Genomic DNA, 72,089 nt, shown 5'->3' with positions numbered 1-72,089 from the left:
CTCAAAACCAACATTGTCCAACAATGAAATAGAAATGATATTCTTGATCATGCTAGGTATATAATACCAATCTTTCAATTGTATTCTAACTTGATCACTAACAACTAAGCGAACTATCCCTACAGCTTCAGCAGCAATAGCATTGCCATCGCCAAGCTTCAGGGCAACCTCGTCTTTACTTAGCTTTCTGCTTCTTTCCATCACCTGCAAATTATTGCAGATGTTATAACCACAATCGGTATCCAATACCCAAGAAGCAGAGTTAGTTATCATGTTAACCTCAATAACAAATGTGCCTGCATTGGAGAGGAGCTTGGGGCACTCGATCTTCCAATGGCCCTTTTCCCGATAATGCATACAGACATCATTTGCCCTTATTGATCTAGAACCCACCTTTCTTTTACCTTTGCCCATCCCCATCAGGGCAACAGGAGCGCTCAAAGCTCTTGCAGCGGCATTTGCCTTACCCTTCTTCCCCTTCTAGTGTCTGGACCCCTTGCCTTTCGCTTTAGAGGTCGAAGCCTCCCCGACCAACACCGACGGCGCAGACTTTTTGGTCGTTGCCTCGTATTGAACCAACATGTTTATGAACTCGCTTATGGTCTTCTCAAGCCCATTCATGTTGTAATTTATGACAAACGGGTCGTAAGAGGGAGGAAGTGACTCGAGGATCACGTTAATGTACGTGTCATTATCAAGCCTAGCTTGTAGATCCTCAAACTTTTCCACGAGGGAAAGCATCTTGATCCCATGCTCTTGCACAGAGGATTCCTCAGTCATCTTGGTTCCGAAAAATACTTTTGTGGCGGCATATCTAATATGCTTATCCGAAACCGCATAAACCTCTTTCATGCGGAGCATTATCGACGCGGCATCATCATGCCTATCGTACTGTTTCTGGATATCATTTGTCATCGATGCCAGTACGATGCTGCGGACCTTCTGGTTGTCCTCGTGTCGCCTTTCAAACGTCACACATTGTTTAGATGTGGACCCCTCCAGCAAGGTCTCAGGAAGAGACTTATCCAAAATGTAAGTCTGATTCTCAAAATCGAGGACAATCCTCAGATTTCTAAGCCAATCATTGTAGTTTGTTCCATTAAATTTGTTTGTCTCCAAAAGAATGGTTAATGGATTCTTAGACATCTACATTCAAAATGTAAAGCAAAAATTAGCAAATTGATTATAACATTAAATACAAGTTAAGACTTGGTATTTAGTCGTTAACTGCTTTCACTATTTCTTCAAAATCCCACCACTCTCAAGTGGGGTTTCGGCAAATCAATTCTTAATGGGCTTGGGATCCACAAACACAATTCTCCATGTCCCGTTTTTAAAATTCACAAGAAAAAAGTTTATGGGAGGTAACCATTACCATTCTCATCTAATGAGATTCTCAAGATATTTTGCCTCGCCTCTTCATGTGATCTCGAAGACTCCAAGCGAATCACATTACTCAGTGTTAGGCCCAACCCATCAACCAAATGAATATCTCAACTGTCGCACTCCACGACTCGTGAGACAGGAAAACAAGAGCATACTCCATTTGTTCACCATAATAGTGTAGCTTTCTTCTATTCCAAATGTGCCACGACTCGTGAGGGTACAAAAGGGTAGAAGTAGCATCCTTACTACATTATCATGGATGAAAGGCTTGGAATTATCAAACCATTTGATTTAATTCCATTTTGGGCCAAATATTTACTTGGACCATCCAAGTGAGAGTTCAAGTTAGTTGTGACCGAGACCTCATTGTTATAACATTTTGCATGACAAAGTTCTAATGATTGATTATAAACGCATTCCAAACACATCATACGTAAAAAATCAAAATATTTATCACATGCAAAAAATAAGCTTAGCACGCTCCAGTTGGATGATCACAAGCCCAATCCTAAGTGACCCACTGAGCCCCAGTGAGTCTATGGTCAATCTAGGGTGTGGCCTAACTATTACAAATTAGTTACCCAATATCATTCTAATGGGCCTTCCTCTTTGTTCTTCTTCCGTCGTGAGCTCTGTCCAACAGACCTAGGCCTTCATCTCCTTGGAAGCTTACATTTATTCAAAATAAATAAAACCTCACATTAATTCCTAACTATACTCATTACAACTGAAAATGAACACCGCAATCAGAAGTTAGGGGGAGTACAAAAGGAGGAAGAAAGCAAGTCTTATTATTCCAAGGTTAAAAAACAAAAGAAGGAATTAAAACAAAGAGGCACACAAGCCTCACCGAACATAAAATAAACCATACATTCGGCTAATGGGCTTTGTGATCATTCCCATTGTTTATCCAATAAACAATAATAAACACATTTGTATCGAATATAAACTTGTTAAACAAATAAATACAATCCATGTATTTAAAAATTGATATCCAATATCAAATACCAAATAAAATATAATTAAATTAAAAAAATAACATACTAATAATGCAATTAAAAATGAATATCATCCATACATCCAATGAACAAATTTTTTTTTGTTTGTTTGGAAACCATTTTTAAATTAATTTAAGGCACAATTTAATTTTAGAAAAATCCAATTTAACTAAAATTAAAATTTGCAAAAATTAATGATTTTAGAAAAATTACAGAAAATAGAAAAATCCAATTTTTCGAAAAAAATGGCACAAAATGGCCTAGCTGTTTGAAACAGCAGACGACCGTCTGCTACCGGCCACATGGGTGCGCGCCCTGCTGCACTCTGCGGGCATGCGCTGCCGCCTTGCTGGCACGTACGCCATCGGGCGCACGCGCCCTACTGGTGAGTGACCAGCCAGCAGGGCAGCAATGACTGTAGTGCTCCGTTTTTTAATTTTTTTTTCAGTTTCTGCAATTCAAAACTGAAATAAAATCATGCATTTACAGAAGATCCAATTTTAAAGAATGCATAGATATCAATAATTTAAAAGCAAAATTAAAACATATTTTCTAAACATATAATCATGCTTTCCAAAAGCGAATTAAACACGTTGTTCATGCTCAACACATAATAACATGTTAATCCTAATGCCACAGCACTGAACCGGGCTCTGATACCACTGAAAGAATCGGTATGGCCTGGGAATGAGACGGAAATGTGAAATAAAAATTTTAGAAATCGGTTCAAAGGGGTGTTCCCTTTGAAATTCTCGGGCGTTCGGTGTTTGTCAAAATCATAATAATAACAAAGTAAACATGCTAGACATGTGGCTAGAGGATGAAACAAGAAGTATAGAAACATAATATGAAACTTTACCTTTTGTTTCTTTAGAACCTGCAACGTGCGTTGTTCCCTTTATGTTCTCCCATTCCGTTCACTTGAGAATTCAAACTAGAATTCCTCTAAGTTGTCCACACCGCAAAATGAAAAGGTAAATTTCTTGTTCTATTGCTAGATAGAACAAAGAACCAAGAAGAAAAAATAATTCCAAACACAACACTATTGTTTAGTGCTTTTAGATTGTTTTGTGTTCTAATTTGAATCCAATTCAAAATAGAACCAAATGGAGAATATTTTTGAGAGAAAATGGAGAGAAATTTCGTGGCTTTTGTGTTGGTTATAATGGATATGTGTGTAGTTTTTGTATATAACATACAACTGAATTTAAAATTCAATAACTACTAAGTTTGCCTCCAAGACAACCTATACAACCATATTCATACAACCTCCAACCATGATGAAATAACTCCTACATCATGTTCATCATAGTGAGGAGTTTTAATTCCTTCTTAACTTGGTCCAACCACCATCAAATGGGCTTGAACTTCAAATATGCATTGGACTCGATTTAATCAAATGAAATCAAGCCCAACCAAAGTCCATTGATTCATTTAATCCAATTAAATAAATATAAGCCCAAATACTAATTAATTAATCCAATCAATTAATTAAGCCGAACCCAATAAATTAATCCAGTTAATTTAAAGATGTTAAGCCCTAAAAATTAATTAATCCACTTAATTAATTATTAAGCCATCCATCAAATGGATTGCTAAATAAATGATCGAATCATTTATATATATTCTCCTTGAATTAATTTTATCCAATTAAATTAATTCATTTATTCTTCAATGAATTCTAAATTAATTCCAACAATTCTATAGTGATTTGTGTGTGACTCTTTAGGTTCACTCTCAACTAGCTTGGGCTTGTGTCCAACACAATGGTTAATTAAATCCAATTTAATTAATTTATTTTCAATTAACCATTAATCGAAAATTTTCGTCACCATGGGTGGCCATCTACCAACGACCATGGCACTAGAGATTAGGTGAATGCTGGCGTGAATATTTAGGCTCCCGAGTACCATACGGGTACGGTCCTTCCATCATCCATTTCCCGATCTAAGTCTAGGGCATGGAATTGGCCGTTCGTTCCCATCCTAGACTAGATACTATGCTCAATAACTGGAGATGCGTTTGCTCTATTTATTGATGAAAGAAACCACTCCCTACTCAACCAATCGTTGTGGCCACAGACTCTAAGAGCACCAACCATCTCAAAGCGCATAGGAGATTCGACTGTCATATACTGACAAGTGACGGATTCTATTTTGGAACCCATCGTCCTCACTACATATTCTGATTGCACTGAACAGGACTTGTAATGACCACATCCAAGATATGGTCATCTTTCGTCAAATCCAGGATACAATCATCACATGCATGCAACTGCCATGGTTCCTCAAGTCTAAGGACTAATGTCGTACTATCAGAGCCAGGAAGATCTAAACATATAGACTAAGCCTCCAAGGTTTCCATATGACGACTTCCCGCGAGTCAGTTTAGTTGGCTTGACAACCTTGTCAACCACCCACTAATATTGCATAGACGTCCAATGTTTGTCGCCGATGAAACACGACACTCATCCAATAAATGGAATTTTAGTGCAAGTTTCAATAAGACTCTCGATGCCCAGACTCGAGATCCTTGATTTGGAACGTTTCAAACCTAACCTTCAGAAGCTGGTTTCATGGCCACCATCCAATGCGCAACCCAACTACATAGGTTGTACAAATTGGTTTGTGGGCTTTGTTGTGATGTTAAGCTTATAAAACATAATCAGTGAGCACAACAAATACAATTGCCAGATAATGAATACTCACTTTATTCATAAATAATGTTACAATTATACCGAAATTGTCGGAACAGATTAGATAAAGGCCAATCCAATTGGCTTTTTGGTCACCTATTGTAACACAAAGGTGATGCCTTCCGAATTGGTTCTCGTAAATCGTTTCGTAGTGCGGTTTATGCTTATAAGGAACTCCTTATGGCCACCTGGATTGTGTCTAAATCAGCTCGTTTGATTTGTCCGGCAACTTGGGCATTCACTGCTAGCTGCCCAAACTTCTTGTCATTATCCTTGAGATTTTCCCGAAGGTACCTAAGTCTCAACATGATCGAGTTTGCTTCACATGCCTCCATCTCTCGTCAGGAAATCTGCAAGAACATTTTCATTAGATTTTATAACGACATTATTATAACAAGAATATTGGCATTCAACTTGCCATTCGATATACGAGCTTTCTCTATCCTTGATTCTAATTTATTTTTTTAAAAAGCCTTGACATTAATATTATCAACCTTTAAAGTGAATTCTTTAGCAAGTAAAAATAAAAGCCATTTCTTAGAAGCCTTCCAAACAACAAAGAATTCTTTTTCGTTAATATGCCAAGCTTTGGCTTGTTGTTCTGACAACAACCCTCTTGTATATCTACAAGGTCTTTTAGTTGTCTTTTTCATGAGCATTGTTATCCATCTATAGTCATTGGCATTTGTGTAGACTACCAATTCATTATCATCTTGTGGTATAGCAAGGTTTGGCAGGTTACAGCAAACATGTTCAGCTCACGAACCCTTTTCGTGTGGATTTTTTCCCATTTCCGTTTCCTTTAAAAGTGGTCAAAGATCCTTCTTGTATCATGCAAGATCCTTAATGAAGATGCCTGCAAAATTAACAATTCTTAAAAAGTTCTGCGAATGCTTCTTGTCTTCGAGTACGTTTGGAAAATTGCGAATTTTCTCCATAATATGATCATGTAACTCAATTAATGTTTTGTCAATAAGAACCCCTAAAAATTCAATTTTATTGACAGCAATAGCAGCTTCTTCTCAAAAAGTACTAAACGTTCTTTATGGCATGCATCGAAAAATATTTCAAGATGTTTAATATGATCTTTCATATTTTTAGATGCAATCGGTCTGTCGGCAATGTAGACAAACATGAATTCAAAATATTCTTTAAAAAGATTATCCATTTTTCTTTGAAATATCTAGGGTGCATTAGCTAGACCCATTGAAATCACATTCCAGGTATATTGACCCTGTGGTGTGGAGAATGCAGTAAATTTATTTGATTCACTCTCCATCTTAATCTGATAAAAACCAAATTTGCAATCGAATTTAGAAAATAATTTTACTCCTTTAATGTAATTAATTAAGTGTTCACTACAAGGAATGTAATTATCAACCTGGGTCTATCTCTCTTTATCTCTCACCATGGTTTCTTACCAGAAATCTAGGACTACTGTATGTAGAGACTCCAGGTTGGATGAGTCCAAGATTGATATGCTCTTTAATAATCATCTGCATATCCTACTTATCTTCCATGTTCATCTAGATAGGTTTGTATTGAACGTACTCGTACTTGCATTCTTCTTTAACTTTTAGAGTAGTCTCGATCTTGTTCCTATCCTAACAGGCCAGAGGGTTTTCACTAAAGTTCCTCTGGATAAGTCTCTTGATGTTTTCAAGAAAAAGCTTGCTTTCCTCGCTAATTTCTAGCTATTTCATTTCCTGCAGTACTTCCATAAGGTTTCGAATTTCTTACTAGGATTCCTTTTAGAAGCTATTGCTATTGATGAGTCCTTGTTGCCTGAAAGACAAAAGAATCTTACCAAATTTCCTCTCATCCTATAGTTTTGGATGAGTTAATTTGGCATCGAAATCACCACGTTTGCTGCAAAAGTTTATAGGCATTATTTTTCTCTTCACCAAACCTGTATTTCACTACCACAATTAGTAGTCAAGATTAACAGATTCATTTGATTATCTAGCATATATCTTATAAATGTTTGAATGAAATTGTTACCAAGTAATATATCGGCACATGTATCATGAAAGTAAATAGGAGTTGTTTTTATCGTAAACAATGGTGATCCAAGTGCTCCTCCAATCATGATCTTGGCTTCAAGTATTCCATTATTGACTATTAGGATTTCCAGTGAAAAATCCCTTCCTGCAATAATGGGTAAGGTTTTTCTTACTTCTTTAGGGAAAACTCCAAGTTTTGCCGTGTAAATCTCTGATCCTGAATCAATATAACATGCAAAATACTCTATCTTATACTCATCATACAACATAACAACGGATATGTATATAGTAAAGGGACTTGTCATAAAATCCTTATGGTAACACCATAAAGACTAAATTCCATTCCATTAACTTTTCTTCCCCATGGTTTATGATCTTCCAGGAAACTTATCACCAAAGTCATACTCCAATTTTCTCATCATGCAACACCTACAACTAGAATTTCATGGCCTGCTATTTTTGACATGTCTTCATATCTACCAACAACAGGTTGTTACAAATGATATAAGTCATCACAAGGGAAAAAAATTTCTTTCTTAGTGATGTCAAATATAATTTATATTTCTTTCCATCGTTCAGGGCATCTAAGTTTTAGGTTATCTACCCCAATCTCTTGAGGAGTTAAAATTTTTAATAATTCTTTCTCTTTTCCATTGTAGCTTGTAATCCTATCCTCCGAAAATAACATCCTGCTATTTAGCTCAATTCTAAAGTTAAGTGTTCGATCTAACATTGGGTAATCTTTTATGTTGATATTAACACCACCTATTCTAGGTATCCTTATTGGAGCCGGTGTCATTACCTTGGAAAATTTCTTGAAATTTTAGGAATCTCAATATACTCCTTCCTATGAAACAAATCTGAATGATGCGTATTGGAAAAGGCATATGCAATTCTATAAGTTATAGAATATGATTTATTTCCTTCTTTCGTTAGATCTTTTCTTTTAAAATCTTGATGAAGGGTTAAGACTCTACTGAAATCTTGGTATGCTAGGTCGTATATAATTCGAGGATGAATGTCAAACATCAATTTTTCTGCAAATAGATTACCTATCATTGTTCACAGACAGTCATCTCTTATGTTTTTTATTCTTCTATCCATTATAGATAAATGTATTTTTGAATCAATTCCTTCCTTAAAAGTTGCTTTTTATTACTACTTCAATAGTTCCTATGCGGATCCATTTCATAGTAACAGCTACTTCTCTAGCTTACTTAATTCTTCAAGAATTTCTTCTTTAGGAATCAATTGCATTTCCATCACATTAGGCAGTAAGTTCCATAGGTATAGCAAGCTCACCTCAACTTACTTTATAGATTATGTGATGCTTCCTTTGATTCAGTCCTATTTGGTTCAAGACTTTCCCAATTCCTCCAATCCTAAATCATCATACGGGCTGAGGTTGGAGTCTTATCGCATGATCCTTTCCATAGTTTTTGTTGGTACTATCATCCTTGAAAAGAATCTTGACAAGCTTTCAGAGGTTTGAAGCCTTTCTCCCTTGTTGTAATTATTCTGATTCGGTTGAAAATTCATCTGAATCAGTCTCTATGTCCTCCTTATAAACACTTTCGTCTAACGGAAGATCTTCGAATTGGTAAATAGGTACCAAATCGTGATAGTAGATTGCGTCTAGAATGTTATTCGTGGCTTGAAATTTTCTCAATTCACCACGTTTCTATGGCAAGTCGGGAGAGATATGTCATCTTGCTTCGCAAGTCCAGCAATTGCAGCCTTTGAAGCTTTCATTGGCACAAGTATGGGCCCGTCTGAATGTTCTCCTTGTAGGGTTCTTCCTGCGGATCTTGCATCTGTTCGTCTAGATCCTTAGGATGAAGCCCTTGTTGGTCCTGTTTTCTATCCAAATTTGTATGATCTCCGTCAAGAAAAGGTTCTTTTGGAACTCCAAGGGTATGGAAAATTATTGTTATCACAACAGAGAGGAGTTCGTTTGATTTTACCTTTTAGTATTTTCATGTTTTTCTGGATGAATGTATGATAACACCAATCCTTCAGTTTGTCTTTTAGGAAAGATATCCTTCTCGCCATTGAATCTAGCTGTCCTTAAGATACTTTGTATGACTGGATCACCATTTCCCTCCATGGACTTCATATCTTTGCGAAGACCATTGGAGCTGCTACTTCTGTTGCTACTCCATTCTGGAAGAAATACTTGTGAAACTAATAGATATATTCGTCTGTGCAAATATTTCTTAGTTCAAGGCCGAAGAAAGCTTGTACGTATTCTCTAGCATTTTCTGCTCTACTTCCTTCGAAATAACCATCTCCGATGAAGTGTATTTTAATAAGCCTTCCTAACCGATCTGCTATCGCGCACTTCGAGTCTTTGATAAGGATGCTGGATTTGGTGTCTTTGGGGTATTATCCCATCCAATTTCACAGATCCCTCCAAGCTTAACTCCACTAGTTTTATGAAGTTTTTCTTGTCAAGTTCTAAGGTAGTTGTAGCTCTTGATGGCTGCAACCCATAATCTATCAATTTCTCGGTACTCCAAAAATCGATAACATCTAGGTTAAGTATAATGCCGTATGGATGCCAGGGCTGGAGCATGATTCTCTCCTAAGGTGTATTTTCAAGCCACCTTCTTAGATTCCTTCTTGGATTTTCTTTTCGCCTGGTTTCCACGAACGTTGGGGTGGCGTTGGTGTGGAAATCCGCACTCTATCTCATTGGATGATCCTGTGGAGGATCATTAGAACATTTATTTCCCTCCGCTGGTGGTAGTGTTGGAGTGATCTTGTTGGTTTGAATATTGACTAAATCCACAATCCCGAGTTGGAAAAAGGTTTCCGCCAATTCTTGTAAATCTGATAGATCTGCTTTTGTCACCTCCGTCACTTTATAGATCTAATAGATCCGATGGTCAGATCTTCTCTGGTCTTTGGCTTTGGAATCTCCATGGCCTTCCCCTTCTGATGTAGAAGAGGTACTGTCCCAAGAGCGTCCCTGATTTGCTCTTGTCTGGATTTAGATGTCTCAGGGCTCTCCCTTTGGTTTCTCATTAGATCTGCAATTTCTGCCTTCAGAACTGTAAGGATCTTGTGTAGATCGAAAAGGATCTTAAGGACCGTGTCCACCTTCTGACTCAAGGTTTTTATTTTTATAGTTATATAAAAAATGAACTTATGTCCATAGCTTTGAACTATCTTTTCTATCTTCCTCAGATCTTGGGAAATCTTTGATATATTCGGCTCGAGTTTCTTCCAGTCAGTTCCTTTAATTGTTATTTTTAGAACTATAATTCTGTAGGAATTTACCCGTTCCGCTTCTCTTAGCTGAGATTCTACAATGGACTTCAGTGGAGTGTAAACGCCTCACTGCGTTTTCTGGTAGTATTTGTCGAACTTCAAAATTCCTCAGTGAATCTTATTCTTCTTTTGGGGTGAGAAGTTTTGGGTCAATCCTCTTGGGATCATTGCAACATTTGTCATGAATTTCCATGAGAAATTCCCTTCTTTGTATTTCCAGAATTCGTTTTGCTGCATTAGCCAAGTATGCACCAGATGCGGTAGCGACACTGGAAGATCGATGTTATCATTTTAAGTAGGGACTACGGCCACAGATTATAGAGGGCCTTGCGGTTAGAATTACGAATTTTAGAAACTCTTGTTGAGTCAGCTGTATGGATGGAAGAGACAGTAGCCAAAGATAAGAAGAAAGGGGAAGAGAAGAGAAAGTCAATGTATACAGTAGGGGAGTTAAGTAGGTAGACCAAGAGGGGTACCGGTCGTTCGTCTTAAGCCAGAAGTGGAAACTTCTTATGTCGTGGTCTTGCTTTATGAGGAAGTAGCCAACAAATGTTTAGTGGGCCAATGGGCTTCAATAGAGGTACGATTGAGCACAATTCATCTACAATGCTTTTTGTTGGATTAAGGCAGCCGGACAAGGTTATAGTAGAGGGGTAGCCTCCATACCGAGTTGTTCTACTTGTGGGAGATGACATTTAGGACAATATTGAGGACCACGTACTACACCCAGGAGACGACATTTAGGGCAATATTGGGAACCAAGTACTATAGCCAAGTTCTGTTATAACTACAGAGGTAGAGGACATATGTCCAAGAATTGTTCTAGTCAGACTGCCAGTTCAAGTGGAAGTGCATCCAGTGGAACCCAATGTGACAACCCAAAGATTATAATATATAATTGTGAGATTAATTGGTACAATATTTACGAAATTTAGTTAATTAGTAAATAAATTATAGGTTGGAATTTTGAATATATTAAAACTTGAAGGGAGTAGATTAGAGTTTTATAAAATATTTTGGGATAAATTATATAAATTAAATCAATTTAGGGGTCGAATTATAAATTAACAAAATTGATTAAAAATTATTGAAAAAAAAAACAGAAAAATAAATATATTTATAAAGTGGCAGCACCACGTTGTCTGCCACTAATTTGATGGATGGCATTACCATTTGAATATTACAATACATGCATATATATATAATAATATCTACAATACATATAAGAAACTGGAAAATGGATCATCCTTCGACTTCGTTGGACGTTTCATGGAAAATGGATCATCCTTCGACTCACGCGCACACATTTTAATTTAGAGATCGTTAATTTTTTCAACTCCGGGTTCCATAACAGGTACGAAGTTGTTAATTTAAAATTATTGATTAATTAAGATATAAATATTATTTAATTAGTATTTTTACTAAATGAAATTAATATTATTCGTTGTAGTGTTTAACTGAAAAAATTTTATTACAAGAAAATAGGGTATCAGAGAAGGAAATTTTCGCCTCTGAAACTATGATTTCAGTCTTTAAAATGAATCAGCAACAAAAAAATCCATCTCTACACTCTGTGGCTAAAAGCCTAGTGGCTAAATATTAGCGATGGAAATATTCCATCTCTAATTCTGAGACCGAACATTTTCGTCGCTGATTCTGTCGACAAACAAGAACAAAGTTTTAGAGTAATCCGTCTCTGATTTCTGTCGGCAACTCTGATTCCGTTGATCAAAAAAGTAATTTCCGTCTTTAATCCGTCTCTAAAGGTAAAGTTTTGTTTGGTAATTCTGTCTCTAATTCCGTCTCTGAAACGCACAAAATGTTCTGTCTCTAATCCGTCTGTAAAACTTTACAAATTCTCGTCTTTGATTCGGTCTCTAAACTCCCCAAATTTTCCGTCTGTAACCCGGCTCTAATTTTTGTTTTTTTTTTGGCAGATATTTTTAATTTCTATACCAAAATTAATATTCTGGTCATTATACCATCAAATATATTCAATCAATACCAACATCTAAATTTTCCAAACCAAGAACAATAAATATTGACAAAAAGATATACTCGTAATACAACTAACAATAATATAATTGATGTCATTGTATCATCCAAATACTAGCAAATAATATCAATGTTTGCACTCCCAAATCAACAAAAGTAAGTCAAAGTACAACTCAAATCAACATAAATTAAGTCATAAATGACCAAGAGAAAAAATAAACTAATGATCTTTCTTGGAATATTTTGCTCCTGCTGTCTAGACCCACTAGCAAATTGTTCATTTGTGTATCCCACATCTTGAAGTAATTTTTGAACTAATTCTTGTAGGTCTGCCTCCCTCTTTCGAGCTTCTTTAAGAGTAATTTCAAGCAATTTTCTATCTTTTTCTTCTGTCTTAAAAATTCTTATTCCATCTTTGTAGCATTAGAGCGCATGTCCTCACAACTTTTGTTAACTCATTAAGGTTCTCCTCATATGCTATAAGAGTAAAACTGACTGAACTTCCACTTGTAGATGACGAGCTACTTCCAAATCCATATAAGCGTCCTTTAGAAAGACCTTCAATGATATCATACCAATTTGAGATATCGAATGAAGATTGGGAATAAACATCATTACAACCTGTTTTTGCAAGGTATTCTTTCTGTGCAAGTACATTAGATACAAAGCAACATTTTTGTAACAAAAATCTAACAAAATTTCTCAACATATATACTAACCAATATTTAAACACCAATGACAAATTAAACTGAATTTTTCAGTTTGATTTTTGGTTCAAATCGATTTACGATTTGCTTCGATTCGACAGGTTTAATCAAGTTATGAACACCCTTAATGGTCATTGGTGAGAAGGAGTTGACAAGAGAGAAAACATCAAGAGAGAAGAAGAGAGGGGTGGTCGCTGGTGAGAGAAAACATTAAGAGTAATGAGTGTTTTTTTATTAAATTAAAAAAATTAATAAAAAGTTTACTTTAATTTAATTTTATTGTAATTAATTAAAATTAAATAATGTATTATAATTATACAAATATATATATTTTATCATGTAAGAAAACTTTACAACTTAATTATTATTTTCATAAATAAAAAAATCTCTTATTTTTATGTTTTAATATTTTCATAAATAAAAAATTCCTATTTACAACATCAGAGACGGAAATTTTTGGGGCTAAATTAAAAATAAATTAGAAATACAGACGAAAATAACCAAAAAAATTTAGTGTCAGCCATCCCGATTTTCGAAGCAATCATTTAATAGTATTGAAGAGGGACTTGAGATGGATTTTCGAAGCAATCATGTTTTTTTGGATGAATGCATGATAACACCAATCCTTCTGAGACGGATTATAAAATAATTTAGCTGAATATATACGTCTCTACATCCATCTCTAATATAAAAATTATTAATAATTTATCTTGAAGAAAAGGTTCAATCTCTAAGTCCGTCTTTGATAAAGACGGATTGAATTCCGTCTCTAAATTTTCGTCTCTGATACCCTGTTTTCTTGTAGTGTTTATTAGTTTAACTATTTAAATTAGTGTCTAATTAGATATTACATTTGACATAAGAATGTTACAGTTGGTTAATTAAATTACTAAATTTGTTAAATTTAATCATTACTATAACTAATTTACTCATTTCATCTGGCTTATTGACCAAATGCTTAATAATATTTACTGGTGTTTAATTAAATCTATATTAGCGAGAAATTGATAGAAAATTTATAGAAATATTCGAAAATTGTATTTAAGAAGTATTAGAAAAATTTATTTGGAAGATAGTATATTAATAAAAAGGAAACATAAGATTCTCGTAATAACTCAATTTAAGGATACTATTAAGAACGTTAGTTATAAAAATATGAAGGACTTGAGTAAATGAATTCTTATGAGTTGGTTGATAAATTAAATATATACCTAAGAAATATAGAAAGTTTAGTTAACTAGAGAATAATAGAACGAAAATTTGTATTTCGGTAGAAATAGAATATTAAAAGATCGTTGGGAACTGTACAAATAATATTTAATATTCTACTTAAGAATTACAATATTCTCAATATATTGGTAATATGCATTATAACTCATTATAGGACATGGAGATAAAGCAGATGACTGAACAATGCCCTAACTGCTAATTAAGCATTGTAAGATCGAGGTAAGTAAACAATTAGTACTATCTATATATATTTTCTTTCCTTTTGTGATACTACTTTTATGTAAGTTTGTAACTCGTGCTAAAACTGACTTCTATTGAATTGTATGGGTAGTGGATGATTTCATTTGAATGACTATATTGTGAAAGTGTAACGAGAAAAATGCATTGAGGTAAGTATAACTAATTGGACTTATATATATGATTGGATATATATTTGTTTGTTGTTTATATATTTGATTGTAAATATTGATTATTTGTTCAGATTACGTTGGTATCTGTGAAATTGTTATTATGTATTTATATGTGGTTGTGTTGTACGGATGTTAGATGAATGATTATGTGATCGTATAACTAATTATGGAATGAAATCAAATGTAAAAGTTATTGAAGAGAGTAATTATTAATAAATTATATATATAAATGAAATTGAATGATGATGTTAAAAATATTGATGTTGTGAGTTAAAGTAAAAGGTGGCTTACCTAACTAGGAAGGCATACTGCAATGGCTTATGATGATATGATTAATGACGAGCTGCGTGTTGTGTGATATCAAAAAAAAAAGTGATAGATATTGCGATTGAGATGATGATGACAACCGACAAAACTCATTTAGCGATGTACTTCAGTTCGTTTAAGTAGGGCCCTAAGATGATAAACTATAACGTCAAATATTATGTTGTGGGATGATATATGATTGTGGCCATGTGTAATTACTTATATCTATTGTTATTTTATGGCAAATGTTGTTTGAAATAATTGCATTATACTTGACTTGTTGCACATGCATATATATAGATTGGTTACCTATACTTATTGAGTAGGCAGCTCAATTCTTCCCATGTATTTTCAGGACACTGATTAACCCTATTGAATTTTGAGCCGTGCCATCACTCTCACTAGGTAGGTCAGTCGTGATATTTGAAGTCCAGACTTTTGGTTATTTTAATATTGAATATACTAGTCTTTTGCCGATTTGCATTTATAATTTTGTGCATCTGGTTGTTGTGTTATTTTCCTTTAAGGTTGTGTATATGAGGACATTTGAGGAGAGTAAATAAAATTGTTGACGATGTTTATTATCTCATATGACATCTATATATTATATCGATAAAAAAATATAAATTATTTTACTGGTTAAATGGAAAGTTTTTGTAATGTAAGTCGGAATTAAGAAAAAGATGTGGTAATTAAGTATAGTGTCATAAGTGTTGCTACATGCATTGGGTAGTATTAGAGCAGGTCTACGTTTCTAAGGTGATAGGTTGACTACAAAATGTGTCTAATGATTGAATTGTTTAATGTAGGATAACTTCTCAAGGTCCACGTGCTAACCAAGTAGCCAGTAGTGAAGAGTGAGTGGAGTCCGCAGAGGGCTTGGTTGCACCTGAGAGTGTAGGTACGGTGGAGATAGGTCAAGAGAGTGTTGACCTATCTAGTGGTACTCCAGTGGCAGGGTTACCACCAGAGTATGTATAGATCTTTCAAATAGCTTTCCAGGCCTAAGCACAAGCTCGAGAACAATTACTTGCACAGATACACGCAGTTGCTCCTGCATCAACACCAGTAGTTCCTATAATTGACCATAACTATGAAGAATCAGGAAGATGGGAGCTACAGAATTTCAGGGTACCTTAGACCTAGAGGTTCCAGAGAGATCGTGGGAAAAAGTTGAAGACGTGATGAACTTAGTGAATTGCACCCTGAAGAACTAACTTAAGTATGTTGTTTCTTTGTTCGTGGGGAATGCACTGATTTGGTGGAGGTCATTAAAGGGGGTATATGAACCATGAGATTTCTTATATCTATTGTCAATATATGGGGAGTGTTGTTTGAAATAATTGCATTATACTAGACTTGTTGCATGTGTATATATAGAGATTAGTTAGCTATAAGTAGGCAACTCATTTCTTTTGACGTACTTTTTAGGAGATAGGTCACACTAACTAGCCATATTGGATTTTGAGCCGTGCCGTCACTCTTATTAGCTGGGTCAGCCATGACATATGGAGCTGAGACTTTTGTTTATGTGAATGTTAAATATACTAGTCTTTTGTCCGGTTTGCATTTATAATTTTGTATAGTTGGCTGTTGCACTATTTTTCTTTAAGATTGTATATATGAAGACATTCGAGGAGACTAAATATAAATTATTGACGATGTCTATTATCTCGTATGACATATATATATATATATATCATATTAATAAAAATAAAATAAAATTTATTTTACTGGTTAAATAGAAACTTCTCCTAAAGTAAATTGGAACTAAGAAAAATATATAATTAATGGTAATTAAATGTAGTGTCATAGTTACGCTACATTTCATATACATGTAGTTGATGATCTAATTAATTCAACATCATATTAAGTCTGAGTATAATTTCTGATGGACGAATTCAATTTGATATTAGTACAAATTATACTGGGAAAAATCCAGAAACCTCTCCTGTGATAATGGAAATGTTCAAAAAATTCCTTGTGAAAATTAAATTATCAATTACCTCCCCTGTGATATGAAATAATGTTCAAAAAAACCCCCTCCGCATAGAATTTGGACCACAAGCGGTTTGACTGCGAGTGGGCTATTAAAGTACACCTATGGTCCGAACGTTTTCCAGAATTTCAGCAGTATTTTGTCTCTTATTCATATCTACTTGCTTATCTCTAATAATCAACCCCTAATGCTCAAACATTTGCCCAACATGCTTCCGAAATAAATTAAGACCCCATAAATTTATACCTTGTTTTGACCGCCTTGCTTTCGGGTATTCCAACTCCTCGGCTTTACAGACTTCTTCCAACCACACTACCGCAGCAGATGGTTCGCAGGTACTTGGCTCCTTTAGTAACAAAACAGCACAACCCTATTTCGTTTTCTATCTTAGGGCGTTAAAGGACTCCAATACAAGGACTTAATAAAATTTTGGACAAACAAGTTGAACAGAAGCCTTACTTTTATTGAAGAAATATAAAAATATTACATAGATATTATTCCTCCATTGGAGGAGACAACTGTTTAGCATCTCATGGTGTAGAGGACTTGACTCGTTGGGGAAACCCCCATAAACTGAGAAATTAAAATACAACAGAAGATTGAAAAAGACTCAGAACTCAAATGCTTTGAAGACTAGGAGAAGTTTTTCTGATATCCCCCTTCTGCTTCATTGCCTCTTTATTTATAGGCATCCGCGGACTTGAAATTCGGACTCCAAACTTGTTTTGTGATGACTTCATTGCGTTCGTCTTCGCCTTGTGATTTCCAGCTGTCGGTCATAATGGTTTGTCGGTATGATTTCCAGCTGGCTGCTTTTGCTGATTGTTGGTTTTTGTCATTTTCTGCTGACAGTCTTATCCTCTAGATTTTTACATCGTTTAATTTTTACTTCTTTTGGTAAAAATTTTTCTCTTTCCCTTGTCTTGGTCCGGAGTTTGTTTTTTGTGACCCGAATCTTTGTTCCGAACAGGGGCTTTTCTTGTTTCTTGCAGCAAGGGCACAAATGGTTATGCCATTGCCCAACATGCAACATATTGCATGTCTTTATTCTCGTGGCTTCGGTCGCTGGCAGCATATTTTCCCAAATTAACATCCTCTTCTTCTCGAATAAGCTTTCTGCAAACTCAGTGTTTTTTTCCTATCATGGAATTTAACAGGAACGATCTATTCATTTTGTTTGAGAAGATTTTGAACGGATACTTGACTTTGTCCATCTCCGTGAAACAGATCCATAAACCCCAAGCTCTTCTGGTAGAGATACTATCTTCAGTAATGGTCGATACCAAGGGAGCTTCGCCTGAGGCAGCTTTAATTTTTTTGAAAGCTACCATATCTGGCCTCTGCAGTTTCATGAAATGGAATGCTGGATGAGACCCCTTTCCTGCAGTTTCTGGAGCTACTGAAACGAATTTTATCTCCAAAATGTCGCCCCTCTTTAAGTGGGGGTTGTTTTGCCATGAATCAAAGACCACCCCACTAATCCACTCTAGAAGTTTTGAAATTTTTGAAAAACTCGGTGACATAGTATGAACTGAAGCAAGAGCTCCAAAATCATACCATTCTCGGACATCTTCTAGTTTAGACCCCTCTAACATCCAGACTCTGTTATATTTTCCGAACGTTTTGATAATGGTCTTGCCTAGGTTTACTCCTTTGCGGGAAATCAATTTTTCACACATACGATGGTAGTTCTGCCAAGCAGAAGAAGATATTAACTCGTTAGTATTAACCTTAGAGGTACCTCTCATAGGCCTAAGGCTAATCTCTTCCTCCTTAACTCCGGAGGTACTAGGTTGACTTGAGTCAACAGGAGTTTGCACTTCCTGAGACTCAATTGTTGCCGTTTTACCAGAATCTAGTGATGGCCTTATGCAATCGGTACTTGAATCCGACGCGACAGGTCTAGAGCCCTATACTCTAAAGGCATGTTTTGGTCATGCTCCCTCAACTCGTAAGTCATCCCCGAAGGTGACGCCTTCTGAATTGGTTCTCGTAAGTCGTTCCATAGCGAGGTGGATGCTAATAAGGAACTCCTTATTGCGACCTGGACAATTATTAGATCGGCTCTTTGAATTTGTCCGGCAACTTGGGCATTAACTGTTAGCTGTCCAAACTTTATGTGAAGCTCCTCAAGGTTTTTCCCGAAGGTGCCTGAGTCTCAACATGATGGAGTTTGCTTCAGATGCCTCCATCTCTTGTCAGGAAATCTGCAAGAACGTTTTCATGAGATTTTATAACGATAATATTATAACAATAATATTGGCATTCGACTTGCCATATGATAATACGAGTTTTTTTTATTTTTTATTCTAATTTATTCTTTAAGAAAGCTTTTACATTAGTATTATCAACTTTTAAAGTAAATTCTTTAGCAAGTAAAAATAAAAGCCATTTTTTAAAAGCCTTCCAAACCGCAAAGAATTCTTTCTTGTTGATGTGCCAAACTTTGGCTTGTTGTTCTGAGAACAACCCTCCTGTATATATACAAGGTCCTTCCCCTGTAGTTGTCTTCTTCATGAGCACGGTTGCCCATCTGTAATCATTAGCGTCTGTATACACTATCAATTCATCCTCGTCCTGTGGTATAGCAAGCTTTGGCAGGTTACTACAAATCTGTTTCAGCTCACGAACCCTTTTTGTATGGAGTTCTTCCCATTTCCACGTTGAACTCTCCGTTTCTTTCAAGAGTGGTCGGAAATCCTTTCTATATCTTGCAAGATCCTTAATGAAGATACCTGCAAAATTAACAACTCCCAAGAAGCTCTGCAGATGCTTCTTGTCTTTGAGCACGTCTGGGAAATTGCGGATTTTCTCCACAATATGCTCCTGTAACTCAATCCCTGTTTCGTCAATAAGAATTCCTAGAAATTCAATTTTATTTAACAACAATAGTAGCTTTCTTTTCAGAAAATACTAAACTTTCTCTATGGCATGAATCGAAAAATATTTCAAGATGTTTAATATGTTCTTTCATAGTTTTGGATGCAATTAGTATGTCGTCAATATAGACAAACATGAACTCAAAATAATCTTTGAAAAGATTATCCATTTTTCTTTGAAATATTTGGGTGCATTAGGCTAAACCCATTGGAAGCACATTCCAGATACACTGTCCCTGTGGTGTGGAGAATGTAGTGAATTTCTTTGATTCATTCTTCATTTTAATCTGATAAAACCCAGATTTACAATCGAATTTAGAAAATACTTTTGCTTCTTTAATGCAATCGATTTAAGTGTTCTCTACTAGGAATGTAATAACCATCAAATTTTAATATCTTATTAATACCTTGATAGTTAATAACCAACCTGGGTTTACCTCTCTTAATCTCACCATGGTTTCTTACTAGAAATCCAGGGCTACTGTAGGTAGAGACTCCGGGTTCAATGAGTCCAAGACTGATGTGCTCTTTGATTATCATCTGCATATCCTTCCTTATCCTCCATGTTCATCTAGATAGGTTAGTATAGTATACTCGTATTTGCATTCATCTTTGACCTTTAGAGTAGCTTCGATCTTGTTCCTATCCCACCAAGCCAAAGGATTTTCACTGAAGTTCCTCTAGATAAGCCTGACATTCTCAAGAGAAAGTCTGCTCTCTTCGCTAATGTCTAGCTATTTCATTTCCAGTAGTGCTTCTTTAAGGTTCAGGATTTCCTCCTCGGATTTCTTATAGAAGCTATCGCTGTCTATGAGTCCCTGCTGCCTGAAAGACAAAAGGACCTTACCAAATTTTCTCTTATCCTGTATTTTTGGATGAGTCAATCTGGCATCAAAATCACCATATTTTTTGGGGCAATCGGGAGATATATGTTCTTTTACTTCGCGATCCAGCAATTGCAGTCTTTGAAACTCTCATTGGCTCGGGTATGGGCCTGTCTGAAAGTTCTTCTTGTAGGGGTTCTTCCGGTGGATCTTGCATCTGTTCGTTTAGATCCTCGGGATGAAGCCCTTGTTGATCCTGTTCTTTGTCCAGATTTTTTATGTTCTGGCTTTGGACTTGGACCACCATGATCTCCGTCGGGAAAAGGTTCTTCTGGAACTCCTGGGGTAGGAGTCACTATTTTGCTTCCTCCTTTTCCTCGGTCGCTTGATTCTCCTATAATAGTCGGAAAATCATTGCTATCACAACAGAGAGGTGCTCGTTTGATTTTACCTCTCAGTCTTTTCACATTCTTCTGGATGGATGCTTCATAACACCAATCCTTCAGTTTATCTTTAAGGAAAGACATTCTTCGCGCCACTGAATCTAGCTGTCTTTCAGGTACTTTGTATGACTGGATCAACATTTTCCTCTGTAGACTGCATATCTTTGCGAAGAACATTGGAGCTGCTACTTTCATTGCTACTCCACTATGGAAGAAATACTTGCGAAACCAATAGATGTATTCATCTACTGCGCAAATACTCCTAAGTTCAAGGCTGAAAAGAGCCTGTGCATATTCTCTAGCCTTTTCTCCTCTACTTCCTTCGATGTATCCATCTCCGATGAAGTGTATCTTGATAAGCCTTCCTAGCCGGTCCGCTATCGCACCTTTTGAATCTCCGCCAAAGATTCTGACTTTAATATTTTTTTGGGTATTATCCCATCCGATCTTCACCGATCCCTCCAAGCTCAACTCCACAAGCTTTATGAAGTTTTCTTTGTCGAGCTCTAGAGTAGTTGCTACTATCTTGATCGCTGCAACCCATTCGTCTATCAATTTCTCGGTATTTCGGAAATCGGTAATATCCAGGATCAGTATAGCACCATATGGATGTAAAGGCTGGAGCATGGTCCTTGCCCAAGGTGTACTTTCAAGCACTCTCTTTGAATTCTTTCCTGGATTTTCTTTTAGCCTGGTTCCCACAAATATTGGAGTGGCATTATTGTGGAAATCAGCACTTTCTCTCATCGGTTGATCCTGTGGATGATTATTTGAACATATACTTCCCTCCGGCGGTGGTAGTGCTGGAGTGATTTCATTTGTCTGGATATTGATTAAATCCACAATTCTATGTTGAGAAAAGGATTCTGCCAATTCTTGTAGATCTGATAGATCCGCTCTTGTTATCTCCATTATTTTATAGATCTGATAGATGCGATAATCAGATCTTCTCTGGACTTCGACTTTGGAATCTCCGTGGCCTTCCTCTTCTGGTTTAGAAGAGGTATTGTTCCAAGGGCGTCCCTAATTCGCTCCTATCTGGATCTAGATGTCACAGGGCTCTCCCTTTGGTTTTTATTCAGATCTGTAATTTGTCTTCAGATCTGTAAGGCCCTTGTGTAGATCGGGAAGGATCTTAAAGACTTCGTCCAACTTTTGGCTCAAGGATTCTATTTTCATAGGTATATGGAGTAACCTATGTCCATAGTCTTGAACTGTCTTTTGTATCTCCCTTAAATCTTGGGAGATCTTTGATGTATCCGCTCGAGTTCTTTCCAATCTTTTATAGTTTTCGGAACTGAAATTATGCAGGAATTTACCCGTTCCGCTTCTCCTGGCTGGAATTCTACCATGGACTTCTGTCGAGTGTAGACGCCTCACTGCATTTCCTGGTAGTACTTGTCGAACCTCAAAATTTCTCAACTCTTGCTCTTCTTCTGGCGTGAGAAGTTTTGGATTAATCCTCTTGGGACCATTGTAACACTTGTCAAGAATTTCCATTAGAAATTCTCTTTTTTGTATTTTCAAAATTTGAAAATATTTTCTGTTTTCAAAATAACTCGAACTTTCGTTCGATTCTATTTTCTCTTGGAGAGTCTCCTCCATTAGTGGATAAATAATATCAAAATATAATATAATCATATATTTCTTCAATAAACCTAGACTCTGATAACATTTTTCAAGGCTTGGATATTAGCACGCAATTAGAGATGAATAAAGACTAAATGTGCAAAATTTTATGAAATCCATGGGACTGGAATTGTTGACCAGGGGACAGTGTGATAATTTATTCATAACACAGGAGTAGTTTTTTATATTAAAATTTTTATGGGGGTTTTTGATATTTTCGTATATCACAAAGGGTAAAAATGAATTTGACCCAAATTATACTTACCAAGGCTGCGTGCATCATTCTAGCTACAGTGTTTACTTTACTGTGGTTTAGTCCGAAAATGAGAGCGAACATGTGAACAAATTGAGATTCGTGTTCACTCGATACAAAACAAGTACAAGCGATATGTATATTTCCCACTGTCACGTCCAAGTGGTAATAATTTATTTGGAGAGTGTAATTTAATTAATAATTAATAATTATTTATTATGATTATTCTTTTTAATTATAATAATTAACAACAATTAAATATTACATTTCTTTTAATGTCTCTTTCTCCATGAAAGAAACTTTATTGGGCATCCAGCAAACAATGTTAAAATTGACAGCAAATCCATGACATCACTCCTTGTCCTTTCTAGCTTTTTCAACACCGCTGGCCCTCTCCTTATCCAGGTATTAACCCCCGTAGAGCAAACTTCCGTTTCACAAAGTGAGCGAAAATGAGTGGAAAGACCAAAGCAGAGCTGGTGTTCATTCCTTCTCCCGGAAGAGGGCACCTACTAGCAACAGTGGAGATGGCCAAACTGCTAATCGACAGAGACGAACGCCTCTCCATAACTGTGCTCGTTATGAAGCCCTCTTTCGATCCTAATAGCGGCGCTCATTACTATTCCCCCGAATCAAATTCCAGGATTCGTTTCATAGACATTACAAACATCAACTCCCTGTCGATGTCGATGAGCTCCCCCGTGACCTCTGATGAACAATTCATCGAGAATCATAAGGATCCCGTCAGAAACTCGGTGACTAAAATAGTCCAAGATTTTGGTCCAAACTGTGGGCTAGCCGGATTTGTGATCGACATGATTTGCACTTCCATGATTGACGTGGCCAATGAGTTTGACGTTCCGACCTACATGTTTTTCACGTCGGGGGCTTCAGCGCTGGGGCTTGTCTTCCATTTCCAGGGCCTGAGGGATTATCAAAATCAAGACGTGACTGTGTACGAGAACTCAGGCGAGGAGCTGTACATTCCGTCGTACAAAATCCCTGTCCCTGCCAAGTTATTGCCTGCTATAATGTTTCTTAAGGATGGTGGCAGAATGGTGTTTCTCGATTGCGTCAAGAGATTCAGAGAAGTTAAGGGAATCGTTGTAAACACTTTCCTGGAGTTAGAATCCCACGCGATGAAGTCCCTTTCGGAGGATGACAACATCCCACCAGTTTACTCGGTCGGACCAATACTTCATTCACACGATGAAAATGATCGCAACCCCAGGTATGAAGTGATCATGAAGTGGCTTGATGAGCAGCCTGATTCGTCAGTGGTCTTTCTCTGCTTCGGAAGCACGGGATGTTTCGATGACGAAAACCAGGTGAAGGAAATCGCGGTGGCGCTCGAAAATAGTGGACACCGATTTTTATGGTCACTGAGGAAGCCTGCAAATGAACACAAATTCCGGACTCCAGGCGAGTACGATAACCTTGAAGAAGTATTACCAGAAGGGTTCCTGGAACGTAATGCGGGCATTGGGAAGGTGATCGGGTGGGCGCCTCAAATTGCCGTTTTGTCCCACCGTGCTGTCGGAGGATTCGTATCACATTGCGGATGGAACTCGACACTGGAAAGCATGTGGTGCGGAGTGCCGATGGCGGTGTGGCCGTTGTCGGCTGAGCAGCAAATGAATGCTTTCCAGTTGGTGAAGGATTTGGGAGTGGCAGTGGAGATAAAGATGGACTATAGGAGGAACTTGATGGGTGGTAGCAATATGAATGTAACAGCTGAGGAGATAGAGAATGGAATCAGGCGCCTGATGCAGCCCCAGAGTGAGATTCGGGTCAATGTTGAAGCAATGAAGTTGAAAAGTAGGATGGCTTTGGTGGAAAATGGATCATCCTTCGATTTCGTTGGACGTTTCATAGAAAATGTAATGAACAATGTGGCATGACGACGTGATAGCAATTAATTTCTTGTATGCGTTGGTTATCTTTTTCGTTGACTCCTTAGTTTTGAGAAGGGCGTGTCACACTATCATTTTTGTCGTGCACCATAAATAAAAATTTAAATTTGATCATTATTGTTTATCAAATATTTTAATTGTATGATTTAAATATGAAAGAAAGTAGGAGACAAAAGTTATTAGCTTAGGAAGTTAAAAATTCACGAAAATGTATGGGTGACAAAGTTGGAGGTTAGGAAAAAAATATTAAATAGTAAAATATTTGGTTAATAGTATTACAAATTAAAAATTAAATATTGAAACATTTGGTTACATATTATAGTTTTTTTAATATAATTACTAATAAAAATGTAATAGATATACTAAAAATAGTTACTTATTAGGCCATTCAATAAGATATTAACATAGAAATAAGAATTATAGACTTGACACATACAAAATTAAATCAATCAAAATTATTACTTTAATTTGATGTATAAAGCATGTATAAAAAAATTATTATAGGTTAATACAGTATTTATTTTCTTGTATAGAGATCCGATATAAAATTAAAACTCTGTACTAATTACTGTTACACCTGAATAATTAATATCACATTGGGAGGTGATATAAAATTAGTCCTAAAGTTGCACTAGATGAAAATGATCATTGTACCCTTAAAATTTAACTGAATAATCATAGTAATAACAATAACAATAATAATAATAATAATAATAATAACAATAACAACAACAATAATGATAATAAAATAATAATAATAATAATAATAATAATAATAATAACAACAACAACAACAATAGTAATAATAATAATAATATTTTATTATCTATTAAATTTTGAAACGAGAGCTCAAAGGTAATTTTTCTACCAAACTCATGTGGATACATTAAAGTAAATATTTGATAAAATTTATCATGTTAACAACTTATACAGAGCTTTTTTATCTGTCATTTAGTAAATGATAATCCAGTAATTCATTTAATACGATTATCAAAGTAAATAAAGCTTTTTTTTTTTGTTTTATAAACTTTTAGGAATTATTAATTTTTAGTTCGAAAATTATACCGATAATTATATATATACTTTTTTTGCATCGATATATAGGTTTTTTGCATCGGAGACACAGCTCAGTAGGTCGCCTGATTGGTCCCAACCTCCAGCAGAAACCCAACCCCGACGATAATGCACGGGACAATGCTGATGCTGTTGATGGAGAGCCTAATTTAGATTAGGGATCCCCTTTTTTTTTTCGTTTAAGTTGAATTAAAATACTATTTAAATTATTATTTATTCTATTTTAGTAATTGTGTGTTTAATATTTAGTTGTATTTTAATTTATTTAAATATTTAAATTTCATAATTTTTAGAATATTAATTTTATAAATTAAAATTAAATAAATTATTATAATAAGGAATATTAAAATTAAATTATTCAAAAGTAAAATTAAGAATTTAATTAATAAAAATTTTTAAAAAATATTAAAACTAAAACAAACAATTTATTAGAAAGAAATACTGAATTTGTAATAGGTTCTTGTAACGGGGATTAGAACTAAAACTTCTACAAAAGGCATAAAAAACCTAGATACGAAAGTCATTCCAGAAATCAATAACCGCGTCCCAAATCCTATTCAAAATCATATTAAAGTATAAATATATATATATGTATTACAAAATTCGTTCCAAAATATATTACAAATTGCATTCAAATTCAATTTTGTAAAATTTGTATATCGATCAATTGTTATAATGGGTTTCTCTTATTATTACGACGTTCCTTCCGAATTTCAAACGACTTTAACGAAGTCGTCACAAAGTTTTTCGAACTTCTCTCCTTTGAACAAGCATTGGACAATTACAAATGTCGTTCTAAAATTTAACAGAACCTTAAAAATAAATTGAACGTCATTACAATTTGTATTCTTTTTTTATTGTGCATGATCTTCTTAAGGCCAAAATATTTGCCATACTTAGCCATCACCAAAATACTTGTCGTGCTTTCCAACTATAATTAACATTCTGAACTCACCTACTGAAACCATGGTTAATAGTTTTTAGGTGACTAATGATTATTTAATACGATTTTTCACTTTTCACTAAGTAATTAGTCATTGCAAGGTTTCATATTTCTTGTAGTGATGTTAACTAAATTTGTATAACGATTAGTGACATCATTGAATTATCTTTCATTTATCTTGAACTATGATATAAAAAATATATACTTCCCTTTTTATAAATTATAATTATATTATTTGCACATGCTGATAAGTAATAATATTCCTTTCAAAATAAGTCAATTTATTCATTTCAAGAGTAAAAATGAAGGCAATATTGCAATTTTCGGCCAATTTGATCCTCTAACTTTTGCGGAGGCAATTTTGATACTGTGTTTTTCAAATGTTCTCAATTTTGGTCTATCAGCCCATTTATGACCATTTTGCCCTGATAGTTTTCAGCTAAAAGAAAAAGTTCGAGGACTAATTCATACTATTAAAATTGGGAATCTCAGTCATACAGACCAAGCTTTAAAAGGCTACGTTATGACGATTCCTGCGAGTCAGTTCAGTCGGTCGACTACCTTGCCAGCTAACCAACTAAAACTGAACAGACCACTTACGTCTCCTGCCGATGGAACACGATTGCAGTACTTAGTGCAAGTCTCTATAGGACCCTTAATGCCCTGTTTCGAGGTCCTCGACTTGGAACGTTTCAAATCAACCCTTAGGAGTTGGTTTCAAGCTGTCAAACATATGCGCAGCCTAACTCTACAAGTTTCACCTTTTGGTCTGTGGGTATTTCGTTGTGACAGTGAATACCCATTCAATATAAGTGATAAGTACAACGAAACACACTGCCAACTTGATGAATTCTTACCGTAACCATCAATTCAATATTATTTGATACAGATTGGCGAATGAAAACAACCAATCCAATTGACTTTTGGTCACCCATTTCAACACCCCTAACAATGGGGGCACTCTCCTATAAATACAGGTTTGGTCCTTTCAAACGGGGGACATTTCTCTTACTCTCCAAACTATCCCTTAAGCTCTTTTTAAGTATATTATCACATGTTTTTGCACTTTCACCAACTTTATTCACCATATATAGATTTTCATTCAAATGTACTTAATTTTTCGATTTATTTTATCTTGAATCTAATACTAACTTGGGCGTCGGAGTGCTAATGCCTTTTTGCAGGTCCCCCCTTCGACCCAAATTTTGAACAATAGTCCATATCCATTGGACCCCTGCGTGTTTTCCAAGCATCACTATTTATTTTAAATTTTACCCTGCTTAATAAATTAATATTTTTAATATTTAAAAATAATTTCTAACTCAATTAATCATGTAGAAATATTATTTATCTATTTCTTTTTTTAAGTTGGATATATTTACCATTAATGTCCAAGTAGTTTAGAGGCATTAGAATTTAGAACTCTTAAATAGTCTTATTTTGATATAATTTTATCTTCTAAAACTAATTTGTCTAAAGCTAATTTTGATTTATTGTTTACAATAATACTAAGAAAATAAAAGTCTTTTCACAATGGGAACAAACACATAAAAAAATTATAATTTGATATATGGTAAAATTATAAATGAGAATAAAATATATGAATCAAGAAATTATATTTAAACCAACTTAAAATATTATCAACACAATAAAAAATTGATGTGGTGGTGTTACAATGACGCGCAATCACTTTTATAAAGAAAAATAATCATGATTAGTTTTTAAAATTATCTGATCAAGGAAGGCCTCATTTGCAAGAGTTGGTAAAAAGCCAAAATATGAACATCTAAAAAAGAAATGGGAGTTGTCAAAATTGATGAATAATTAATAATTGGGTGAAGTTGCAGTTGTAATGTTAGCTGATTTGGACACATAACAAATGCGTCCAAAGTTTAGACTCTACCTTTATTCACACTTGCTACATGTTAAACATTCTGACATGTATACATCATACCTAGCATTTGTTATGTCATAATGCATCAATGGAATTTCAAATTAATATATATTTATTAGTTAATTACTAGATTTATTTTGTTTATATTTCTTGTTATATTTTTTCAAATTATTATTATTATTTAATTGGAAGAAATTTAATTTAAAAATTTTAATCTTTTTTATATAAATATAATTTTATTTTTTAATATGTTATATATATCTATATGCATATATATATATAATATAGTCTGATTCTATTGATTTTTTCAATTCGATTTAACTAATCGGACTAGTGACTAGTGACTCAATAATTTGATCGATTTGATTCCCGGTTTGATTCTGAAAATATTGTTATGTCGTAATGCATCAATGGAATTCCAAAAGGGGCTCGTCGCCAGCCTGTGACTGCAATTATGAAAATTACTTTTGCTTGTTTTGTCTTTTAATTTAATGAGAGGATGGTGTAGAGCAGTGCAATATTAAACAATTACAAACCGCGGAATGATTATGCATATAAATTTTTAAAATATGATCCAAAAAATCTGTAGAGCATGCAGTAACAAGATTCAATCAGTTTGAACAGTCCACCTTAGTGATTACATAATGAGATCATGGATATGAAGCTAATTTTAAATTCTTTGCTCTCACGTTCAAGAGGTATTTGCTACATATAAACCTAAAGTTGCATCAATAGTTAAGCAACATTATGATTTAATGCCTAAAAAATTTTAGAATTTATTAGTTATTAAAAATAATAAAATATTTTATATAATTATAACTATTAATGCTTTCAAAATTTAAAATTTAAATAAAATATTAATAATATTATAATTGTAAATAATTATTGTAATTGGAAATATTAAATTATAATTTATTATTAAAATGAATTACATATTAATTATAACAAAATAATGCTTAAATTATTAAAAAAAAAAGGAAAATTGTTGGATTCATTAGTCGTTAGTTCATGCAATTTTTTTCTTAAGAAAAAAAACATAACCGTGACTCGTTCAACTACCGACTTGAAATATATTTATATATATATATATATATTTGTTTTTAATAATACTTACCGTCATGGCACGACATTCTTACGTGCATATAATAAATAATATTTTATATTTTAAAATATATTACTAATAAAAAATATATATAAATCAATACATCATATTTTTTAAAAATAAAAATAAAAAATAAAGAAAGAAAAAAAAAGATTTTTTTTTTGCAACTTCCTGTTCAGTTGACTTGTATTATATAGACAACAATCTTATCATCGTGATTCTCGTGAACTAAACAAATATTATTTCCTGTCGTTGTTACATAATTGTTATATCTATTTTTTAAATATATTTTACTAAGTAATTTATTTAGTGTTTCAAAAAGTAAATATATTCATCCCAAAATATAGAAAATAACAAATTAACAATTTTCTTAATTCATAAACGATTATTTTTTTATCCAATTTGTTATGTCATAATGCATCAATGGAATTTCAAAAGGGGCTCGTCGCCAGCTTGTGGCTGCAATTATGAAAATTACTTTTGCTCGTTTTGTCTTTTAATTTAATGAGAGGATGGTGTAGAGCAATGCAACGTCAAACAACAGTCAATCGGGAACGATTATGCATATAAGTTACTCAAATATTTTGATCTAAAAAATCTGCAGAGCATGCAGTAATAAGATTCAATCAGTTTGAACAGTCCACCTTAATAATTACATAACAAGATCATGGATAGCGGTGTAACTCGCACGTTCACAAAACAAGCATGTGAGAGTGTTCATGTGCCAAATGAAGCTAATTAAATTCCTTGCTACAGCTTTCCCTGTGAACAATTTTAAATCTACAGCTAATTTTAATTTTAAATCTTATCATCGTGATTCTCTTGAACTAAACAAATATTACTTCCTCTTACAGCTTTCCATGTCTAACTGCGTAAAACACTAAACAAATAGCCCGTCAACTTCACGTCTTTATATAGAACTTCAAAAGAACTGCATGTCCTTGTTGAAAGTGGTTCGGTCTCCGGCAAATTTACAATATAAAAAATTACAGAAACTTACAAATATTGCAGGCCTTTCTAATACAAATTACAAGAAGCCTATAGAACAAGATTAAGGAAACAAGAAATAAATCAGGGAACAACAATATTACAGAATGGGGGGACATTAACAGTTTCAGAATGATCGGCTCAGAGGCCTAAGATCCAGGGCCTAGCAAGGGCGAAGGACACAAACCTACTTACGGTTGCTCGGGTTTCACGAAAGCCACAAAGGCTTATGACCACAAAGGTTATACTCAAGAATCCACCAAGGATTTGCCACTAAGGCTTTTGAACAAGAAACCACAAAGGTTTATCACCACAGAGGCTTTTAGAAGTTTTTGGGAGGAAGAAGAAAACAGTAGTGTTATCAGTTCGTTAATCATGAGCCAGCAAGAACCAGCCATTTAAAGAGGCTGGCTCTTAATGGCTCTTTAACAGCCATTTCTGGAGAATGAAAGAACACAGAAGACGAAGAACAGGTGAAGGACCCAAAGGGTCGTTTGGAGAAGAGAAGAGAATGAAGACGGCGGATTTAGGGTTCAGAAATGAGGGAGAAGGATTAAATAAGTGAGTTGTTGGGTCAAACCTTTAAGTGGGCCGGGTGGAAGGGTTAGTGAGGTTTGCGATTTAGTGAATCCGACCATCCAGTAAGCAGAGCCCAATCATATTGGTTTGGGCCATTTCATTTTACATTTTCCACCTTGGTCCAAACCAAGATGGCAGGTCAAGAGGCGATCATCATTGCCTTTGCTTCCATTACCTGCAAAAACGAAAAGTTAAGGAATAACAGTTCATAGATACAGCATATCAAGACAATTCTTAAATTTTTCAGTTGCTAAGCATTTTGTTCCCATATCTGCAGGATTTTCTTCTGACTTTATTTTTCCAAGATTGATTATTCTATTATTTATTACATCCCTAATAAAATGGTACATCACATCTATATGTTTGGTTCTATAGTGAAAAACTGGGTTTTTGCATAGTTGAATACTGGACTGACTATCAGAGAAAACTACAAGTTTATTTTCCAGAAAACCAATTTCAGAAATTAAACCTTTAAGCCATATTGCTTCTTTAATTGCTTCAGTAGTTGCTATATACTCAGCTTCAGTAGTAGAAAGAGCTACAATACTTTGTAGTTGTGATTTCCAATTTATGCATGCATTACAGAGAGTGAAAATATAAGAAGTAGTTGACTTCCTACTATCTTTGTCATTAGCATAGTTAGAGTCCACAAAACCTTCAAGTTTGACACCATTAGTGTTTTTAGAGAAGGTTATTCCATGGTTTTTAGTCCCATTTAGATACCTAAAGAGCCATTTAACAGCTTCCCGGTGGAGAGTACCTGGATTTGACATATACCAACTTAAACAGCTAACTGCATATGCTATATCAGGCCTAGTGCTTACCATCAGATACATTACAGAACCTATAGCATTTGAATAAGGCACATTATTCTTTCTTTCTTTTTCAGACTCTGTTTTGGGATACTGTTCTTTACTTAATTGAAAATGTGCAGCAAGAGGAACAGACGATGGTTTTGACTTTTCCATGGAAAACTTTTCAAGAATACTTTGAATGTAAGGAGTTTGATTTAAGAAAATAGTAGACTTAGTTCTATTTCTTTCAATGTTCATTCCAAGAATTTTCTTAGCATCTCCTAAGTCTTTCCTTTCAAAATTCTTGCATAAATTGTTTTGTAAGTACTTAATCATATTGAGACTAGGACTAGCTATAAGCATGTAATCCACATATAAAACAAGAAACAAGGGCACATTGTTTTCATACTTGAAATATAAGCATGGATCATAGGCACTGTTTTTAAAATTTAGAGAATGCATGAATTGATCAAACTTTTTGTTCCACTGCTTAGGGGATTGCTTTAAGCCATATAAGGATTTTTTGAGTAAACACACAAGATTTGGATTTTTCTTATCAACAAAACCATGAGGCTGAGACATATAAATCTGCTCATCTAAATTTCCATGCAAGAAAGTAGTCTTAACATCCATATGTTTTAATTCCCAATTAAAATGACAACTAATGCAAACATAATTCGAACAGTAGTAAATTTAACCACAGGAGAAAAGATTTCAGTAAAATCAATGCCTTCTTTTTGTGTGAAACCTTTTGCTACAAGTCTTGCTTTAAATCTTTTAGCATTGTTTTCTTCTTTTATTTTGAAAATCCATTTACAGTCAATAATAGAAGCATTTTTAGATTTTGAAACTAAAACCCAAGTGTTATTATTTTTTAAAGCTTTTATTTCTTCAGTCATAGCAATTATCCATTCTTTGGAATTTGAACTTTCTAAAGCTTCTTCATAAGAGCTTGGTTCTAAATTTTCAGCATTTAGAGCTAAGTGATAATCTTTAAACCTAGAAGGAATCCTACGTTCCCTAGGTTCTCTATCTCTTACTAACTGGTAAGTGTTTGGATTTTCATTTTCAAGATCTTCATTATTGTTTTCTTCTTGATTTTCTTCTCTATTTACTATTCTTTCCCTTGTTGGTTATCCTCATTGCTAGGTTCCACCTTATTAAAGGTGTTTTCAATATTATAATCTTTAGTAATTTTGAGGAATTATTTAAACATGGCATTTCAGTTTCATTAAATATCACATCTCTGCTAACTACAACTTTAAAACCTGGTTGATTCCTAAGCCATAATCTATATCCTTTTATTCCAGGTGGATAACCAATAAATACACATTTTTGAGATCTAGGGTCAAGCTTATCACCATTATTATGACAAAAAGCAGAACATCCAAAAATGCGCAGAGAAGAAAAATCAACATCAGAATTTGACCAAACTTTTTCAGGAATATTTCCAAGTAAAGGCATAGAGGGCGATCTATTTATCAAATATGCTGCAGTTAATAAAACTTCACCCCAAAAAGTTTTTGGTAAATCAGAACTAATTAAAAGACATCTTACTTTATTCAATAGAGTCCTATTCATTCTTTCAGCTACCCCGTTTTGTTGAGGAGTATATGGTGTGGTTTTTGTGTCTTTTAATACCATACTTATCACATAATTCAGAAAACTGTCTCCAAGCCATTATCAGTTCTTAAAGCTTTAAGCTTACGACCAGTTTGGTTTTCAACCAAAGTTTTCTAGTTCTGAAAATTTTCAAAAACATCAGATTTTTGCTTCATAAGAAAACCAAATACTTTTCTAGAGTAATTATCTATAATAGAGAGAAAATACTTATTACCCCCATGTGTACTTATATTAGCAGGACCCCATACATTTGCATGTACATATTCTAGGATGGATTTTGAGGAAATGGGAGATGGGTACGAGGAGGTAGGAAAATGTACTTTGTGTTGTTTTCCTAATATGCAATCATCACAAAAATTCAAAACAAAGGGGTTTTTTATGCAAGAAACCATTTTTGTGTAATAACTCAAGTCCCCTAAAACTGATATGACCCAATCTTTTATGCCAAATTTCAGATTTATTTTCTGTGGAGACATTTCCAGAAAAAGAATCATACTTGACAGTGCACAAATACAAATTTCTCTTTTTAACTGCTTTGAAAATGGTCATGGAACCCTTAGAAATTTTCATTATCCCTTTAACCCACTTCCCCTCTAACCCTTCCTCTTCTAGGGCAGAGCATGAAATCAGATTATGGGCAAGATTAGGGACATACCTAACATTCTTAAGGGTAATTTTTGAACCATTTTCAAAAGTAAGACATGTATCACCATAACCAAGCACATCACATAATTTTTGGTTTGCCATTGACACAAAACCTAGCCTTTTCAGTTTTAAAATTTATCAAAATCTCTTTGTAAGGTGTCATATGAAAAGTACATCCAGAGTCCACAAGCCATTCAAATTTATTTAAAGAATTTTCAACAAAATTTACATCAGATATAATATAAACTTCATCAGTAGTTTCTTCTAAAACATTAGCAGATTCATTATTTTGTTGATTCTTTTTAGGTTTCTTACAATCCTTAATAAAGTGACCTCTTCCTCCATATAACACCTAAAATCCTTTTTGGTGTTTTTATCTTCATCTCTTTTATTATTGTTATATCTATTTCTAGAGGGACTTCTTCCCCTACTTCTACTACGACTTTTACTGTATTTTCTGAACTTAGAATTATTATTATTATTCCTAGTTTTAGGTCTCCCTCTTACAAAATTTACTTCATTATTACTACTACTAGGAGTATTTGTTTTTAAATCCATTTCTTTTGTTTTAAACCACTAATAACAGTTTCTAGAGTCACATTATCACGATCATATTTTATTGCTGCCTTAACATCACCATAAGACTCAGGTATAGCATTTAATAAAACTATAGGAGTATAATCATCTATATTTTTATCCCCAGTGAGTTTTATGTCTTGAATTAATTTAGTAAATTCATCAATATTTTTAGAAAGGTCCAGCTTATATCTAAAAAAAATTTCTAAAAGAAATAATTTACTAGGAAGAGATGTTTCTGTATAAAGTTCCTCTAATTTATTCCAAAGTTCTTTAGCAGTATTTTGTTTTCCTACTTTTCTAATTACAGTATCAAACAGGTTTAAAATAATAGAACTATAAGCATATTCATCATTTTCAAACCATTTTTCTTCAGAAACAGTTTCAGAGTAATTTCCATCAATAGCTTTAAAGACCTTTTGTTGTATTAAAATGCCTTTCATTTTCTGTTGCCAAATGGTAAAATCAGATTTTCCATCAAATGGTTGAAGATTATATCCAAACATTTTTTTTTTCAGAAAAAAACAACAAGTCACTTATAGATCACAGAGCAATTTCCAGAAAATTAATAGAAAGCAGAGTACCAATAGAAAACGAGTAATAGTATAATATCACAGATTTATAATAGTAAATTGCAGGGGCCTTGACTACCTCTCCACTAGATACCCGACGGCTTCACGAGCCTGGCCAAGGGAGTTTAGCGGTAAGGGTTTGGGGATCTGGGACCGGAAGAATTAAAGGAGTTCAAGAGTTAGAAAGATGTTACCGTGAGTGGCTTTTCAGGCCAGAGACTTAACCCCGCTCTGATCCCACTGTTGAAAGTGGATCAGTCTCCGGCAAATTTACAATATAAGAAATTACAAAAACTTATAAATAAGCATACAAGAAATAAACCGGGGAACAACAATATTACAGAATGGGGGGACATTAACAGTTTCAGAATGATCGGCTCAAAGGTCTAAGACCAGGGCCTAGCAAGGCCGAAGGCCACAACCCTACTTACGGTTGCTCGGATTTCACGGAAGCCACAAAGGCTTATAACCACAAAGGTTATACTCAAGAATCCACCAAGGATTTGCCACTAAGGCTTTTGAACAAGAAACCACAAAGGTTTTTCGCCACAGAGGCTTTTAGAAGTTTTTGGGAGGAAAAAGAAAACAGTAGTGTTATCAGTTCGTTAACCATGAGCCAGCAAGAACCAGCCATTTAAAGAGGCTGGCTCTTAATGGCTCTTTAACAGCCATTTCTGGAGAATGAAAGAACACAGAAATATAAATTAAATTGTTATGCTTAATTAAAAAATATATTTTTTGACAATCATGCAAAGTTTATTTTGTGCATGAATGAAAAATTATATATATTACATAGTGAAAACATGTTTGAATTACATTCAGTTTTTCCATTAGTATTCAATGTTCTATAAATGACAAATGCTTATAAAATTAGATATGACATATACTAATTAAAATAAATATATTACTTTTTAAGAAAAAATTATTATTATTACCAAAAGACAAGTGAAAATGTTTAGCAAAAATAGCATCTTCTTAAAACATGTGGACAAACATTATTTATTTTTAATTTTTGCTACGATTTTCAACTTTTTCTACTAAAATCATTTGACTACAAGTATGTCAGAATCTTTAGATATCTACAATAGATTAAATTACAATCTTGTGAAGATTTTACTATTTGCCGAAAATTGATTTTTGTGTCATAAGAAAACATGTCGGCGGACCAAAAATTAACCAGCCTAGTCTTTGTTCCTTTCCCTATAATGAGTCACCTGGCAACAGCAGTGAAGACGGCGAAGCTCCTGGCCGACAGAGACGAACGCCTCTCGATCACAGTCCTCGTGATGAAGCTACCAATTGATACGCTGATCAGTTCTTACACTAAGAACTCGCCTGACGCCCGAGTAAAAGTAGTCCAACTGCCCGAAGACGAGCCCACCTTTACAAAGCTGATGAAATCTTCCAAGAACTTCTTTCGATACATCGAGAGCCAGAAAGGCACTGTCAGGGACGCTGTGGCTGAGATTATAAAGATTTCGAGGTCGGTAGGCTTGCAGGCTTTGTAATCGACATGTTCTGCACACCCATGATTGATGTCGCCAACGAGCTTGGAGTTCCGACTTACATGTTCATCAGTTCGGGTTCAGCAACGCTCGGGCTCATGTTCCATCTCCAGAGTCTCAGAGATGACAATAATGTGGACGTGATGGAGTACAAGAATTCAGATGCTGCGACATCAATACCCACATACGTTAACCCCGTTCCTGTTGCGGTATGGCCTTCACCGGTGTTTGAGGAGGACAGTGGTTTCCTTGACTTCGCCAAAAGCTTTAGAGAAACCAAAGGGATTATTGTGAACACATTTCTCGAGTTCGAAACCCACCAGATTAGGTCATTCTCTGATGATAAGAAAATCCCACCAGTTTATCCTGTGGGTCGAATACTTCAAGCTGATGAGAACAAAATTGAGCAGGAAAAGCAACAGCACGCGGAAACATGAGGTGGCTCGACAAGCAACCTGATTCTTCTGTCGTGTTTCTTTGCTTTGGTACGCATGGATATTTGGAAGGGGATCAGGTGAAGGAGATTGCTGTGGCCCTGGAAAACAGTGGACATCGGTTTTTGTGGTCCCTGAGGAAGCCGCCTTCGAAAGAAAAGGTTTTGTTTCCAGGAGAGTATGAGAATTGGGAAGAAGTATTACCAGAAGGGTTCCTGGGACGAACTACTGACATGGGTAAAGTGATCGGGTGGGCGCCTCAAATGGCAGTGTTATCTCACTCTGCCGTGGGAGGATTTGTGTCGCACTGTGGGTGGAACTCCGTGTTGGAAAGTGTGTGGTGGGGAGTGCCGATGGCCGTGTGGCCGTTGTCTGCAGAGCAGCAGGTCAATGCGTTCTTGCTGGTGAAGGAGTTTGAAATGACAGTTGAGATTAAGATGGATTATAAGAAAAAAGCTAACGTGATTGTGGGCACAGAGACGATAGAGAAAGCAATCAGGCAGCTAATGGACCCGAAGAATGAAATTCGGGTTAAGGTGAGAGCATTGAAAGAAAAGAGCAGAAACGCCCTAATGGAAGGAGGGTCTTCGTACAATTACTTGAAACGTTTCGTTGAGAATGTCGTCAATAATATTTCTTGAAATAGTTCTTGTGTCAGCCTTAGGTGAAGTCAAGGGCATTACATCTATCTTTCAGCATCATGTATAAGTTCCTCCAATAAGAATAATCATAAGTTATTTTACACCAATTTAAATCCTAAATTTTGGCTTTATCACTCATCGAGCGTGTTGAGAATATTAGAAATGATGGCAAAAAGAAACGAATTCTTTCTCACTTCTTTCTATCTCGATGTACATAAAATTTTATACATAATTAAAAGACTAATTAGTTTATTACAATATTTTAAATTTAATTATAACTAAATTATAAGTTGAAATTTGAATATACTAAAATATGAACAAAATAAATTGAAGTTTTATAAAATACTTGGGCTAAATTATATTAATTGATAGTACATAATGAGAATTTTTTAAAAGAATTTAAATAAAACAAAAAAATATAAGAAAAGATGAGAATTAGTGGGTGGACCATCACCCACCGCCTCACCTTTTCTCTTTAATACAACAATTGCACACACAAAAGTAAGCACACGTACAGATAACAAGGAGAAAGACAGTTTTCTCTTGCATGAGAGTCTCTTCCCTCACATGAGCGATCCCCCTTCCCTTTTCTTAATTAGGATATTTTTTTTTCTTTTGCGGTGCCCATGCACCCTTCAGACGACAGGACGATTTTATCATTAGCTTTGCTATGTGTCGACGTTCTATTCTTGCGTGCTCCCTCCATAATCCCCTTTATTGCTTTCCTTCTTTATTGATTTTGTTTTGTTTAGATTTGTCACACTCCTATATTTTTGTGCTCACTTATTTCTGCTCTCGATCTACATTTTTGTCCTTTTCTTCCTACTTTCCTTTTCCTGTTACATTACTGCAGTTGTTTACTGCTTTACTAAAGCGTGTCCTGATTTACCTTGATCTTTCTATGGTGGTTGGTGCAAGCCTCTGTTCTTGTCTCTCACGACTTGGGTTTTCTCGTTTGGCATTGTATATCATCTTATGTAGGCTGCGTTGAATCAATTAGGTAAAGATTTGGTTCTCACGAAGGAAGAGGAGTTGGGAGTGGTGATGCCATCTAGGGTATGGCACTCTGATCTTGGCACTTGCGGGTTTCATGTGGTTGGGCGTATCCTTTCCCACAAACCCTATCATGTGAAAGCTTTAAATCCGTTCTTCAATCATCACAGAATCCAACAAAGGGCATGGAAATCACATTAATTGAGAATGATAATTTCCTATTGAAATTCTTTCACACCTTTGATCACGAACGGGTATTAGCGAGCGAGCCATGGGATTTCAAGAAGAATTTGATTGTGCTAGCTAAGGTGGTATAGAATGAAAACCCCGCCAATATGGATCTTACTTGGTGTGACTTTCATGCTCGAATTCACAATCTACCTCTCAAAAAGATGACCAAGGACATCGCTAGATTCTTCGCTGATAAGATTGGATGCCTTAAAGATGTTGATCAGCAAAAGGGTCTGCAATCGTGGGTTTCGTTCATGAGGATTAGGGTTGCCTTTGATGTTCCGAAGCCTCTACCTCGAGCCATGGAAATCCATACGGTGTTGGGAGATGAACAGCTTGTAACCTTCACATATGAAAGACTTCCCAACTTTTGCTATTTGTGTGGCTGAATTGGACATATTTCGAAGTGGTGTGAAGCTCGTATTCAGGCGGATATTGTTGACCTGGAGAGAATGCACTCTTTGGTCCTTGGTTGCTAGTGGTGCACCCAGTGGCTATGAGAACTCACTTCCCCCAATAGAGAAGACACTCAGTCCAAAGTCCAGATATCTTGACCCCGTTTCAGCTCCCAGAACGATCCAGTCTCCACACCCGCTATTGAATTTAAGTGAGGTGGACCCATATTGGGCACCTTCGTGAGCCTACTCATAAAATGCTCTCCCCTGTTCCTGATCTTCGAAATTACAACCTTGCCCCTGCCCAGCCTTCCTCAATCATATCCACCCCCGAGAACCCTTTTTCCTCTACCCTTTTTCTCCATGCCCCTGCCCAAAACCCCTGCTCATCTGGCATCCTCCTTCCTCTATGTCAGGAGATACTCTAATTGATATCGTTACCCTAATTATGTCTACCGTCATTTCTTCTATCGTCCGAGATACTCCATATGAACTCTTGCAACTCCCTATGCTAAACCCTATGCGTCCTTGCCCGTAACTAATATCCCTTCCCTTATCCACTGCCCTGTGTTGGCACTTACCCAAAAGCGTAAATATACGAAAAAATCACGTCCTAATTCTGTGTCAACCCAACCTCGCTTCCAAAACAATGATGGATGAGATTGTGGAAGCTGCGGATCTCTCCCCTAAAAAACCTAGCATAACTGGTGGTGTGCTATCAGATATGACCAATATCTCGGTAGAGGTTGCCTCATAGCCCCACCTAGCGCTATGAGCCTCTTAGTGTGGAACTGCCAAGGGTTGGGGAACCTTTGGACAATCAAAGGACTCTAGGATCTTTTTAGAGTCTATAAACCCCTTTTGGTCTTTCTCGAAGAGACCAAATGTTCAACTAGTCAAATTGAGGTTGTGAAAAAACGGTTGAATCTATTTGGCATTTGTGTAAAGTTGGAAGGAAAAAGTGGTGGTTTGGCGTTGTTATGGCAAAAACTTGTGAAAGTGCACTTTCAGTAGTTCTTTCATTGGCATATTGATTCTGGAAGAGACCAGGGATTAGTGGCGGTTTTCAAGCGTTTATGGTGAACTGGATACGAATTAAAGGGTGGAATTTTCGAAACTTCTTTGATGGCTGCACTCTCAATTGGTGAGGCCTTGGTTATGTGTTGACGAATTCAACAAAATACTTAAACATTCTAAAAAGGAGGGAGGTCCTTTGAGGGCTGAGTGGCAGATTCGAAACTTTCGTAATTGCCCGACGCATTGTGAGTTGCACCATTTGGGATTTTGAGGCCCCGCATTCACGTGGTGCAATAATCAACAGAAGCCGAACACAATTTGTGAGTGGCTTGACCAAGCCTCTCAAATGAGCTATGGTCACAAGCTTTTCATACTCAGATCAATAACGGATTGCATATTGAGCTTCGGCCGTCGGTATAGTGGTAGCTATTAGGATATCGGAAGTGTTTTAACTTCGAAGCGGTATGCCTCTAAGAACCCAGTTGTGAGGACATTGTTGCATGGCCTTGGACATCTCTAGCGGCAATTTTGGGTGCTAACAGATTAGGAAAAAGATTGCAGTAGTTGGATCTAAATTGTCCTGTTAGGGACGTTTCATTGGTCTGGAAACAAGGGATAGAATTAAGGAATTGGAAGAGTCTTTAGTGACACTCAAGCTATTTGTAGCGTTTGAAGACTCAAAGGAAAGGGAGTTCAGGGACAGAGCTAGACTTACTAAGTTAATCACTTAAGAAGAGATCTTTTGGAAACAAGGGAGTAAGGACTTGTTGCTGAAGGAGGGGTATCAAAATTCCAATTTTTTTCATGCTAAAGCAAGATATAGATATCAAACCAACTCAATCCGTAAATTGCAAAATTTGGATAGCTCACGGGCAGAAACAGCGGAAGGGGTGCAGTAGTGTGTAATCGACTATTTTGGGATAGTGTTTAGTTCAAGTAAGCCTCTTCCCAATGATATTCAACATGGAACCAAGCATATCCCAGTCGTGGTGGACTCATCGATGGCAAAGGATTTGGAAGGACACTTTATGCAAGTTGAGGGAACAAATGCTCTCTTTAATATATCCCCATTGAAATCCTTAGGCCCAAACGACATGCCTCCCCTTTTCTTCCAAAGGTTTTAGCATGTTATCAAAGCTGATGTCGTCTCTTGTGTGCTAAATTTTCTCAATAATTGTATTTTTCCTGTTGGCTTCAATGATACGAACATCGTGCTCATTCCTAAGAGTAAACTACGGTGGTCTCTAACTTAATGCCATCCCATAAATTTGTGTAATGTTGTGTATAAGATTGTCTCTGAAATCATTACTAATCGACTGAAAACCTTAGCTTGAAAGTATCATTTCTCCCTCTCTAGCGGTGTTTGTTCCAGGTCGTCATATTATAGATAATGTCTTGCTTGCTTCTGAGATTAATCATTTTCTTAACACCCATGGAGGAAGCACTCCATGAATCTTAAGCTTGACTTCAGCAAAGCACATGATCAAGTGGAATTGCCATTCCTCCAAAGAGTGGTGGGTAAGTTTGGCTTTCCTTGTCTTTTTATTGACCTTATTATGCTTTGTGTGACGTCAATTTCTTACTCATTTGTATTGGGGTGGTTCACAATTTGGTTCTACTATCCCCCAAAGGGAGCTCCATCAAGGGAACCCCCTATTCCCTTATTTGTTTATTCCTTGCACAGAGTCTCTTAGTTCATTATTTCATGTGGCGGTGGAAACGAGACTGCCTTAGGCGTGAATAATTGTGAAGGCGCCCCTTGTATATTTCACTTAGTATTTGCATATGATACCAGGTGTTTTGTTTACCAAATTTGACTACGGTGCAGCATGTTCGATATATTCTAGATACCTATAAACTTTCTTCGGGACAAGAGATCAATCTCCAAAACTCTTCTGCTACTTTCAGTAGCAATACTCCCATGGAGACTCAACAACACTTGGCGGAGACTTTGGAGATCCACCTAGAGAACAAGCATGAAATTTACCTTGGATTTCCAGCGATGGCGTTCCAATCGAAGAGGGTCTGTTTGCTAAGCTAATGGATCGTATGTGGAGACAAATTTTGGGGTGGCATGAAAAGATGTTTTGTCATGCGGGTAAGGTTGTCCTCATTCTAGCCGTTGTACAGGAAATTCCGTCATATGCGATGTCGTGCTTTCGGTTACCACATACTCTACTTAAGGAGTTCCAGTCCTTAGCGGTCGATTTGGCATGACGGTGATCGGAGGAAAATTCATTGGCTTGCTTGGGACAAGATGTGCATGAGTAAGCTAGACGGTGGATTGGGTTGTCATAATCCAGAGGCTTACAACTTAGCTCTACTTGCCAAACAACCAGGCTTTTATCGAGGTCAAACAACTTAGTTCGTAGAGGTTTGAAAACCAAATATTTTCCTCGAACCCACCTCTTTGATGCTCAATGAGGGACCCATCAATCCTATGTGGCGAAGTATGTATGCGGTTATGAGTCTTTTACGTTCAGGTAGATGGCGTATTGGGATGGGCCATTTGTTGAACGCTTGCAAGACCCTTGAAGACCTCGTATACCTTCTTTTCGAGCGCTTTGTCTAGACCTCTCTGATGGGAACTAGTGGGGAGAGCTGGTTGAAGTCTGTGTGGCACACTATTTGGTAATCTCATATTCCAAATATGACGAAGGTGTTCATGTGGCGCGTGGTTCACGACATCCAACCGACGGTTAGGAATTTGCAGCGCAGGCTACCATCTGAAATGATTTGCTGCCCGTTTTGTGGATGGGAGGCTGAAACCCCCATCCACCCCTTTCTTCAATGGTCCTTTGCATGACAGGTATGGGCACTTTCGAACTTAGGATGGCATGATTTAGAGGGTCAGGCATTGTCTATGGAGGATAGGACCAAGGGTCTTCAACATTAATTGTCTCCCTCAGATTTTGAATTGGTTATGATGATTTATTGGACAATTTGGTGGTCTAGGAACATGAAACTTGCATAAAAAGCCTTCCTCTTTCCCCTATAGGTGGTCGACTTTGCGCGAGGCTACCTTTTCTTATTTAATTCTCAACGCAATGCGAGGAAGAATGTTAGATTGCTGCACCAATCTCATGGCACCCTCCGCCTAATAAGTGTATCAAGATCAATTTTGACGGGGCTACACTTCAAGGAGAGACGGCCATGGGTCTTGGAGTAGTGGCACCGGACGTTGCGGGGATGTATTTTGATTGGTTGTCTTGGAGGATGGAAAGGGGAGGCTTGGCAGAGGTGGCGGAAGCTTATGCAGCTAGGGAAGTCATTTGACTTGCATGCCGGAAGCAATGGGTTAGGGTGATACTTGAAGGGGACTGTGTATCTCTTTCGAACAAGAAATCCTATGCACATTTGAGTCATTAGTCTGTTGGTGTTAGACATTCATTTTTTTCTGTACAATTTGAGTCTGGTTCTTTCTCTTTTATTCGCCGATCAAGAAACTCAGTTACCAACTTCTTGTTGCGATGTCCTTGAATTTGGAAAGAGATTCTTCCCTTCTCCCCCCAAGACCGGACATTGTTCTACTTGCTGATTTAGCCAGTTAATTTGAGTGCATTTCCTCTAAAAAAAAAAGCACAGAAAAATAACAAAACACACAAACACAAACTCAGTATATTTACACACACACACACACACTCAGGCGCAATGAAAATAGGTATGAAAAAATTTTATTTTAATTTGTATTAACTTATATTATTATATTATTTAAATAGTCCATTTACTAAATGTAATTTATATTGACAAATGTACTATTTAATAGAAAAATTATATGAGTTTGATCATTTAAGCTTGTGTTGAATTAAATATTCCATTTGACATAAAAATATTATAATTGGTTAATTAAATTATTAGATTTTTTAGATTTAATCATTACTATAGTTAATTTACTCAATTCCATAGGACCTATTAACCAAATGCATAATTATATGTATTGGTGTTTAATTGAATTCTAAAACAGCAAGAAATTGATAGAAAATTTATAGAAATATTCAAAAATTATATTTAAAAAATATTAAAAAGTTATATTTGAGAAATTTACGATTATTAAAAAGAAAAATGAGAATATTATAATAGTCTAAGACAGGGATGTTATAAAGAATGGTAGCTATAAAAATATGAGGAGTTTGATAAAATCAACTCTTATGAACAAATTGATAAAATAAATATATACCTAGGAAGTTTAGTTATTTAAAAGAAAATGGAACAAAAATTTAAAATTTTATATAAATGAAATATTAAAATATTGACGGAAATGTATGAATATTATTTAATATCTTATTTAGAATTTATAATATTTTTAATATATTGACTATACATATAACGTGATAATAAAGTAGGGGCTTGATCAACTCTTTATGTTGACTCAATCATTGTGAGATTTGAAGTAAGTATAGCTAATTAGACTTATATATATAATTGGATATTATATGTTTATTGTTTATATATTTGATTGTAAATAGTGACTATTTGTTCGGATTGCGTTAGTATATGCGAAATTGTTATTATGTATTTATCTGTGGTTGTGTTGTACGGATGTTAGATGAATGATTTTGTGATCGTATAGCTAATTGTGGAATGGAATCGAATGAGAAAGTTATTGAAGAGAGAGTAATTATTAATATAATTATATATAAATAAAATTGAATGATGAAGTTAAAAATATAGATGTTGTGATTTAAAGTGAAAGGTGGCTTACCTTAATGGGAGGAGGCACGCTACAATATCTTTTGATGATATGATTAATGACGAGCAGCGTGTTGTGTGATATCGGATGAGATATTGGAATTGAGATGATGATGATGGCAGACAAAACTGATTTAGTAATACACTTCAGTTCGATTAAGTAGGGTCCTAAGAAGATAAACTATAACGTCAAATATTATGTCGTGGGCTGATATATGATTGTGGCCATGTGTTATTACTTATATCTATTGTCATTATATGACGAGTGTTGTTTGAAATAATTGCATTATACCTGACTTGCTACATATGCATATATATAGATTGGTTAGCTATACTAATTGAGTACGAAGCTCAGTTCTTGTCATGTATTTTTCAGGACACTAACTAGCCGTATTGAATTTTGAGCCATGCTATCACTCTTATTAGGTGGGTGAGCCGTGACATCTGAAGCCCAAACTTTTGGTTATTTTAACATTGAATATACTAGTCTTTTGTCTGGTTTGCGTTTATAATTATGTACATCTGGCTATTGTGTTATTTTCCTTTAAAGTTGTGTATATGAGAACATATGAGGGAAGTAAGTATAAATTGTTGATGATGTTTATTATCTCATATGATATTTACATATTATATTGATAAAAGAAATTAGAATTTATTTTTCTTGTTAAATGGAAACTTATTGTAACGTAAGTCAAAATTAGGAAAAGGGTATAATAATCTGTGGTAATTAAGTGTAGTGTCATAAAGGTTGCTAACTTGGGTGGTATTAGAGCAAGTCTACGTTTCTAGGGTGATATGTTGAATTTGAAATGTGTCTAATGATAGAATTATTTAATGTAGAATGACTTCTCAAGGTGTACGTGCTGACCAAGTAACCACTAGGGAAGAGTCAGTGGAGTCTGCAGAGGGCTCGGTTACACTTGAGAGTGCAGGTGGGGTGGATATAGGTCGAGAGAGTGCTGGTGCTAATGCTCCAATTCCTCCTAGTGATGCTCCAGTAGCAGGGTTACCACCAGAGTATGCACAGATATTTCAAATAGCTTTCCAAGTCCAAGCACAGGTTCGAGAACAGTTACCTGCACAGACACACGCACTTACTCCAGCGCCAACACCAATAGTTCCCGCAATTGACCGTAATTATGAAAGAAGTAGGAAGATGGAAACTACAAAAATTCAGTGTACCTTAGACGTAGAGATTGCAGAGAGATGGTGGGAAAAATTGAAGACGTGATGAGCTTAGTGAATTGCACTCTAAAGAACTGACTTAAGTATGTTGTTTCTTTGTTCGTGAGGAATGCACTAATTTAGTGAAGGTCAGTAAAGAGGGTATATAAACCAAGAGAGATAACATAGGCTAAGTTTTAGAGAAAGTTCGATGATAAATACAGACCTAAAATGTTCTAAAATAAGAAGAGGATGGAGTTTTTAAACTTAGTCTAAGGAGATGATCAAACAACAGTAGATATGAACTCTATTTTGCTGCATTAACCAAGTATGCACCAGAAGCGGTAGTGACACAGGAAGATCAATGTTACCGTTTCAAGTAGGGACTACGACCAGAGATTAAAAAGGGCCTTGCAGTTAGAATTACGAATTTTAGAAACTCTTGTTGAGTTAGTTGTACGGATAGAAGAAACAGTAACCGAAGATAAGAAGAAAGGGGAAGTGAAGAGAAAGTCAATGTATACAGTAGGGGATTTAAGTAGGTAGACCAAGAAGCGTACCGGTCGTTCGTCTTCAGCCGGAAGTGGAAACTTCTTGTGTGGTGGTCCTGCTTTTCGTGGAAGTAGCCAGCAAAGGTTTAGTGAACCAATGGGCTTCAATAGAGATACGATTGAGCACAATTCATCTACTATGCCTTATGTTGGACTAGGGCAGGTCGACAAGGTTGTAGTAGAGGGGTAGCCTGCATACCAAGTTGTTCTACTTGTGGGAGATGACATTTAGGACAATGTTGGGGACCACATACTATATCCAGGAGACGATATTTGGGACAATGTTGGGGACCAAGTACTATACCCAGGATCTGTTATAGCGGTAGAGGTAGAGGACATATGTCCAAGGATTGTCCTAGTTAGACTGCCAGTTCAAGTGGAAGTGCAGACCTAATGTGACGGTTCCAAGATTATAATAGATACCTGTGGGATTAATTGGTAAAATATTTACGAAATTTAGTTAATTAGTAAATAAATTATAGATTGAAATTTTGAATATATTAAAACTTGAAGGGAGTAAATTAGAGCTTTATAAAATATTTGGGGATAAATTATATATATTAAATCAATTTAGGGGTCAAATTATAAATTAACAAAAGTGATTAAAAATTATTAAAAAAAACAGAAAAATAAATATATTTATAAAGTGGCAGCACCACGTTGTCTGCCACTAATTTGATGGATGGCATTACCATTTAAATATTACAATACATGCATATATATATATATATATATATATTTATAATAACAATATCTACTATACATATAAGAAACTGGAAAATGGATCATCCTTCTACTTCGTTGGACGTTTCATAGAAAATGTAATGAACAATGTGGCATGACGACGTGATAGCAATTAATTTCTTGTGTGCGTTGGTTATCTTTTTCGTCACACTATCATTTTTGTCGTGCACCATAAATAAAAATTTAAATTTGATCATTATTGTTTATTAAATATTTTAATTGATGATTTAAATATGAAAGAAAGGAGATAAAAGTTATTAGCTTAGGAAGTTAAAATTCATGAAAATTGTATGGGTGAGAAAGTTGGAGGTTAGGAAAAAAATATAAATAATAGTATTACAAACTAAAAATTAAATATTAAAGCATTTGGTTACATATTATAGTTTTATTAATATAGTTACTAATAAGAATGTAATAGGTATACTAAAAGTAGTTACTTATTAGGCCATTCAATAAGATATTAACATAGATATAAGAATTATAGACTTGACACATATTAAAACTAAATCAATCAAAATTATTACTTTAATTTGAGGTATAAAGTCTGCTTCAGCTCACGAACCCTTTTCGTGTGAATTTCTTCCTATTTCCACTTTGAACTTTCCGTTTCCTTTAAAAGTGGTCAGAAATCCTTCCTGTATCATGAAAGATCCTTAATGAAGATGCCTGCAAAATTAACAACTCTTAAAAGATTTTGCAAATGCTTCTTGTCTTTGAGTACGTTTGCAAAATTGCATATTTTCTCCATAAACTCAATTCCTGTTTTGTCAATAAGAACCTTTGAACGTTTTTTATGGCATGCATCGAAAAATATTTCAAAATGTTTAATATGATCTTTCATATTTTTAGATGCAATCAGTATGTCGTCAATGTTGACGAACATGAATTCAAAATATTCTTTAAAAAGATTATCCATTTTTCTTTGAAATATCTGGGATGCATTAGCTAGACCCATTGAAAGCACATTCCAGATATATTGTCCCTGTGGTGTGGAGAATGCAGTAAATTTCTTTGATTCACTCTCTATCTTATTCTGATTAAAAACCAGATCTGCAATCAAATTTAGAAAACACTTTTGCTCCTTTAATTCAATTAAGTAAGTGTTCTCTACAAGGAATGTAATTACCAACCTGTGTTTATCTCTCTTTATCTCACCATGGTTTCTACCAGAAATCTAGGGGTACTGTATGTGGAGACTCCAGGTTCGATGAGTTCAAGATTGATATGCTCTTTAATAATCATCTGCATATCCTTCTTATCCTCTATGTTCATTTGGATTGGTTTGTACGTACTTGCATTTTTCTTTGACTTTTAGAGTAGTCTCGATTTTGTTCCTATCCCACCAGGCAAGAGGGTTTTCACTAAAGTTCCTTTGGATAAGTCTCTTGATGTTTTCAAGAAAAAGCTTGCTTTCCTCGCTAATTTCTAGCTATTTCATTTCCTGCAGTTCTTCCTTAAGGTTCCTAGTTTCTTAATCGGATTTCTTTTAGAAGCTATTGCTATTGATGAGTCCCTATTGCCTGAAAGACAAAAGAACCTTACCAAATTTCCTCTCATAATATAGTTTTGGATGAGTTAATCTACCATCGAAATCACCACGTTTGTTGCAAAAATTTATAGGCATTATCCTATTAAATATCTTTTCTCTTCACAAAACCTGTATTTCACTATCACAATTAATAGTAAAGATTAGCAAATTCCTTTGATTATCAGCATATATCTTATAAATGTTTGAATGAAATTGTTACCAGGTAAGATATCGACACATGTATCATGAAAGTAAATTGGAGGTGTTTTTACCATAAACAAGGGTGATCCAAATGCTCCTCCGATCATGATCTTGGCGTCAAGTATTCCCTTATTGAGTATTAGGATTTTCTATGAAAAATCCCTTCCTCCAACAATGGGTAAGGTTTCCCTTGCTTCTTTAAGAAAAATTCCATTTAAGGAAAACTCCAGGTTTTGCCATGCAAATCCCTGATCCTGAATCAATATAAGCTACAAAATACTTTGTCTTACACTAATCACACAACATACCAACGGATATGTATATAGAAAAGGGACTTATCATTCAATCCTTATGGTAACACCATCAAGACTGAATCCCATTCCATTATCTTTTCTTCCCCATGGTTTATGATCTTCGAGGACACTTATCCCCAAAGTCATACTCCCATTTTCTCGTCTCGCAACACCTGCAACTAGAATTTCATGGTCAGCTATTTCTGACATGTCTTTATATCTACCAACAACTTGCTGCAAATGATATAAGTCATCACAAGGGAAAATTTTTCTTTCTTAGTGATGTCAAATATAATTTGTATTTCTTTCCATCCTTCAGAGCATCTAAGTTTTATGTTTTCTACCCTAATCTCTTGAGGAATTAAAATTTTTAATAACTCTTTCTCCTTTCCTTTATAGCCCGTAGTCCTATCCTCCGAAAATGACATCCTACTACTAAGCTCAATTGTAGAGCTAAGTATTTTATCTAACACTGGTTGATCTTTTATGATGATATCAACACTACCTATTCTAGGTATCCTTACTGGAACTGGTGTCATTACCTTGGCAAATTTCTTGAAAATTTTAGAAATCTCAATACTCATTCCTATGAAATAAATCTGAATGATGCTTATTGGAAAAGGCTATTCAATTTTATAAGTTGTAGAACATGGTTTATTTCCTTCTTTCATTAGATCTTTTCTTTTAAAATCTTGATTGAGGGTTAAGACTCTACTGAAATCTTGGTATGGTAGGTTGTATACAATTCTAGGATGAATGTCAAATATCAATTTTTCTGCATACAGATGACCTATCATTGTTCTGCATACAGATTACCATATCAATTCTAGGTTGTATTACTGGATCAATATTTTCCTCCATGGACTGTATATCTTTGCGAAAAATATTGGAGCTGCTACTTCTGTTGCTACTCCACTCTGGAAGAAATATATGCGAAACTAATAGATACATTCGTCTGTGCAAATATTTCTTAGTTCAAGGCTCAAGACAGCTTGTACATATTCTCTAGCCTTTTCTGCTATATTTCCTTCGAAATAACCATTTCTGATAAAGTGTATTTTAATAAGCCTTCCTAACCGATCTGCTATCGCTCCTTTTGAGTCTTCGACAATGATGCTGGATTTGATGTCTTTTGGGGTATTATCCCATCCGATTCACAAATCCCTCCAAGCTCAACTCCGCAAGTTTTATGAAGTCTTCCTTGTCAAGTTCTAAGGTAGTTGTTGCTATCTTGATGGCTGCAACCCATTCATCTATTAATTTCTCAGTACTCCAAAAATCTATAACATCCAGGTTAAGTATAGCGCCATATAGATGCAAGGACTGGAGCATGGTTCTCGCCTAAGGTGTATTTTCAGGCACTCTTCATAGATTCCTTCCTGGATTTTCTTTTGGCCTGGTTTCCACGAATGTTGGTGTGGCGTTGGTGTGGAAATCTGCACTCTCTCTCATTGGATATCCCGTAGAGGATCATTAGAACATGTAATTTCCTCCACTGGTGGTAGTGTTGGAGTGATCTTGTTGGTTTGGATATTGACTAAATTCATAATCTCGAGTTGGGAAAAGGATTCGGTCAATTCTTGTAAATCTGATAGATCTGCTCTTGTTACTTTCATCACTTTATAGATCTAATGGATGCAATGATTAGATCTTCTCTCGTCTTTGACTTTGGAATCTCCATGGCGTTCCCCTTCTGATGTAGAAGAGGTACTGTCCCAAGAGCGTTCCTGATTCGCTCTTGTCTGGATTTAGATGTCTCAGGTCTCTTGCTTTGGTTTCTCTTCAGATCTGCAATTTCTGCCTTCAGATCTGTAAGGTCTTTGTGTAGATCGGGAATGATCTTAAGGACCTCGTGTACCTTCTAACTCAATGTCTCTATTTCCACAGGTTTAGAAATTAACCCATGTCCATAGCCTTGAACTATCTTTTGTATCTCCCTCAGATCTTGGGAGATCTTCGATGTATCCGGCTCGAATTCCTTCCAGTCAGTTCCTTTAATCATAATTTTTAGAATTATAATTATGCAGGAATTTACCCGTTTTGCTTCTCTTGGCTAGGATTCTACCATGTACTTTAGTGGAGTGTAAATGCCTCATTGCGTTTCCTAGTAGTATTTGTCGAACTTCAAAATTCCTCAAGCATTCTTGTTTTTCTTCTGTCATGAAAAGTTTTGGGTCAATCCTCTTGGGATCGTTGCAATATTTTTCAGGAATTTCAATAAGAAATTCGCTTCTTTGTATTTCCAGAATTTGAAAATTTTCCCTGTTTGCATTGTAAACTCGAACTTTCATTCGATTCTATTTTCTCTCTAAGAGTCTGCTCCATTAGTGGATAAATAATATCTAAATATAATACAAATAAATATTTTTTCAGTAAACCTAAAGTTCTGATACAATTCTAAGCGGGGCATGTGCAAAAAAAGCATTAGAATGCAAAATAATTTAAAATGGATGAAACGTCTCGTTTTAAAGTAAGAAAAGGATAAAATTGTCAAAAATTAGCCAAATTCGTGCGGAAGATTAAAATTGCGACCTTTTGAGACTTACGGGACTAAAATTGCCAATCCTAAAATTACAAGACCAGAAACGCCACCCCCTTTAGTTACAAGACTAATTTTGCAATCACTCCAAAAATGAATATGGCCGAATTTGGCGATGATAAATTTGACCAATTAAAATAAATAAATAGGCAAAAAATATTTAAATAAATGGTTAGAAGATATTTTTAAATAATTTAAGAAACAATTTTACGAGGATCTCTTGTCTGGCTTGAGAATGATATCATTCATTCCATCTCTAGATCTTTTGCCTTACACGGTCCCTAATTGATGCAAAGACCTCTTTTTTCTTTTTCCAATCACTGAAGGTAGTCCAAGGTATTTCTCATGTTTGTTTTCCAAATTGTCTCCTATCTCTATTGCGATTTCTTGTATAAAAAAACCCGAGGTATTCGGGGCAAAACCGACATAATTTTTAAGAACATTTACCTTCTGACCTTGTTGCCTTATCATATGCATCCAATATTCAGGAAATGCATCTCATAGAATTCGTTGTGGCGCTGCATCAAATCAATGTGTCGTCTGCGAACAGGAGATGTCAAATTTTGGGTGCAGTTCTGCAGATAGCAATGCCTCTAAAGTCATCAGTCTCCTCGATTTTATATAGTAAGGAACTAAGACCTTCTGTGCAGAGCAGATATAACCCGCTGATGTCTTCTTTGGGGGATTAGGATGCCAACTTGTTTACCACTGAGAATAAATGAGCAAGTAACTGAAAATGCATAATAAGGTCCCTGAAGGTTGGTGGAAAACCAAGCTTTTGAAGAATCTTTCGAAGAAAACCCCACTCAATTTTGTCGTAAGCTTGAATGTCAAGTTTGAGAGCCATGCAGCCTATTTCTTCTTTCTGTTTGTTTTTAAGGAAATGATTAATTTCAAAGGCTAAGAGGACGTTATGAGTGATAAGCGTCCAGGAATGAAGGAGGATTGGTTTGACAAGATCATCTGGTTGACAATAGGATTAAGGCAATTGGAAATTACTTTGTAGGCAATTTTGCAAATGACATTGCAAAGACTTATTAGCCGGAATTGAGATAAGAATATTGGGTGCTTACAATTAGGGATTAATATAACATGTGTATGATTGAACTTGAGAAGCAGAGAATGACCATGCAAAATATCTAGAACACAATGAAAAATGTCACTCTTAACTACATGCCAATAGTTTTGGAAGATGAAGAAAGACATACCATCTGGCCCGAGAGATTTGTAAGGAGCCATATGAAACAGTGCTTTAGTTATTTCGTCCTCCGTTTAAGGCTTGAGGAGCTCTTGTATCATGTCCGTATCAAGTCTGGAATTCAAGCCCGCGGTACACTCCTCTTAGCCAGATTCTGATAGGTGGCTAGACTTGAAGATGTCTCGAAAAAAGGATTCAATATCTTCTTGGATGTCCTGTTTGTCCTCTAACCAGTTCCCTTCTAAATTTTTATAGCTCTAGAGACTAGGTGAATGTTGGCATAAACATTTAGGCTCCGAGTTTATATGAGTTTGGTCCTACTCTCAACAGTCTCCCAGCTTTAGTCTAGGACATAAACTTGGGTGTCAATTCCCATCCTTGACGAGGCACTATGCTTGAAACTCGAGATGCGATTACTCTATTGGTCATCGTAGGAAATCCCTTCCCACTCAATCAATAGTTATGGCCGTGGAGTTGAAGAGTCTAAACTATCTCATATCGCATAGGAGAACTCTCTGTCATATCTGAAGAGGATGCATACTATCATGGAATCCACCGTCCTCGCTCCATACTCCGACTGTAGTGGAAAAAGCTTATGATGACCATGTCTGGCACCACAGTGACTGCTCGCCAGATTAACATGCAGTCTTATTATGCACGGGACTGTCATGATTCCTCAACTCCGAAGACTAATCACTAGCACCACAACCACCAAAACCACCACATACTTAACCTCACCGTCGCTGTGGCTAATATGCACCACCTCTTCGCCGTGGTACTGCCACCGGCCGAAAAAATTTCCATTGCGTCTCAGATCACGTGCACCACCATTCACCGCACCATCCAACGACCTCCTCAGCCACGCTGTGCATGGGCTGAAAAGCGACCAAACGTGCCCTCAATCAACCCGTCGTAATTACTATCTCTCTCCTTTAATACGCCGCCACGTTTTGTCTAACTTTTCGGCGACTCATTGGCCACCACTCCTACTAATCAACTCCATAGAAACACGACGATCATTTTTCCTCAAACAATTATCAGTTCCATTAACCATCGCCGAGTGGGCTCCAACTTTGCTCGTCGCAGCATTTCGCCGTCGTCGGAGTGAATCACGATCGCAGACCACCACCATTCAAATCACCTCCCTCTTTCAAGTCGAATGAGCCCTCTTCCAGCCATTTTCATCAACTACCCGCAGAGATCAAAGAATTCTAAAGCCTCCTCATAACTTCCTTTTTCTGACGTCATTCGATTGGCCTACTGGCTGGCCTTACAGCATTCGGACCTCCATCTCGTGGCTATCATTTCCCTATATCTCAGCTTCATTTTTATCGTCTCCTTCGCACACTCCCAAACCCCGATCACTGCTTGGTTTCTTCATCGATTTCACGATTTTCTTTCGCCGGCGGAACACCTCCCCTAACCTTGCCTCCTCATTGCAGACCTCATTCCCCATTGAGACTCTCCTATTAGAGGCTTGACGAAAAATGACTCCCCAACCCCAAACTCGATTGAGTTTCCCCCACTCTACACCCAACTCCCAACTGACTCATCCACTCGTGGGTGAACTCAACCAGCTCCGAAACCACCGAATTCACCCCCTTACCAACCCACTCATCGAGTCTATTTACCCAATTTCACCCCTCAGCCACCACCTCCTGATAAACCCCCTAAAAAACATATATTCTCTAAAATTCTCCAAAAATCCTCTAAAATCAATTAAGGATTGATGATGATAGATCACCGAAAAAACTTCTTTGTTGAAGATGGCACGTGCCAAAAGATTTCAAGGTACAAAGGCAAACTAGGCATTCTTTTTTCTAAAGAAGAAACAGATGAGCTTGTAGCTCTCTTCAAATTTGCTTTGGTAGGAAAACTCTGTCATGGCACTCCGGGTTTGAAGGTTCTCCATGAAAAATTTGCGAAAATGGGTCTGAAGGGTTCCTGCTCTATTGGTGCAATCAATTACAAACATGTTTTGTTTCGGTTCATGTTGGAGGAAGACTTCACGCGCATATGGTTTCGAGGAGATTGGAATTTTAGTGGGTTTCCCATGAGGGTCTTTAAGTGGATGCCTAACTTTGATGCAGGAGTGGAATCATCGAATGCTTCAATTTGGATCCACCTCCCCAAATTGTCGATTCATTTCTTAAAAAAAAGTAGTTTTTTGCAATTGCCAGCATGGTTGGGAAGCCATTAAGAGTTGATGAGCCTACAACAGATATCTCTAGACCTAGCCTTGCTCGAGTTTGCACGGAACTTGATCTGTTGAAACCAAAGTCAATAAGGTGTATGTGGGGGTTGGTTAGATCACTATTCTGCAACAAATCAATGAGAATTGCCCTCACCACTGTTGCTTTTGTTGACACTTGGTTCATGAAGAAAAATATTGTATTGTTAAGAACAAAGGAGGAAAAATTGATGTGGGGACCTAAAATAGGAAAGAAACAACCCAAAAGAAACATAAGGAGCCTGCGTTGGGGAGTAATCCCGGAAAAAAAGTAAGTACTCCTCAATCAACTCTAGATGAAAAAATTGATAATTATGTAGATCCTGTTGTTTGTGAATTGCTTGGTAAAAGTTATATGGAATTTAGATGTATACGTGATGCTAATATCTACTGCTTGTTTGAAGAGACACAAAAAGTAAACATTCTTGTTGAGAATTACAATCAAATTAAGCAGTTTGGGATTGATAATGTTACTCAAGACCAAAATTTGATTCTCGGGATTGAGAAGGAAGAATATGGTTCTGTTGTGGGGGATAAAGTTGATGAGGAAGGTGGACCAAATCACGAGGAAGAAGGCTTTGATATAGAAGCTATTTATATTCAAAAGGATACAGAAAAGAAGAATGCAAATGAAAATAATGAGGATAACTGCCCACTTGAGGAGGTAAATAGAAATGAAGAGGGTTTGAGTGTTGAAAATAGATTTGAGAACATAGATCCTTTGGTTAATACGAAGGAAGAAGGCCCCTTGCATGAAGCATACTCCATTATGCATTCTCCTGTCGTTGTTGATGTAGTGGAGTAAACACATCTCCAAAAAACTCTTTCCGAAGATGCACGCGTTCAGGGAAAACACAAGAGAAACTCTTCCTTTATGATGATGATGCTGTGATTTCTCGTTTCAATAAGAGAGGGGGTTTACCAATAGACAAAATTCCACCTTTTGCAGAATGCAATATCGAAGTGCACTGAGGTCTCTGTCCAATCCCCCACTAAGATGATGATTATGATGAGTAGCATTTTGGTGGATCAAAAGTACCTTTTGACCTTACAACAACAGTTTTTGAGTAAGTTTTGCGTAGTTCAGGCTGTTTTTCCAGGCCTTGCGTAAGTCTTTAGAACTATTTTGTACTCCATGATAATGCAGGTTTTACCCAGGCTTGTGTGGGGTCCACCTTGATTTGTAATGTATTTTCTTTTTTTTACTATTAGTTGTGCTTAGGATTTAATATTTTGTAAAGGGAGTAGTACTCCCAATTTTCTAGTTTAGAAAATGTATTGTGCTTTTCCACCTTATGCTTATATATTGAGATGGGAGGGGATCTTGAAAAATCTCCTTACCCTGCCCGGATAGATTTTGGCTAAAAGAAAAAACTCGAGGACTACCAGTCATACCGACCAAGTTTTAAAAGGCTTTCATATGACGATTCCTGTGAGTCAATTTAGTCGGTCGACTACCTTGCCAACTAACCAACTAAAACTGCACAGACCACTTACGTCTCCTGTCGATTATCTGATCAGGGGTATAAATGTTATACTTAAAAATTAGTGCAATGATGTTATTAACCATCGTTAACCACTATTAGGGAGTATAGATGGCCTTTTTGTTTTATATTAGTATGGATATATATTAGTATAAATTATCTAATTAGGGTTATACTGCAGTCTCACTAACTACTATTTATGAATGTCGTGAGCTTTCCGTTTTTATATTAATGTAAATGTGCCCACTTATAATATGACATAAATTAATTTATATGAAGGTGTGGAGGTTTTTTTTAGTACCACAAATGAAAGAGTTGTAGTGTCTTAATCAAGTTCAAGACTACAAATATTGGTTGAATGTAATTATGTGAGGAAGGCCTCATTTGCAAGAGTTGGTAAAAAGCAAAAACATGAACATCTAATAAAGAAATGGGAGTTGTCAAAATTGATGAATAATTAATAATTAGGTGAAGTTGCAGTTGTAATGTTAGCTGATTTGGACACATAACAAATGCGTTCAAAGTTTAAACTCTACCTTTATTCACACTTACTACATGTTAAACATTCTGACTTGTTTAGATCATGCCTAGCATTTGTGCAGAGTGTATATATATGGGATTTAGTTGCTGATTCTTAGTATCACTAGAAAAAAAATATTATGAACTGGTTATAGGTAAAAAATAAATAATTATTATCAAATATAATTAAATAAAATCAATGTACAAAATAGCTTTTCTACGATGAAAAATTATTTACCGCAACTAAGAGTTATGATAAAAACATTTGTTATGGCTTTTAGACATGGCAAAAATAATAGCCACCCTCACAAAAATCACGGTCAACAACTGTTCTATGATCGTGATCGATGACTATTTAATTTGCTAGGACTATTTATTATGAAACATGACAAATAGTTATGGTTAAATGCTATATTTTTATAGTATATTTAATTGACTTTGTTTCTCTTGATACAGTATGGTAACTAGAGGACGAGACGGAGGACACGGGCGCTAGCGAGAGCGAGGACAAGGTGCATGTTTGCACCTTCAACATGAGAACAAAGAGTCAGTGGGAGATCACACCACCAAGAGCTTAGGAGATTTCAATCCTAAGTCTATTGAAGAAGTGCGTGGGTAAAATACACTAAAATCTTGGATTCAGCGAACTAGTATCTTGGACGTTATTTAGACTTGATTTGTATGGTTGTATATAGTAAAAGGGGTCAAATTGCATTTAACCCCCTGTGATATGTGAAATGAGCAAATACCCTCCTATGAAAAAAAAAATTAGCAAATTACCCCCTTGTGTTTAAAAAATGAAGCAAATTCCCACTATATATGGTTTAGACACGAGAGTAATTTGCTTCTTTTTCCAAAATATAGGGAATAATTTGCCTTTTACAAGCGGATTATCCAAAAAATAGAGGTGGATTATTAAAAATAAAATGTTATTTTCAATAGATTTATTGACGGAAAATTTCTATTTTTGATAGTAAAAAAGTTGTACTATGAGATAATTATGTTCTTGTATTTCATTCCTTATACGACTATTTGAGTCGTCCGATTAATTTTTGCGATTTTAAAAAATATGGAATTAAAAGTACAAAATTTCCAATAGTGTAGGTCAAAACTTTTTTTTTTTTTTTTTTGGGTACAATTTGCTACTTTTTGTATTTATTTATAGTTATATTATTAAAAAAATTGCAAGTCTTCCGCATTTTTGAGTAGACTTAGAAAATAGTGTCAGCGGTTTGTTAAACCAACAAATCATTATTTTTTATTTTTTTTAAAAATAATAGTCGGAGTTGTTAGCTCGGTTAACGACTCCGGGTTGTTAAGTGTGCTAACGACCTGGAGTTCTTAACTTTGTTAACAACTCCACCAATTTTACTTATTTAATAATATAAGCATTTTTTTATAAAAATTTATATCTAGTTAATGTCGATAATTATTTATTAATTTTATATTTTCAATTGTAATAATTATTTAATAATTGATTATTACAAATTTGATATTATTAATATTTAACATTTTTAAATAATTAAATATTTTAATTAACTTTTAATAACTAACAAATTCAAAAATCTACATACAAGTTAAAAAGATGTAAGAGGGCTCTCTGGGATGTGTCTTATTTCTGACCATCGTCCTGGTCTTATTGGAGTAATAGCAGTCATTCCTGACTTTTTTCCTTCTCGTGGTGTACATCGTTATTGATTGAGGCATGTATGTTCCAATTTTAATTAACAATCATTACGACGTGTAGTTAAAGGATTCTTATTAGATAGCTCATTCTAAATATCGACTAAGAAAATTTAATTGTATTATGGGCGAGATAAAACGTAAAAAGCTAGAAGCCTTCATGTACTTAGACCAGATTAAAACGAGAAAATGAACAAATTCTCATGATTTGGGGATGGTGGTGCAATATTATGAAAACATGTCATCATAGTTGTTAAACCCTGACCGGACTGGCTGGTTCGATCGAGAATTAGACTTGAGGCCGGTCTGGGTATGTATATCAGAACCGAAGTGGTCAAACCTAGCATGACTTGATCAAAGCCCGGCCAAATCGATCAAAATCAATTTATATTTAAAAAAAAAAAAGAAAGAAAAGAAAAAAGAAGATGGGATCGGACAACCGTTCAAACTAGTGGCCAGTGGCGGAGTTGCGGCATTGGACAACGAGTGCAGAAGAAGGAAAGAAAGTTCGTGGGGTGGGGAAAAGAGGAAAAGGGAAGGTGGAGGGTGCAGGGAAGAACAAGGAAATAGGAGGTGGAGGGTGGGTTGGAAAGATGGAAAGGGAGGTAGTGGAGGGGAGAAGAAGGAAAGGGGGTAGGTGGGGGTGGAGAAGAAAAGAGGGTTGGTGGGAGATATATATATATATATATATATACATATATATATTTTAGTTTATAGGGATATATTATATATATAAACTAATATATATTTTAACATATATATATTTTAGTTTATAGGGATATATTATATATATAAACTAATATATATTTTATTAGTTAATTATTAGATTGATTTTTTTATGTTTTTTGTTATTTTTTTTCGAATTATTATTATTATTGAATCGGAATACATTTAATTTAAAATTTTTAAATTTTTTTATATAAATATGTTTTATTTCTTAATATGTTATGTATATCTACATGCATATATATAATATAGTCCGATTCTATTGATTTTTTCAATTTGATTTAACTAATTACACTATCTTAGGTATGATTTTGAAAATATTGTTATGTCATAATGCCTCAATGGAATTTAAAAAGGGGCTCGCCGACTGCCTGTGACTGCATGTATAAAAATTACTTTAATAATGAGAGGATGGCAAAGAGGAGTGCAACATTAAACAACAACAAACCGCAGAACGATTATGCATACAAGTTATTCAAATATTGATCCAAAAAATCTGTAGAGCATGCAATAACAAGATCGAATTAGTTTGAACAGTCCATCTTAGTATTTACATAATGGGATCATGGATAGGGGCGTAATCATCAAAATTACCATGTGAGAGTGTTCATGTGCCAGATTAAGCTAATTTTAAATTCCTTGCTCTCACGTTCAAGAGGTATTTGCTGCATAGAAACCTAAGGTTGCATCAATAGTTAAGCAACATTATGATTTAATAGCTTACAAATTTTAGAATTTATTAGTTATTAAAAATAATAAAATATTTTATATAATTATAATTATTAATGCTTTCAAAATTTAAAATTTAAATAAAATATTAATAATATTATAATTGAAAATAATTATTGTAATTGGAAATATTAAATTATAATTTATTATTAAAATGAATTACATATTAATTATAACAAAATAATGCTTAAATTATTTAAAAAAAAAAGGAAAATTGTTGGATTCATTAGTCGTTACTTCATGCAATTTTTTTCTTAAGAAAAAAATATAATCGAGACTCGTTCAACTATCGACTTGAAATATATTTATATAAATATATATATATTAATAATTCTAACTGTTATGACACGACATTCTTACGTGCTTATAATAAATAATATTTTATATTTTAAAATATATTATTAATAAAAAATATATATATAAACTAATACATCATATTTAAAAAAAAAAAAAAAGAAAGAAAGCAAAAAATAATAAAATAAAAAAAGAGTTTTTTTTGCAACTTCCTGTTCAGTTGACTTGTATAATAGACAATAATCTTATCATCGTGATTCTCGTGAACTAAACAAATATTACTTCCTCTCGTTAGTACAGCTTTCCATGTCTAAACAAATAGCCCCTCAACTTCGCATGTCTTTGTATAACACTTGGCAAGATTTGCATGTACTATTTGTTAAACTTCAACATCTTACAGAAATTAAATTTTATTGATAAAATATAAATAGACTAAAATATCTATAAATATATTTACTTTTTCTATAAATAACTATTTCTCTAATTAATTAGTTCTCTCAATAATTTTCTTCTCATTCACACTAAAAAAAAAAATTACTATCGGCTAAAAATCATGATAAACGACTATAATTAACTATGATTAAATAAAATCGATACAAGAAACAAACTTCTTTACCACGCCACTTTCGCAAAAACTACGGCCACAAACCATTGCGTGGCCGTGATCAATAATTGTTTGTTACGACAATCTATTGTAAACTATAACAATTAACTATGATTAATATTATAATTCTTTTAGTGATATTTTAAAAATAATTAAATTAAATATTTCATTTTATATTTTTATAATTTAATTAAATAAATTAGGCATGATGTCTAGTTTGCTTTGAGCTAGTTACAATAATGTGTGGAGGAAAGTCAGAAGCCGTGGGAAAGAAGCTATTGACAGCAAAGCCACGACCCTGTCTTGGTTCATGTCACGTAGCCACGAATGCTTCCCTCTTGCAAATGTTATAAAGTCAATTAATTGTAATATAAATGTTTTCTCCAATCATTGCCATTAAATAAAAAAATACGCGTGACGATTGGAAAATATAATTTCCTTTTCCTACTGATATTAACATCATTGTTATATCTATTTTTTAAATATATTTTACTCAAATAATTTATTTAGTGTTTCAAAAAGTAAATATAACAATGGTGTTCATTCATCCCAAAATATAGAAAATAAAAAATTGACAATTTTTCTAATTCATAAACGATTATTTTTTATCCAATAGCTATAACTTGTGAATAATATTTTATTATTATTATATATTTTTGAATTGATATATATATATATATTATATTTACCTCTGTAAAAATATAAAAATATTACTAGAGAAATACTGAATGAGAAATTACACACATATAGATGTATATATACAATTTTTTTTCTGACGTTAGTATACTCCGTTCGATCTTAATAAAAGAGAATCAATTGTAATTCCAAATTTTTTTGAAAGAAAATATAATCTTACTTCTGTTTTTATTTTTTGGAACGGGTCGAAATGTAAATTAACCCTATATTGTATATAATAATATGTGGTAGATCTTTGGAGATCTACGCAGCACTTGTATTTAATCACGAGAATCAGGAGGCTGTTCCTCAGTATACTTCCTCTCCAATTTTGCTTGGCTAGCATAACCAAAAATGGCTGAAGCCAAACAATTAGCCAGCCTAGTGTTCGTTCCTTTGCCTGTTATAAGTCACCTGGCATCAGCAGTACAGATGGCTAAGCTCCTCGTCGAACGAGACGAGCGCCTCTCGATCACGATCCTCATTATGAAGCTGCCAATGGACGCCAAGACGAGTTCCTACATCAAGAACCCGCCCCACTTCCGAGTAAACTTCGTGGAGCTGCCCCAAGCAGAGCCCGTCTCTACAGACAGTAGTAAATCTCCCGAAAATTTCGTGGCTCGATTCGTAGAGAGTCAGAAGGACCTTGTCAGGGACGCTGTGGCTGAGATAATAAAGAGTTCGAGTTCGAGTAAGATTGCTGGATTCGTAATCGACATGATGTGCCCATCCATTATTGACGTCGCCGACGGGTTTGGCATCCCGAGTTACTTTTTCGTCACTTTTGGTTCGGCAGTGCTGGGGCTGATGCTCCATCTCCAGAGTCTTAGAGATTACCATAATGTGGACGTGACGGAGTACCAGAATTTAGATGTTGAGATATCTGTACCAACATATCTTAAACACGTTCCTACTTCTGTATGGCCTTCTTCTGTCTTTGACAAGGATGGTGATCACCTTGATTTTGTCAAAAGGTACAGAGAGGCCAAAGGAATTATTGTGAACACATTTATTGAGTTCGAATCCCACCAAATTAGGTCACTCTCCAACGATGAGAAAGTCCCACCAATTTACCCTTTGGGACCAATGCTTCAACTCGGGGGAGGCCAAACTGATCGAGAGAAGCCAAACCACGGGGAAATCTTCGAGTGGCTCGACAGACAACCTGATTCATCTGTTGTGTTTCTTTGCTTTGGTAGCCAAGGATGTCTCGATGAGGATCAGGTGAAGGAGATTGCTGTGGCCCTGGAAAACAGTGGACACCGATTTTTGTGGTCCCTAAGGAAGCCACCTCCGAAAGGTAAGATTGACTTTCCGAAGGAGTATGAGAATCCTGAAGAAGTATTACCAAAGGGGTTCCTAAAACGAACTTCAGATATAGGGAAAGTGATTGGGTGGGCACCTCAAATGGCAGTGTTATCTCACCCTGCGGTAGGAGGATTTGTGTCGCACTGTGGGTGGAACTCGATATTGGAAAGTGTGTGGTGCGGGGTACCGATGGGCACGTGGCCGTTGACTGTAGATCAACAGGCCAATGCATTCTTGCTGGTGAAGGAGTTTGAAATGGCTGTTGAAATTAAGATGGACTATAGGAAGGAGAGTGGTGTCATTGTGGGTGCAGAGACAATAGAGAAGGCAATCAAGCTACTGATGGAACCAGAGAATGAGATCCGAGTTAAGGTAAGAGCACTGAAAGAGAAGAGTAGAATGGCCCTAATGGAAGGAGAGTCCTCACAGAATTACATGAAACGTTTCATTCAAGATGTCATGGATAATATTTCTTCAAATGCTACAGGTATTACCTTAAAAAATGGTTGTAAATGATTTGGATTAAGTTGAGCATATCATTATTTAAGTTTGTTTGAATTATTATCAAGTCTCAAAATTTAAATTTGAATTTAGTTTGATTGTCAATGTAATCGAGCTCAAATGAGCATTAATTGGATCAAACATGATTGATTGAGCTCAAGCAATTTGATATTTTTAAATATATTTTATTATTTTACATTAATCGTATCGAGTTCGAGCCAAACTCAAAAGCTTATCAAACAAAATTTTATGATTAAGTTTGATTCATTAGAGAAAATAACATTTTTAATTCCATAAGTTAGATCCATGTCACTTTTGGTCTATTCATTATGGGATTAGCACTTTTAGTCTCATAACTTGCAAAAATTAGCACTTTTGGTCCTCATGCACTTTTTCATCTACAATTTAAAAATGTAGGTTACGTGCCTATCACGTTTTCGTTAAATATTTTTTGGTTGGAGGAAAATTTGTCATTTTTCCAATACTATCATATGAGTGTTGGAGATGGCCTACTTGATTCACTTGTGGAAGACATGATTTTTTGTGTTACTTCTACTTGAGTTCAACTTAGAGAAATATGGGAACGATAGGATTCAATTTTTATGAGACGAGAAAAATCGCTATGTTTTTTCTCCTAATTTCCTTCAAGATTTATTTTTTTTCCCTCAAGTGTAGTTATATAATTTTTTTGCCAAAAATGGTCCCAAGCTGGAAAATAAATCAATTTTTTCTCCAACCAAAAATACTTAAGGATCACATGCTAGGGACGTACACTACACCATTAAATTGTAGACAAAAAAATGAATGCAAAAGTATTAACTTTTATAAGTTATGGGACTGAATATACTAATCCCACAATAAATAGGACCAAAAATGAAAAGTTTTAATATGATTTTAGACCAAGCTAGTTTTAATTACGATCTATATAGTACCATCATGCCTCTTTTCCTTCAATAGATTATTTAAGTTATTTTATATCAATTAGCATCCTACTCTCTTGGAATTATCACCACTCATAGGGTGGGTTAAGAATATCAGCACTCTCTCGGCATTACCATCTCCGAGCAAATTGATTGCATCAATAGAAGAAAATATGACTTTTTGTTATGCACTATAACAAATTACGACAATAGCTACGACATATAGAAAGGAGATAAATTTGTTCGTGAAAAATAATAAATTGAAGAAGGAATATGAATTTTATATCAATTTGATGCCTATGAAAATATCATTGATTAACAAATTTAGATTTCGTTGCTAGACTTGGGCCAACAAAGAAAAGAACTTGAGGAATGAAATCTGCAAAATAAAATGTTAGCATTTTGATATTCAAGTTAATATCAAATTTGGGAGATAATATTCGTAAAAAATAAATTGTAATTAAGAATTGAGGTATGGTAATTGAATTTCGCAAGAGAAATTGTGTTCAAATTGCAAGGAGAGTGTAAAATGAGAGTTTGACAGCAAGAAATCAGAGTCTGGAAGGTGTCCCCCGCCTAAGGACTAAACTTATATTTATTGGGGAGGGTCCCCCTTTGGTAGGATTCTATATGTTCTCCTTATCTTCAGGAATAATGTATAGAAGTTGTTCGAGTAAGCGGTAATTTGTTCTTATCTTTTCTTAAATCTGTTGACGCAACCTATTTCCACGTTGAGGGAGATTCTTCATCAAGAAGGATTCCTTAATCAGCAAGGAGTCCTTCTGTTTCAAGATTACAGGATATTGAGGGAACCTCCCTAGATTCACTTCCTTCTACGTTGGCTGAAGGGCACACGTAGCAGGTAAGGTGGACACCATGTGTGGATGACTAGGAGTGGGCCTCAGTTTAGTCATCATTATTTGGCCACATACTTGGCTTGAATTTATAAATACTTGAGTCTTTCCCCTCATATGGATAGTTGGGTTGATGGAGGGGGCCTTGAGCATCTCTTTTCTTCTTCCAACGTCCTGGATCTTATTGGGCTGTTGGAGGTTCTTCCTTGAGCCGTGTTTCCTTGGGCTATATATATCATTCAGTCCCCCTCACTCTAAGGAGAAGGGATACTGTAGGAATCCTTATTACGCTTAGGGGGATGGAGCTTCCTTACCTTCGCTTGCCTTGGGTCCAAAGCCCCCCCTCTTCTTATTGACCTACGTTCCTTTTCTTGCCTTTTGCCTTTTTTTTCAAATCTGGGATTTTACGTCCTGTCATCTGACAATAGAGGAATGATGACTAGGTCTATGCCTAGCCATGATGATTAATGGTATCAAAAGGGGCGGCTAATAACCCCCCCCCCCCACCACGCACCTAAATCGTCAGGTAACCACCCAATCAATAGCGACTATGAGGAAGGTGTGGGCTTAACTCCTCCTCCATGTTCTTAATCACGAAGCAACCTCTTTTGCCTTCATCTTCTTCCTTTCCATCTTTTCTTGAAGAACCAGGCTTCCACTTCATAAATTTGTAACTACCCCCTTCCTTTTTTTTGACTCTTTCGAAAATTTTCTTCTTGGGTCCCTCTTATGGCGTTTTCAAATGAGTTTGTTCATTTTGGTAATGAAACATTCCCAGGCGACGATCCCTCTGAAGCCACTTCAAGAACAATAGGCGAGTGGCTTAAGGTGGAGTCTGCGACAGGAAACAACGGCTACTCATCGTTCAATAGATGAGGAGGTGGATAAAGAGAAGGTAAGGGGGACGAAGGGGAAGAAGAGACGGAGGTGCCCTAATCGCCAGTTGATTGGGGGTCCACCAGTCTAAAACTTCCACCGTTGATCAACTAATAAGCAAATTTCATATTCCTCTTTTTTTCATTATTTATACTCCTCCTAATAATCTCCTCCATTCTCCCCCTCAAAATTGCTTGTGCTTCTTTTCCACTCAGCTTGGGTCACGTTTGTGTTTTCCCATTCCTTCTTTTTACTCTATTGTGGCTCTCCTCTTCCAAGTACCTTTCAATTAGTTGGTCTCTAATTCTTTTAGGGACTTTTGGCTGGTGTTTTATATGATTTTCCATTTTTATGGTGCTCCTGTCACCACTACTATTTTTGCCTAGTGTTTTCGATTAAAACATGCTGAAATGGATTTCTTTCACTTCATGCCTCGACGGGGGTATTCTTCTGGCCTGCACCTAATGCTCCAAAGGATTGGAAGAATAGTTTCTTTTTTGTTTTACTCCCTCAGCCATGGACTTTCTCAGATCGTTGGATACAAGAAACCCCTCTTTCTGTGAATGTTGGGACAAGGACTGTTGCCCTGTCTTCTTTGTTGTCCAGTTTGAATTAGGGCCCCTACGACTGTTGGTCTTTAATTGAGGAGAGGCTTCTGGGGTACTTTGACCTAAGTCCTTGCAAGGAACCCTTGCAGGACTCCTTGGGTATCTTATAATTCTCTTTTTATTCAATTATTTCCATTAATCATGATCAAAACTATGTTTCTTTCTTCTTGGCTGGAGATATAATGTTCAGCAAGTTGATGCGCAATCATGCTTCTCGGGATCGTGCTGGGGGGACCTTTCCTTCCCGATCTCCTAAGGGGACCCCCTCATCTAGCGATTCCAAAGTGAAATGCTCTAGTTCTTCTCCCGAAGTCACTCTTGGAGGTTCTTCTGAGAAATCTAAGATAAGCTCTTTGGGTACCCTCCCAATCAGTTCCTCAAGTCCTTCTCCTAGACCTCCCCCCTCCTTCCTTAAGAGACGAGAGGGGCGTCCTTCTCAAGTCTTCTCGTGTTTCCTCTAACTATTTGCATACTCGCCAGTCTTTAGAGCAGGAGAGAGGAAAAAGCTTCCCCTTAGTGGCCAAAATTATGAGGGGGACCTTAACCTCTAGGGACAGGAACCTCCTAACTTCCACACCTCGGGAGGAACTTGAGGAGATAGATTCATCATACTTAGTTAAGGTATATCTTCCCAATTTAGTCACTCCTCTCTTCTTTGTCATACATACTAATCTTTTTCCTTTTCGCAGGCAACCTCCATATGCGAGGAACTCTTTTCTCGATCCCAGGAGGCCGGGATGTCTCTAATTCAAAATTGAACATGAAACTTTGATTTCATTCGGCTCCTTTATGGAATATGAGTAAATTCCTAGATCTAATATGTGAACAAAATGAACAAAATTATACCCATAACACCTATGTCAGCTTTTTGTCTGAATACAAACAAAACGAATCGCTTTCTAGATGATCCTTCTAGAAGAAGGTGATTCTAACAATCTTTCTAGTTACTTCGTTCTCTATTTCTATTTGAGAGGATCCTGTGGCTTAGAGGCGGGTAAATTATATTTTTGGTCTCATATGTGGACCTGTTTTCAATTTTAGTCCCACACACAAGCCAATTCGGACATTTAGTCCCATCTGTGGATTTTTTTTTCAATTTCAGGACCAAAGGGGGGATTCCGTTAAAAACTTAACAAAACTTAACGGCAACGTTAATTTTTTAACGGAATCCCCCCTTTGGTCCTGAAATTGAAAAAAAAATCTACATATGAGACTAAATGTGTGAATTGGCCTGATGTGGGACTAAAGGTCCACTTATGGGACAAAAAATATAATTTATCCCATTGTCAAATGTCCTATCCATCGAGTATATGAATATTTTTAGATAACTACAAAAACATATTAGTATATAATTAAATATTGAAAGTTATGATTTATTTATTATGAATTTTTTTACAAAAGGAACTAGAAAGAAAAAATGAAGATAACTTGCTGAAGGCTAGATGGTGGTAGGTGGGCTGTAAAAATACTCGTCATTAGACGGACTTTACAATAGTCGTAGACCAACGTCGAGAGGTGATCAGACGGTAGAGAAAAAGGCAACAGAAGATCGAGGCGCTGGATAGAATTTTTTGAACAAAAAAAATAGAGATGACTTGTCGATTTCTAGGAGATCGGTGGTGGGTGGAGTATTAAAATACTCGTTGTTAGATGGAATTTCCAATGGTGGTATGTTGGCGTCGAGAGGTGATCGAACAATGGAGATATGGGAGGAGAGGGAAACTAAATTTAGAAATATACATATGGATACAAATATATATATATTAAAACAATATATAATTTTTTTATATTAAAATAATATATTTTTATTTTCTATAAACATGATTAGATCTGAGTCATACATTTAAATCAAATCAAATATATATGTTGATTTAAAAGTGGCATTTTTATCATTGTACCTCAAAACTCACATTCAATGCAACAGAGGCAGTGTACTCTTTTTAAAAAAACATAGAAGGTAAAATGATATTTTATTTTTTTACAAGGACTTATATGAATATTTTGAATAACATTAAAGGTAATTTGTAATTTACACCTATTTTACGCACTTTTTTTTGTTGATATTTCTAGTTCCTTTTTTTAAAAAAAAAATTATAATAAATAAATCATAACTTTCAATATTTAATTATATACTAATATGTTTTTGCAGTTATCCAGAAATATTCATATACTCGAAGGATAGGACATTTGACAATGGGATAAATTACATTTTTGGTCCCATCAGTAGACCTTTAGTCCCACACTCAGGCCAATTCGTACATTTAGTCCCATATGTGGAGTTTTTTTTCAATTTCAGGACCAAAGGGAGATTCCGTTAAAAATTGAGGCTGGCTGCCATTAAGTTTTTAACGGAATCCCCCCTTTGGTCCTGAATCGAAAAAAATAATCCACATATGGGATTAAATGTGTGAATTGACCTGAGTGTGGGACTAAAATTAAAAACAGGTCCATTTATGGACCAAAAATGTAATTTACCCGCTTAGAGGCTGAAGCTAGAGGAAAGGGCCGAACATTTGGGCACATAGAATTCAAAACTAATGGAGGCAAAGAAGGTGGCCACCAACCATTTCTAGCAATTGGAGAAAGATATGAATAAGTTGTTGGCCATGAGGGTGTGATAAAAAAGGCGGTGGTGAAGGCTGTGTTGGATTTTCCTGACATTGAGGAAACTCAGTACTATCTGGAGGCTTACTGGGCGAACCGGCTTGACAAGATTAAGAAATTCGTGGAGTACAAGCAACAGGTGGTAAAGATAGTGGACCCTACTTTGAGCATGGCTTTGTGGCTTGCAAAAAACAATTCCTAGCTCAAGGGTACCCCCAGTTGGGAAAGAGCCTTCTTTCCTTGTCTCGAGGCTGCCATGGATAATGCCCCTGATCTCTTCGCTGAAACTCCAGTTTTAGTAAGCGGAAACCTCCTCCCCTAATCAGGTTATTTCTTTTTCTCCCTTTAGTTAATTCTCGATTATTCTTTACATCGAGCTGACTTATTAGGGCGGCCTTGCAAAAGAAGATTTAGACCACATACTAGGAGAGGTCAAAGTTAAAGTGAGGAGTCCCTATCCCGAAGCAGCAATTGATTCTATGATGGGGAACCTCCCAAGTAAAGGAACCCTAGAGCCGAAGGAAGGAGACGCCTCCCTAGCCACCAATGCAAGACCCCCTGATGCCTCTACAAATGCTCCCACCCAAGAGAACCAGACTGAGAAGGTAAAAGAAGACCCCACTTGTAGGGATGAAAAAACAAAGATGTAATTTGACCCCTCCTTGCTATCTCCAAAACAATTTACTCATTAATTTTGCTCTTTATTCCCCAGTTAGAGATGGGGATGAAACAATTTACTTTTTTCTTTGGATGCTATTTTTTATTTGCCTCCGACCATGTTTTTGGCCGAAGACCGTAATGCGGTGATCCTCATTTCTTGCTTTACATCATATTTGGTGAAACTTGTGCTATGTTGCTTATCTATCTCTTCATCCTTGATGAATAGAGTGTCTAGGGCTTGTTTGAAAGGGCCTATAAATATTTTTCCTGCATCCTGTGCTCTTAGGGATAAATATAATTTTCATATTATATCACAAAACATATATATGTAAAAGATGAGTAAAAGGTGTCTGAGGACTTTGAAGTGGGATGTAGGGTTCCCTTGATAAAGGATGCCTGTATGTTTTTTAGCAGGGTTTACTCCTATACTATTTTGTGCCTCACCTCATTATGTATAACTGGGAAAGTCATACTTTTTATTGGGGATGCCCCTAACAACTTTGTGAGGAGGACTTTGTTTTTGGAAGAAGACGTCCCTCAGGAGAACTTATTCTTTAACAACGCGTTCTTTAGGATGACTTAACCTTTGAAAAAGACACCCTTCAGGAGGACTTATTCTTTGAGGAAGACGTCCTTTAGGAGGACTCGTTCTTTAAAAAAGAAGTCCTTTAGGAGGACTTATTCTTTTAGGACATCCTTTAGGAGGACCTAGAAGAAGATATCCTTCATCAAGCATATTATTTCTTGAGATTGTGTATGTTCCAAGGACATGGTAGTGGGCGTCCCTCTAGATCTTCCAATTCATAAGCTCCTCGCCCGATTATTCTCGTGACCTTTTGAGGTCTTTCTCAAGTGGGTCTAATTTTCCCACTGGTTTTAGGGTATCCACCCTTCGTAACACTATATCACCGACATAGAAATTTCGTATTTCACACTTTTATTATAATCATTAATCGTGG

General features: G+C 35.6%; 3 protein-coding genes and 1 pseudogene across 4 annotated transcripts; 3 read left to right on the top strand and 1 right to left on the bottom strand.

The window, feature by feature from the left end:
- LOC105178690 lies at positions 481–5,414 on the bottom strand. Its single transcript, XM_011102221.1, has 2 exons — positions 5,268–5,414; positions 481–1,146 (listed from the first exon to the last, which is right to left on the bottom strand). The coding sequence occupies exons 1-2, from the start codon at positions 5,412–5,414 to the stop codon at positions 481–483; spliced, it is 813 nt and encodes a 270-aa protein (XP_011100523.1).
- LOC105178638 (UDP-glycosyltransferase 71E1-like) lies at positions 23,359–48,201 on the top strand. Of its 2 annotated transcripts, XM_020699396.1 has the most exons (2): positions 23,359–24,886; positions 48,150–48,201. In XM_020699396.1, the coding sequence occupies exons 1-2, from the start codon at positions 23,483–23,485 to the stop codon at positions 48,192–48,194; spliced, it is 1,449 nt and encodes a 482-aa protein (XP_020555055.1). In that variant the 5' UTR covers positions 23,359–23,482; the 3' UTR covers positions 48,195–48,201. The 2 variants fall into 2 exon arrangements, with proteins under 2 accessions (XP_020555055.1, XP_011100451.1); XM_011102149.2 differs by lacking the exon at positions 48,150–48,201 and having other exon boundaries at positions 23,365–25,063.
- LOC105178689 lies at positions 36,885–38,327 on the top strand (annotated as a pseudogene).
- Positions 63,064–64,772, top strand: LOC105178688 (anthocyanidin 3-O-glucosyltransferase 2). The gene has a single exon (XM_011102219.2). The coding sequence runs from the start codon at positions 63,154–63,156 to the stop codon at positions 64,621–64,623; it is 1,470 nt and encodes a 489-aa protein (XP_011100521.1). The 5' UTR covers positions 63,064–63,153; the 3' UTR covers positions 64,624–64,772.

The sequence above is a fragment of the Sesamum indicum genome, linkage group LG16, assembly GCF_000512975.1.
Source record: "Sesamum indicum cultivar Zhongzhi No. 13 linkage group LG16, S_indicum_v1.0, whole genome shotgun sequence".
Lineage (NCBI taxonomy): Eukaryota > Viridiplantae > Streptophyta > Magnoliopsida > Lamiales > Pedaliaceae > Sesamum > Sesamum indicum.
Note: the sequence above shows the minus strand (reverse complement) of the source record. Positions and strands in the feature narration are given on the sequence as shown.

What these genes read in the sequence shown, in the direction of transcription:
- LOC105178638 (XM_020699396.1), top strand. Translation starts at nt 23,483, where the DNA reads ATGAGTGGAAAGACCAAAGCAGAGCTGGTGTTCATTCCTTCTCCCGGA. An exon ending in AAAATGGATCATCCTTCGAT is followed by an intron (nt 24,887 to 48,149) that starts TTCGTTGGACGT and finishes TCATCCTTCTAC; the next exon opens with TTCGTTGGACGTTTCATAGA.
- LOC105178690 (XM_011102221.1), bottom strand. Translation starts at nt 5,414, where the DNA reads ATGGAGGCATGTGAAGCAAACTCGATCATGTTGAGACTTAGGTACCTT. An exon ending in CTGATTTAGACACAATCCAG is followed by an intron (nt 1,147 to 5,267) that starts GTGGCCATAAGG and finishes TTTTGAATGTAG; the next exon opens with ATGTCTAAGAATCCATTAAC.
- LOC105178688 (XM_011102219.2), top strand. Translation starts at nt 63,154, where the DNA reads ATGGCTGAAGCCAAACAATTAGCCAGCCTAGTGTTCGTTCCTTTGCCT.